General features: G+C 38.3%; 1 long non-coding RNA gene across 1 annotated transcript; it reads right to left on the bottom strand.

Annotated features, from left to right (window-relative positions):
• Window positions 1–35,184: 35,184 nt before the first annotated feature.
• Window positions 35,185–49,908, bottom strand: LOC136993353 (uncharacterized). Its single transcript, XR_010885647.1, has 3 exons — window positions 49,895–49,908; window positions 35,802–35,857; window positions 35,185–35,261 (listed from the first exon to the last, which is right to left on the bottom strand). It is a non-coding gene; the product is annotated as an uncharacterized lncRNA (long non-coding RNA).
• Between the last annotated feature and the right edge of the window lie 22,181 nt (window positions 49,909–72,089).

The raw sequence follows: 72,089 nt of genomic DNA, 5'->3' as shown, positions 1-72,089 counted from the left end.
GGGAGCAGGAAGAATTTTTTGAAAAACAATCTCCTGCTTAGTACTCTGGCCTTTTTCAAGGCTTCCATTTGTTGTTGCCTTTTGCATACAAGTATAAACATTTTAAAATTGCAGAATAGACTGGTTTGCATTGTTTCTTTCTAGTTTTTGCCCGATTTGTTTGGGTTTCCTTTTTAACCTTTTGACAAGATGCATTTTCTTTAAAACTTGAGGGAATTCCCAAAGAGAGCAACTTGGCTTTTATTTTCAGCCTGTCAAAAAAATCCTCAGTGGAAGAGCAACCTCAAAACCATCGCAAGGCCCTACAGTGGCACACAACCAAGTGTCACCGTCCCAGACAGAGTGCACTTGACGTGGCCTTTGGGGCAGACACTGCTCGCACTGAAAAGTGCTCCCGACCCCTGTGGGACTCCAGCCTCTGAGCAGACATATCTCTTCTGCCAGTTCTTGCATGAAAGGTCTCTGTTGCACATAGCACCTCTGAGCCAAATTTGTGGATCTGAGCTGCTTTAGACACAAGGTGAAATCAAATATCTGAGCATAGATTTATTAGCAGCTAAAAATAAAGGTACTGGAAAGATGATTCACCAGTCATCACTAGTTATTGCTGAAAGTGCTTGATGTAGAAAATGCCTTAAGAAGAAAGTTTTGTTTGTGTGAGACAGAATATAATAAAAAAAATTGTAGTAACTACTGGAATCTTTCTGGATTCACTCTAAGAAAAATGCAGCATATGAAGTAAATATAGGATTTTTTTCCTGTTTGTATGTTTACATGTTGGACTTTTAAAAATTTGGCTAGATGCTTTGGTTCTGAATGAACAAATCCTAATACTACTTTCTCTTCGTTTCACTATGTAGTTCTAAATTACAACACGCACTCTTTTACGTGATGTGCCACTCAACACTTTGTGTGGTCGGCCTGTTGCCGTTGTTCCTCAAGGTCCTGCTCTGAGGGCACCTCCATTCACTGGAAAGCCTTGATCATTTTTGCTGTTACTTCTGCTCATGGCTTTCATCGTTGTTAGTTATTGTTAATTTATTTCTATGGCACCAGAAATAACTATAAAAGGTAGTAGCCAAATAAAAGAAGGAGATTCTGCCAAGAAGTCCTATCATCCAGTAACCTGGAAAAACAGGATGGCCTTGCTGAGGGATCTTGCCCTAAAATTAGATGTAATTTGAAAAGTGAGGAATATAAACGGTAGAGGAAAGGAAAGGAATGTCTCTAAACCAGGAGTGGGAATCCTGAGAAGCTCTATCTTTGCAATATGGTGATGAAATAATATGAAAATAAAATGTATGCCATGGTAGTTTCTGTTTGTCAAATAACCTCACCTACCCACTTTAGAAATTTCTATTTTCATATCTAAGTTAGTAAAAAAAAAAATCCTGAAAAGGCAATCAAGAGCAGCATCACATCAGCTCTTATTTTGGGTCAAATATCCTATGTTAATTTGCAATGGAGCATGTACTTCTGAACAACCTTTGGTTTGTTATGAGCGTGTCAGGAAACAGCCCAGTAGCTCTCTGAGCTACAGGGGAAAACTCCACGTCAGTGCGGCTTCGGGTGCCCGTCTCGCCCATTTTCGCCCTTGCCCGTCTCTGTGCACACCCAGAAATGCTCAGTACTCTGCTGGACTTCACTCGTGCGCTGCTGTAGGAATTAATTACAGCCAATGGGTCGGGGTAGCATACCTATTGTTAATAGTTTAAAGATAATCCCTTGATAAGGACCCTGCTTTACTGCAGGTGATGAATGCCTGTGATCTACATAGAGATAAGACAAGATCCTGTCTTTAGACCTATACACTATGTGGAAGTAGATCCTTGCGAAATAGAAAAACCCAACCCTTTTCCTTCTGTGGTTGATTTCTGGAGTTGTGACTGTTAAATGGCTTATCTTTGAAACTACTGTATGCTAATTCACTGGATAAGACATACCTCTGTTCTCAAATCTTCTGCAGAAAATTCGGGAGTTTGCTAATAACTTCGAGTCATGCAGTCACAGGGCGCCTCGCCTTCTCGCCTAGTGGTTAGACGAGGTTCTCGTCGTTGCCGTGCAGGGTGGTGTGGTCTAACCTTAACTCCCAAGCGTATTTCCAAAGGACGTCAAACGAGATTATAAAGCTCCCTCCCGGGTCATGGGAACAATAACACAATACAGACTGGACCAAGCAAGATGATGATACTGGAACCCAAAGAAACGCTCCCAGGGAAGCTCCCCGTGACGATTACCCGTGCTATCTGCAATCAGTGCTGTTTCGCTCGCAGCCCATTCTGTCCGCGCCCTGCTTGGAGGCCTACCCCAACAGATCATCCGAGGCTAATCTGATATGCTTGTCTCCTCAGAGAACCGATTAGCAAGGCAATAAGATAGATCAGGTTTAGCTGGGCTCCAGTATTAGATTAACCAGAGACTGTGGGGATGAACAGTAGTGTTTGTGAGACGGATACAGAGATAGTCTGCCAAAGCACTGTGTCAGAAGGAAAACACAGGGCTGAGCAGCTACAGCACTGCAAGAATTAGTGTGGGAACTATTTTGCAATGCTTTCATTTGTAATTGTGCCAGGAGACGGAGGAGTGGGCTCATGAAGCTCACTGGTCGCACGTACCCGCTGTACTAGATATGAGGGCACCATTTAGCAGCACGTTATTTTGTTTCTCTGCTAGAGAAGACAACAGAAGCTTGATCACACTGAACAATTTCATATTAAATGAGCTTTTCCTTATAGCTCTTGACCTTTTGATAAACTACACAAAGAAATATAACTACCAGATTCACTAATACTTTTAAACAATCGGGCAATAGTGATTAGAATAACTGAAGAGTTGAAAGTAAAAAAAAAAAAAAAGTGAAATCTTATTTTTTGAATATTTTTTTTAATTGTGCGCTAGTATTCATATGTTGTTTATCCTGGAAAAATTTATTAGCCAGAACAAATGGATATTTTCCTATTATAGAAGAACCATCTTGTTAAAAATCTAAATGTGAACATAAAAACCGTTCACCTCAAAAATGTCTTTTCATTTTCAGAGTGAATTCTCATTCATTCTGTTACATGTGTTTTGATATAGTTTAGGTAGTAGGGAAGTATTTAATTATAAGCTTTCAGTTTTTGCTTCACATCAACAGATGCAAGAGGAGTTTAATCCTGTTTAGTCCACTGTTTGATATAAATCAATCAATCAAAAAAAAATAAGAGGAGAAAAGAGACAAAGAATGCAGAGGAGAATAACTGAAAGAGACTTTTAAATTAACAGACACAGTGGAGAGCTGAAAGGAAATACAGCTGTACTGCATGCGTAATCAGATGGCTCATGGTAACCGGTGAAGATTTTCTCTTCTGCATTTTAAGCCCTTTGGTGGTATTGCTTTAGACTTGGGGCTTTATTCTGATTCCATGCTGATGTATGTATGGATTAAATAATTATGTATTCATGTCTGGAGTATATAAGTGATATAATGGTACTGATGAAGTCACATCAGCTCCTATAAGCTCCTAGTTCATTTCTGACTTTTGAATTTTCCTAGCACCAGCCACTTTCTCCTTTTTCCTTTTCCAGCTCATTTTTCTCTAATTTATACCACCCAGGGCATATCCATCTGTCATTCTGCTCAAACATATAAAACTCGGATACATTTCCCATGCTGTAGTGGCGAGGCTGTATGTTAAATTTTGATACATAATATAACCAAGTGTTTTGAAATACAGAGTCTGTGCAACATTGTAAAATACAGCCTGTTGTGCTGTGAATGAGAAACTAATTCATAGTTATTCCTGTATCTTCACCTCACATATTTTAACTAATCTTATCAGACTTCAGTTTCGAGTAATAATGTTTTCTGTATGTGCTTGCACTTACCAATGTTGTTTTTCATCAAAATGCCAGTCCATCATATTTTGATATACCTGTTGAGGCTATTTTTATTCATTTGGCTGTACCATTCTGGGTCTGACCAGGTTGGTCTGATTTTCTTCTGGTATATATTTTTGAAATGTAGAAGCCATTTATACATTAGCAAGCTTTGCAAATGATTTCGGCACTGTGCAGTACTTACTTGAGAACAGCATTCATGGAGGTAAGCTAGAATAAAAGGTTAAAGTATACACATTATTTGGTTTTAAACATATAATGAATTTAGGTCAGCTATTTATAATTTTGGAAATCAATGCTTAGCATTTATTTTTGGAAAGACATTAATGTAATTCTCCTGAAAAAAGATCTAGAGACTTCTGACAAGTTCTGAAAATTTAATAGTGATTACTTTTACGGGTGATTTCCAGTTATTGTAACATTAGTCCATAAGCCATTAAAAACTCGATTCATATTTTACAACTCTTTGAATGTCCAGCTGATGCCAATGAAAAATGTTGGACTTCAGTATAAGTGTGCACACTGGCATGCGCGGAGACCTATATGGCTTCTTTGCCCTTAAGTTTAGGAAAGCAAGGTGTTAAGGAAATCAAAGCTTACACTAATCAGTTTATGTGGCTAAAGCAGCCCTTCTTAGGGCTGGCAGGCTGGGCAGGCCTTTCAGAATTCATCAGTTGGGTGTTTTGGACATCTTGGAGCTCACACATGAAAGTGAATTTGCACTGCTAAATAAAGAGGTGGCAGCAAAGGTCATCTAGAATATTAAGACATGGTTTTTGAAGGCAGCCTTAAATTATAAAGAGAAAATGATGAGAAAGAGAAGTCAGGTTGGGGTGGGGGGAGGAGAATTGTTTTGAAAAAGAAGGCTTCATCCTTGAGAGGGAATTTAATTTCTACAATACACATTGCTGCCTTCTACAGACATTGTTCTTTTTCTCAAGTTGGGAAGTAGTTATGATTTCTTCTTAGACTTTCTCTCAGCTTTGCTCTTTCATGCATACCTTCCTCATCCATGTCTGCAGCTATGGGGCTATTAACTCCTAGCTGCAGGTAGATAGGAATAAGTAACGGTAGTCAGATGTAAGTGGAAGACGGTTTTCCTCCCAGTGTGAAACTAGCTAAACTCAGAATTTTTTATAAAAATGTTTCAGTTTTTGCAACAAGGAGAGAAATTTAATAAAAAAAGGTCTGCTCAGTTTTGGGAGGGGGTTTAGAAGAAAGCTGTACTTAAAGTGTTATATTGAAAGTACATTTAGTACTCAAATAGTTTTAAGGGGGGTATAAGCCTTTCTTAAAGATAAAGTAAATGTATAGTTGGATGTGACATTTAGGGAGGAAAACACTGAAAACCAATAACCAGCATTTAATTCTCACTGCACTGGAAGTTTGACCTTCTGGCAGAATGGTTTCCAAGAATTTGACATGACAGACATGAAATGAAAGAAAATCTTTTACGATTCCTTTGTCAGCTCTGAAAATATGGGAGTTTTGTCAGTGGCAATCATTCAGTGGGTGAAGCAGGCTCTGGGAGGTGTGACATTTATTACTCTCCTAATAATTAAGGATAGAAGATGACAGTTTACCTATTATTTTGTACACAAGCTGCCTCTCAGCTGTTACAGGACACGCCGCTACATTTTATAGGCAGGTCTTTGGGTTGCCCTGACTGATAAAGACCTTACTACTGTCAGTGGTAAATTTGTGATAAACTTGTGTTGTTACCTTTATGAATTTCTGCTACTTGACAACAATAGGGTAATGTAGGCTATATGTATTATGTATTTTTTCTTTTACTATCAGTTCTTAATCCTCTATACAGTCCAGCAAAATGAAAAGGGCTATGCAGCTGACAAGCAACTAGTGCTTGCCAAAAATCAGGGCTTATGATTCACTGGTGATTCATATGTTTAATGTGGTTTTAGCCTAACAAAATCAAACCTGAATTCTTTAAAAATTTCTGGGAAAAAAACACAGCCTGCCTGGAACCTGTGCTTGCTCCGCGAGATGGTGGCGCGTGGGGGCCGCGGCGCGCGTGGGGCTGCAGCTGCCACCTCGCCCCATGCAGCTCCCGCAGCCACCCCCGGGCGCCGTCTCAGGCTCTGCAAAACGCCTCTGCGCTGGAAACCTTTGGGGGGAAACAGCGTTCAGCAGACAGCTGAAAGCAGCAGGCAGACATTTTGCAGTACTATATCATGTTGTCACCAATATTTCTGGTTTTTTGCTCGCTACCTGCTTCTAGTGCACTTTTGCAGTGTGGAAAGTCCTCAGCCCATCCCCGCTCTCCTGTTGGCCCCGAGCAGTCACTAGCTTGCTCAGTGCTCTCGTGTCCACCTAGAGAGGTTCAGTAGATCCTTCTACTGAATTTGAGAGAGCAGGACACACACTGGACTTCAACAACTCTTACAGTTGCCTTTCATCAAAGACACTATTAAGTATCTACTATTAGCACCTTCCACTATAATAGACGGCCTGTCCTAGGGGATTGTTAACTATTCTTTAGTAAAATTTTGCACTTATTATCAAAGTCTTACTGCTGCTTACATGCATTTACCACTAAATCCATATTATATTTGAAAACTGTCTTAGCAAAAATACAGTTTTACATTGGCAAAAAGTTATTTGAAAGGAAAATGTGACAGTAACTCCTCAAGCTGACTAAGTTAAATTAGCAAAAGGGCTTCTGCTGCAGAGGGCTGTAGGAGCATTGAGCGCAGGCATGCTGGGGACGCTCTCTTGTCAATTAAGAGTATCAAGTCTTTTTTTACCATGCTGCTGCATCACTAACATTTTCTAGAGAGGAGCATATCACTGGCATTATACACGCATGTTAATACAAGGATGACACACACCTGCTCTGGTATAGCCAAAGTTTTATTTAGTTCAAGGAAGTCTTTTGAAAACTGAGTATGCACAGCTCTTCTTTCTGGTGACATTTAATTTATGGGAGATAACATGGAGCCTGACAATGCGAAATGAGCTCACAGTACGTGAGTGCTCAGACTCTGGATGACCTTCGTTCTCCGAAGTAATTGTTCACCAACTTGTATTATTCTTTTTTTTTTTTTTCCTTGGTATGGAAACTTAATGGACTATTTTAGAAATACACTTTAACCTGCTGCTTTGGAGACCCTGTTGTGTTTGCTGAACATAAAGTCTGTGCTAGTGAACAAACCCTAGCGGCTTCCTCCTTTTTTTTATGAAATCACTTTATATTCCTGTGTATAGCAGTGTCTGCAAATTGATTACTGGAAAATGTCCCTTTTAAAAAAGACTCATAACATGACTCACTGTTCCTCTTTTTCCACTGTGCTTGGATCCTGCATCTTAGTTTCACTGGAGATCAGTGACGACTTCTAGGAGCTTGCTGCCACTCGCTGCCTGACCCTTGCCTGCCAGCCCTAGGGAAGTTTGGACTTTAGACTTCTGCCCATTTAAAAGCCTTTATGAGAACACGAATTAGACGCAAGAGATGTTTACTAAATGTTCTCAGTTTTCAAATACTGTGTTTTCTTTCCCAGCAGCTAGAACAGGGACAGTAATAGTCTTAAGGCCTTTCCTTTCGTTCTTTGCCCTTTTACTCCTGCCCCACACGGTGCTATGTCCTGCGGCAGACGGAGGCTGCGCCGCTCCCTGCAGAGGGAGCTCGGAGCATGAATCACGAAACTCCCTGTGTGCCATGATGGTGTTAAGTGTAATTTCATTTTGGTGGAAACACTTCCTTGAGGGAAGAGGTTTTACTTTGGCTGGCATTTTGAAAATGTGCATTACATGTGCACTTAATCCCTTTGCCACTAGCTCTGGGCATAGTAGCTGTGGTTTTAAAACTACATTTGGTGATATCTATTTCATTAACATATAATTTGAAGTGATGCTTTTTTTCATATTAAATTATGACCTCCATCCATAAGACTATAGAAATATAGGTCTAATAGCAATCTCAGAAAGAACACCTAGTCCCGAGCCCTGCTCTGAGCAAAAGTGCCCGGGTCATAATTTGCAATCTGGTTTAGAAATCTTCATAGTCTAGGCTAAAAGATGTAATGAACCTTTCATAATGACCCTTAATGAGCATGCTTGGAGTCCTCACTTCTTCCCAATGTATTTCATACCTTCCTCTATTGAATTTCATCTTGCTGATTTAGAACCATTTATCAGTATCAATTTGAAACCTAATCCTGTCTTCCAAAGTGCTTTCAACCCCTGGTATGTACCTCGTAGTGGTATGTATAACCTGCAGATTTTTTAAGTGTGCTCTTTTATAAATATATCTTCATCCAAGTCTAAATGGGAATGTTAAAAAGAACTGGTCTTGGGACAGACACTGTGGGGCTCTACTTGAAATGCCAGCCCAGTTTGATAGCAAATCCCTGATTACTGTTCTTTGAATGCTATTTTGCATACAGTTGAGTACCCATATTGCGGTGAGTTTTGCTGGCCTCTTTTTCACTAATATGCTTATTAGACTACATATCAAGATGTAACACATCTAACATTTTTCCCTTATTCAGTAGGCCAGTTACCCCAAAGGAAATTAAATTTATTTGATACAGTCTGTCTTTATCAAATTCATGTCAGCTGCTTTTTTTATTCCCTCATTATTTCTCTTTACCTCAGAAATGTTTATTGTATTTGTTAGCATCTTTCAAATACTGCAGCTGGACTAACTGGTCACTAATTTCCTGGGGCTTCTATTCTCCTTTTTCAAGATAAACATGATGTGTGACATTCTGTAGCCTTCTGGGCCATCCCTCATTCTGTATATATCCCTTGGATGGTACAGAGATTTTTTTTGCTAGTCCCCCAAGTAGTCTATAGTGAAATTCCTGCCACATTGATGAAATGAAAATTTCTAAATTTTTTAAATACTCTTTAACTAGTTCTTTCCCTGCTTCAGCCTAATGTCTTGTTAAATTAGGTTGTATTACTGATTACTAACTACTTTTTTTGTGACAACTGGAGTAAATAAGGCACAGACTACATCAGCTTTTCCTGTGAGATCCCTGGTTTCCTCTCCTTCTCTGTTTGGTATCTATATTTTCTTTTGACCTTTTCTTACAATGTGTTGTAGGTCTCAGTCTTTTTACTTTCTGTCCCTAGCTAATTGGTACTTATTTGGCATCTTGAAGTTACTGATGTTGCCCTACATGTGGGTGCTAGTTTCTTACCTTTGTCTTTAATCATGAATTTGCTTTCTGCTTTTGTACTCTTCTCTGGGGTTTTGAAGTCATCAGGAGGTCCCCAGTGCTGCCATGCTGGCCTGATGTGGTACTTCATCAGTGTGCTTCTCCTGGCACAACGGCTGCCCTTGGCCTCTGTCCATCATAGACTGTCTTCCTGAAATTGTCCATTCTCCTTGTTTTCACGTCTGATTTTGGAAGTCCATTAGCCTCATTCTCTTCAGGCACAGATGTTTTCTGCTGAGAAATGCCTTGTGATTACCCTATTTCCTTCTCATATTTCAGTTATTTTTTTCCAAAGGATTTCATAAGTAGTCACACCTCTGGCTCAAGGTCATTGGCTTCTTCATCCTGACAATTTCTAGCAAGTCAAAAACAGACCACTGGTAGAGATCTTTATGTTCAGGCTCTTCTCTCTGCCCTATCTTGTCAGCATCCACCAACAAACAGACAGAAGAAAAGCCATAAGAAAATGTGGCAATGTTTTCTTTTCCATTTCTGGTGAGCGCTTGTCTCTGAGGTACTCAGAACAGTAAAAGAAAACCAGTGCCTCCATACTACTTTTTGCTGGAAAATTGTATTTCCTCTCTTAATAGTCAGGTTACCGTGGTTTCTTCAGCTACAAGTTACCTTTGTGCACAAAGAAGTGAAATATCTTTCACATTCTGAATTAGTGGCTTGATAAAAAACAATCACACATTGCTCTGACTTTCTGGAAGTGTATTCAAGATATCAAATGCTTTATATCCATGCATAAATGTGTAAAATATAATAAAAATACACTGTGTTACAGAATGGATTAACACACATTGGCATGTGTCTTCATCTCTGTCAGTCGAAGAGTTAATGGGGTATAAGACCCTCCTGTTCCACAACTGTTTGGGCCTGATTTGCCAAAAATTGTATTAAAAGACTGGAATAGAACAGGCTTTCATTTAAATGGAAGCCTGTTATTTCTCTGTAACAGCATCTATTCCTCATTACTGTAGGTTCTTTACAGCAGCAGCAACGTTGCTGAACCTGGTTTATTAATAGTCAATGGGTTTAATTTGGACAATTCCAAAATGCTGATGACCATTGTTAAGAAAATTATCCTAAATCCATTACCAGGGTAGATTAATTGTATTTATTTTACTAGTACAGGCTTACATGCAACTTTGTGCTGATTAAAGTGAGTTATGAGGTAGGTACCCTGCATTATCTGGCTATTTTTCTTCCCTTAATGCCTCCCTGTATGCTAGTGCCTTCTGGCACTCCATCAGCAGCATCTCGAGCGCAGGATAGCTTCATCCTTTGCTGTGAGCAGAGTAAGACGGGGCTGGATCCACAGGAGTGCCATCATGATGGTTTTGATGAACTTGCTGGTCATCAATGGCATTTAGTGTCTGTTATGTATCTGTGCCACGCTTCGGGGGGGCAAAGTAGCTTCAGTCTGTACTTTGCTTCACACAAGCTTGCCCAGAGGTGCAGTAGTTTGCTTTGGCAAAGGCACTGATCCTGCCGCCGTCAGTCCCAGAAGACTCATGCGAGTAGTGCAGCTGGTTTTAATGGGCTCTCTGAATCCAATAAGAGCATGTGGCTTTAGGAGTTTGTATCGTAACTGCCCGGGCTGCGCCTGCAGCCCAGAGCTCACCTCTACACACCTCTTCGCTCTGTGGGGCAAAGTCACCTGAAAATCTGCTCTTTTATCAATACATAAAGTGAAGTGAATCATTCATGTAGTTATTTGTCTGTGGAATAACAAAATTGTGGGCTCTACTGGTGAGCTGAACATTGTTTTTTTAACTAGCTACATTAAATGATGGAGTTGGCCAAAGTAAGTTCGAATTTGAGCTTTAAACAATCCTCCTGAAGCACCAAGAAGTACCTCATAGAAAAGTTCCAACTACAAAGCACTCAAACTCCCTGCCCAGGCTATTCTAGATCTATTAACGTATGGTGGGAGGCAACCAGCATTACCTTTTCCTGAATGACAACATATTTTTTGTCTCATTATGTCTGGTACATCTTACCTGTTACACTAAGTTCTGTGGGTATATGGCAAACCATGCCTCTCCTAGTAAACCTGTAGTTACCACTACAAAATAAATGTTAAATAATAGTAATAAAATTACTTACTAAATAGTTTATTAAGTAATCAATAAATAAAATAAATTCATATACATCCCAACCCTGAGGCAGTACTGCTAGCAGCTTCTCTGAATCAGGACTGCACACAGTGAAGGTCATACCATGACACCCTCTGCTGCTCCTGGCAGTGCTAGTGGGGGGAGATGCTCCCAAATGTTAGCTGTGAAATCCCGTGTCATTACTCACCCTCCGCCCCCCAGCTGGGTCATTAAAGATGTCATGTGTAGCTATTGCTTGACAAGGCCTTTGAGGTCTGGTAGCATTCAGAGCCATAGTAGAGTTTCATCTATCTTGATTGTGTGTTTTTCCTATACAATAATTTGTAATGATGTACCAGCAGAAAGAATAATGAACGAATAATGAAGAACCATTTCAGATAGATCAAGTGCTGCTCTTCCGCGAAAAGGTTTACAGAAGCATAGCTTTTTGTGATTTTTTCAACAGTAATCATGCTGTTGTCAATAAGCAATAAGGATAATATTTAAGTGAACATGAGAACTGTATCTTTGATGAGGTATTTTTGTAATGGCAGCTGTAGAGCCTACAGGAGGGGAGACCAGGAGGAGAAGTCTGCGGAGAAAGAATGCAGTAGAGTTCAGGCAATAAAAATCATCAGAAGTTGCTTGCATCACCAGAAATAATACTGTTAACATTTTCAGATCTCTGAGATCAGTGAGCACCACTTAGGTGCACATTATACTCCGCACTGCATGGATAGATAAAATTTAAGATGTTAAAACATTTTAGTATTACTGAAGAGTCTGTGTTATACAGTTGAGACACTCTTTCTTACCTAGGCTTTGGGGTTCACGTGATCCTTTGTATTTAAAGTTTTAGTTTACTTAAAAATTTGGTAAATTTTAAATAGTCAATCATTTAGTGAAAAGCAATTGTTTTGTCTTGGCATTGTGACATTCCTATGCATATACTACTGCTTTCCTCTCTCTGTGGGATGGCTTGTGTGTGACTTACATGTAGGCAACAAATTCTATTACAAAATATTCCAATTGGAGAACAACTCAGGAAGGCAGAGGGATGTCATGAGCAATTAAAAGGAAAAAAATGGTACCATCCATATACTTCCATGAATTGCCTCTTCTACTATTCATTAGAAGGCATTTGCATGCTATCTACAGTAGCTACATCTTGAGATTTCTCAAAACATTTTACATACATCTTCTCACAGTTTATGCATTTGCCAAGACATAAAAACACTGAACATTGACTCCTCATCATAACAGACATTTAACAGGGCGATATTCTTTATACAAATTTGTTTTCTGTTATGCAGTGTATTTTGGAGCTGATGTATGAAGAATTCAGGAAGACAGATAAATTTTTACAAGTTGTATTGTCTCAACAATGCCGAAAAGAGAAAATGAAAAGAGCTGAGCCCATACGTCATCAAAACCATAAGCAGCATAAGGGAGCTCAAAACAACATTCATCATGTTATTTTTTTGTTTTGTTCACCTGGAGTCCTAATTTAGAACCCATACATTGAAGATGCAAATTTTTCGCAGCTATTTGCTGGTCCAATATTTTAAGGAATTTTTACATAGACTGTTAGATCTCAGGTTTCAAAACATTTTTATTTAATTTCTTTTTTCATATATTTTTAGTGAGCCAAAGATGTTTCTGTTTCTTCATATTGTTTTGTTTGATATTGAAACTCTTGGAAGACTTTGAACAAACTTCTTTAGCTATTTTTGAGTTCCAAGAGGGTCAAAACATATCCTCTTTCTTTAGAAAATCCTTTCCCACTTCTTTTCTCTTTTACATAGATGACTCTTGAATGCTTCAGTTTCCATGGAACAGCTGGTCTAAACATTGCCTGGATAAAGTTGAGAACACTTGTAGTTGGCTGTACACGTACTGTGGATGACATTGCCAAAACGACAGTTTGCCTCTGAGAACATCTAGGGCCTCTGAAATGTGAGTTTGTTCTACTCCTTTTTTTCCTAGACACATATTAAGCATGCACCTTTCAATACAGGTATTGTGATTAAGAGTCAGTTTTAAGAACAGTGCAGGGAATTTCCACCATTGTCTCCGGACTATTAGGCCAAGCAGGTGATGGAGGGAAACCTCGGATGAGAAATGTAGACCACCAAGAGCTAGGTAAAGTTCTGCACTTTCTTTGATAGATGAGGTCTGAGCTGTGCATGGACTGTATCACAGTGGGCCATGGGACACCAGTGTGGACCCACAAGCCGGGCTTCTTTCCACTGCTGCGCAGGCAGCTGTGGCTGAGAATATGGCAGTGGCTTTGAATTTACAAGCAGACTCAGGTCTGCTAGGATAACTGCATGGTCCTGATGCCCTTTACTAGGCACAGTACCAGGATTTATTCCTCTGAGCAGCTTTAGTTGTTTTGGTTTGTTTTTTTCCCCACCTTTTCTTGAAAGCGGGTGCTCTTGAAAGTATCTATTTTACAGCTACTACATGGTATCTAGTATAAGGTGGCTTAAGTGCTTAGGCTGCATTAAGGCCCAGATTCAGATCTTTCTCACATGTGAGCAGATGAGTTCCAGAAAAGTAAACGGAATAGTACTGTAAAAGTAGTTACAGAAGCAGAATCAGCACTAATCAGCTAAGGTGTATTAAAAGATTATGGGTCAGTACTCTAAGGGTGGATCAGCAGCATTTCATTGAAGATAATGGAGCTACAGTGAATTGGACCAGCTGAAGATCTGGCCCTAGGTCACACAAAAATATGCTTATTTTGCCTGAAGAATTTACACTGCTTTGAAGCTTCTAACTGTGAAGGATTTTAGGTGGCTTATCAGTAAGTACTTTTTCACCATGAATATCTGCAGTGGTTTGAAAGTTCATGACTTCTACAGGTATTTAAACCTGGTTTAATACTTGCTCCACATTTCAGAAAATTCTTTTTACTCATACTTTTATTTTCTGTTCTTTTTGAAAAAATAAGAATGTGAATGCCAGAAAACTTCATTATGACAAGCTTGATATATCTTGAATCCACTCAAGAAGTGAACAAGTCAAGGCTTCAATAGCCATGGTAGCCTGACAATATTGCAACATTTTCTTGTCTATTCTTGCTTTTCTTGCTAGTTGTGACATTGTCTGTAATGTGAAATATATTATGCCGGTCATGCTGTACAAAATTAAATGGCATCTAATGTTAGCATCTACCAACATTCAGCAACTTGAACCAAGAAATCTGAACAAGGTCTTAGTACAGTTTTTCATTATTGTAGTCTTTGCTCAGGTTCATTCTTTAATGGAGAGAACAAAATACAAATAACTTAAAATTTCCTTATGGGAATTTTGTTATAGTGGATTTTACAGTTGAAGCAAACTTTTTTAGCCTATAAATAAAAACAGACTTTCAAATTAGGGCATAATAGTTGTAGCCATAATGGCAGTATCTGCTGGAAAAAGTAACATTTTTTAAATAGATTAATGGAGGTACCTAAAGAAAACAGAGAACCTTTGGAATTGATAGTCTTTCTTTGTCTGAGCACCTGCGCAATATCTTAAAAAAAAAACAGGCACTTTAGGGTGGCCTATTAAGAGATATTACCTCTACTTAAAAACTGTACTACTACTGCAACTATTAGTATTATTAATACATATCACATTAATACAAATACCTTTAACTAAAAGTTAGAAAGCCATAACTGTAACCATTTGGTTAATAATTCCTTTATTGAGGAAAAAAATATGCAAAAAGTCTGTTAAACCTCATCATTTATTGATCTTATAGCAGTAGTAAGAATTTAAATACTACTGTACTATATCCTACATGCATGTTTTAGGTTTTGGGAAAGCATAGATTTACTGAATAGTTCATTTAAGTGTATATAATTTGCCCCTGGGGGGCTTCTCTCCCCGAACACCAGCTCCCGAGGTATTCCAGCAGGAGCGTAATGCGGAGGGCGGCCTCAGACTGGCAAGACAGCCGCTTCTGCCCAGCCGTGTTAACACAGCCACTGCGTCTTCCCTTTGCGCTGTTTCCACAGTTTTTCCAGGTGAAGAGCGGTTTAGTATACAGACGCTCAGAGGTGGTGGGAGCTGCACATGCAAATACTTTGACCGTCGCTGTAAAGGCTCTGTAACAGGGGCTTTGGATCATTCTCTGCCTTCCAGTCTGCACTGGCCAACATTGGTCTCTCATAGAAAAACCAAGTCTGGAAGGGACCTCTGGAGGTGGCCTACTACCAGCTCCTGCTTATGGCAGGGTCATTTTTTTGGGGGAACCTGAATTTCACTGCCATTTTCAGAAATGTTGCTCCAACAAAAAAACAGGAAGAATTGTATGCATATATAGGTTAATATCTATTTTACGACAGAAAGGAAGAAAGCAATCGATTTTTGTGTGTTTGTTCTAGAAGAGTGTCTTTTTATCACAAGGATGTAGACCTGTGGGCTGTATCTTGTAAGCCTGCTTTACTTTTTTATCACGACTAAGTTGCTGATCACTCTCCTTTTGGTAGCAGAGCAATGTGAAGTCATTTTGTACAGATTCATTCCCCAGATTTTACTTTTGGGATTCAAGATTGAATATTTCCATGGAAGTCAGTCCTTACTTTCTCCTACCTTACCTAAATAAGAAAACATTTACTCCAGGGCACTGGCTGTTGTAGAGCAGTCTATAAAGTAGAACACTTTGTGAAGGGCTCTTAATGATAGCTATACATAATTTATTGAAATTTTAGTACAGAACCATTTTTTTTTTTTGAGATAAAGCTCTGTCTGGAATTTGAATATGTTATCTGAAGAACTGGTAGCATTTGATTTTTTAACTAAAATCTATATTACAGTCCAACTCAGAAAGCTATTTGTAATGAAAGCTATTTGCCTGAAGCCTTGTTTTGCAAAGCGTACCATGGAAGAACACTTCCATTGTGTAGCGAGAATAGCTTTCTGCCATCTTCCCTGCTAGCCATTTCTAATTGTATTCATTTCTGCGAAATTAATATTGTTTCTACTGTATTTAATAAAGTTTGTTCCTGATTGATTTTTCCCTTAAAATTAATTTCCCTTTTCATTAAATTAATTTGTAGAGAATTTACTTCATGTAAGTTAATTATGATTTTTCCCTTTTAGAAGGAAAAAATGTTCATACAATAAATGTTATTAATTTAACAAGTATAATGAGGGCACACAGTAGGTTGAAGATGAGTTTCATTATCCTTTTAGTGCTCTTTGAGTGTTGTGGACAAGCTTCTTTCATACTGTAATGCTTCAGATTTTCCATCAGCCGAGGTGTAAGTTATTTACATACCCAATGAATTTACATATCCTGATCAGATATGTCATGCATAGCTAATTCAATAATGTCGGCACTAGAGACAAATATAATTTATTTCCTCGATTCGGTGTTTTTAGTTATTAAGCTCAATGAAAAAAATTGAGATAAGTATTGAGATAAGTGTAGAAGATAAGACATTTAAAAATGACATAAACAGTTTTCGGCAACAGTATGAAATAAAGGTCTCAACTTATGAGTTTATAATCCCACAGAGGTCAAACTGAATTTTATAAAACAGTTTCAACCACTGACATAGAAACTCTAAATTCACATGAGGTGACTTAATGGGAGGCACATCCATTTATCACAGGTCCATTATGGACCTATAAAGTAACAATATACTGATGCAAATGACATGGGTAATTAATGATACTGAGGATGACAGGAACTCAAGATGAGGTTTTTTTTTTTTATATTTTGCTTTTATCTGAACTAAATTTTCTGAGATTTGCTTTCGAGTTCAGCCAAGTCGCCGAGGAGAGTCAAACACCTGGAGAGGGGGCTGCGCATCTCTGCTGAGCCGCCCAAGCTCCCGCGGGAGCTGCCGCACCTCGCCGAGGGGCCGAGCTCATCTTTCCAGGCTGCTGCTCCGACGCCTCCCTGCCTGCGAGTACCGGCACGTCTGGGACCTGAGCACTGGGGAGCGTATGGTCACAAGGATTTCAGGGCCTTCTGGCACCCGCCAGGGTTTCCACCTCTGGTCTGCTTGAATCCTCACTTAGATGAGTTACTGAAACCCCCTGGACGAGTTCAGGTTGAGACTCAGACTCTTCAGCTGCAGCTGCTACAGCTATCGGGTGTTATCTCGGAGAAGAAAGGGTTCTGGAGACTACTTAACACTGGTGCTGGGTATGTCTGAGGATGTGCAAGGGATCCCGTCAAGATGAGGAAAATGCTGTTTTCTGTAGTATGGCACCTACTATTCCATTTGCCCAAAATACAAAATGCTCTGAGACTCCCACCCAGCATGTTTACAGAAAGAAAGTCCTTTGAAATTGTACTGAAAAGTCCTGCTGTAGAAAAGGGCCATTATGGAAAGCAGAGGCTTTTCCATTTCTGTATTATGTGATACTGCCAGCTTTTCAAAGTATTTCTTCTTCCCAATAGTTGTACTACCAACACAGGCAAAATGAACAGCTTAAAATGGCAAAAACTTAGAAGTCTGATTTACCTGAGTGTGAATCAGGAATAGCTATACTACTGTTACTGAGGTTGTACTTAAATTTATATAAGTTCAAAGTCAATCTCATTGTATTTTTTGATTTTCTACATAACAATGCAGGAATTTTTGTCATTTGGTAAGGACAACTCCTTCTGAAGTGATTTTACTTGCATGCCTTTGCTGGAAAATGGAAAGAGCTATGGACAAAAATAAAATTAGCAGCATTTAATAGCCATTGTGTACTACAGATATTAAAAACCATTTATTCTTCTTCCTGGTGATGATCATATTCCTGTGCTTTTCTTATAGTTACCTAGAACATGTGCACTGTGAGTTTGTGCCAGCTTAAGAAACAATGACCTACCAAAAGGCAGCTATAACAGGACAAATTCAGAAGTAGAGGGGGATGTTTTCAGTTTGTACCGGTAGAACTGACCTCAGCTTTGGGTAAGAGTAAGCTCCACAAACATAAATGATGGCTTTTCCTTGGGGTTTTCACTAATGTAGCTACATCAATACCTGACTCTGACAAATTCCCAGTGAAAGGCAAGACCTGTGGTCTCAATCAATAAAATGCAAGTTCTTCTTGAAGATTAGAATGCTGTGAACCGTAAAAGTACACCCCCAAAACAAAACTCAGAACACAGAATAGTTTGTTTTTAAGAAAATATAATGGTCTAGATATTTCCAAAGGCATCTTTTACTTTTATTAAGGAACTGAGACCTTTTATAACACAATTGCTTGCTCCTTTTTTGAGAGATTGACTCTGCTTGGAATTCATACTACGCCACATCGTATTATCTTTAGCTGTTACTTTTCCTCCTTTTTTCCTTCTGCCCTAGAAAATGATACCTTTTTTGTTAAATAGCTGTTTTGTGGATACATACTGCAAAGAATGACAATGCAGTATACAGATGAAAGGAATACTCTTTTTCTCCCTAGTTTCACTATGCTGATGGTTCAATTCGCATTTAAAGGCCGATATCTAGGCAACTGCTGTTTACAATTACCTTTTAACTTTGGAACCCCCAAATCTACTTATTTAGTAGAAATAGTTTTCTTCTTTATGCAAACACATTAGTTTATTTGTAAAACACAATGTGAAGGCTGCATTAGTTGCAATAAAATTAAAGAGGATTTAAGATTTTGCCTTATCATAAGTCATGAAAATGGATCATTGCTGAATTCCCAAATGCTGCTTAGTATTTTATAAGAGACTTTTTGCGATATCAGCAGTTAGAATGTTTCCTCCAGGCTTGCTTTCTCTTTCTTCTTCTTTTTTAAGATGCATTTATACAGTCAAACTATGCTGTAGAAAGATGGCAGGAATGATTCTGTGCGCACACCTCAGCTGGTGGGCTCTCAGACATCATTCTTACTAAAGAAACATCACTAAATTCCTCCCAGGCATTTGATGCAAGGTATGAAGCGTCTTTCAGAGGAAGAGAAGTAACTTCAGAGGTCTGCAGAGCATGCCCTAGGACCCAGGTGGTGCATAGTCAGCATCATGTAGTTAAGACAAAAAGCATTCCTCTACCTCACACTGCAGTTGTAAGTCTTCCCCCAGTGCCAAGTTCATTCACAGCCAAACAGTGCTACTTGTGTCAGAGCAGTCAGCTCAGATATCCCACTCATACCTGTGACAGGTTAAGTGGTCAGTATATGTGGTCATGTGCTGTGTAATATTTGGGGGGGTGGGGATGGAATAAAGATACAAGTACTGACCAGCATATATAAACCTTGGGTGATTTCAGTGCAGAAGAGGGAACAGGCAGAGAGCTATTTTATATATATATATATATATATATATATGTATGTCACAGAGGCATATATGGGAAGACATTTGAGAACTGACAGTACCTCTGTTATTTCTTACCAGTCACATGGCAAAGTGGGCAGGTTATCTGTACGTCTACAAGCTGCTTCTGGGCTTTTGCCTATATCCTCAGGCAGCCTCCACTAACTCAGGCTAACAGCAAAATTGTGTTCAGCTTAGAGGTACCAGGTGAAAGCAGTTGGTGAGAGAGGGTCAGCACCTGAATGACATCCTGGGGTATCTCTGACTTCAAGATGTGTATCTAAATGTAGGAACCTTAATATCTCACAGCTACTCTCCCTGTTCTTTGATGGGGCAAGAGGAGGCCAGGGAAGACTGTTTGCTGTGCAAGTTAATGCTTTAACTGTCAGGAGGGTTAAGAGGCAGAGGGCTGAGAAACCTCATGAAAATTTTAGTACAGTCTGTCCTATTGCGTTTCATCTGCTAGTCAGGCATGTAGAACTGTTTCTCGAGGAGAGGAAAAATTTTTCAAAGAAAAGAAATAAGGGAGACAGCAAGACCAGCCAAAAACAGTGAGAAGATTTTGTTAGCAGATATGATTGATTGACTTGATTTGAAATCTTTGAGGGACCATCAAGAAAGTCATCAAAATCACTACAAAGAAAACTGTCACTAGGAGCTCCAGCACTGACATAGGTCAGTGTGGCTATTATAAGATCAGTGCTCGTTTTAACACCTTTCTACTCTTGTCTGCCCTAGGAAAGGGTACTGAGCCGCAACAGTGGCACTAGCTGCACCAGCTTTTGGTAAAAGAACTACAAATGGCATATAAAATTTGCTAAATGCTGTCCTGTGGGATTTGGCTGGTTCTGTTGTCACAGTGCTGCAAAAATTAAATAAAAAGGACTGAGAAATCCTCCATACAGGCATAACTCTCTACAATTTTTGTGGGGGGAGAAGGAAGAGAGGAAAGTGGAGGAGAGAGTGTGAAATGTTATTTCATCTCTCTCTATGGTTTTGTAATGCTTTCTGACATCCCAGTGATTTATTGAAGCAGCAACAATCATCAGGAATTGGCAACAGTACAGGGAGAATAAGCTGATGAAAGATGAAATTAATAGCAGTCATATATGCTGAAGGGATCAGTGATGTATCAGTGCTATTTCTTTTTCAGTGTCATATGTTGTGCTAGTGCAGTAGGCCAGATGATATCTAAAGACACTGACCTATAATCTACTCTGTTTCCTCAATGCTTTGCAAATATTTTATTGGAGGTCTGACTACGCTGCAGCTTAAAACAAAACTTTGCCGACTTCAGGAAAAAGATACAAAAGATCATTTCGGCTGCTTTGTACAAAGAAAAAGAGGCTGCTGGATTTAGTCATTACTCATAATCCTTTCAAACCAGTGGAGCTCGAACACAGTGGCGAGAGAAAATGACAGAGACCTTGCCTTGGTGAAGGATTATAGTCATCACAGTCTAGTAGATGAACCCCTGGATCCAGTCCCTTTCCTTTGCATCCCTGCTGCCCTCGGGTGGTAGGGGCCACGTTCCATGACAGACGAAGCTGCAGCAGGTACCAGGTAGGGGTCCATATTAGTGCTACTTAACACTAAATGGGGATGCTTGCTCTGCTCCACAGTGGAATGCATTTCCAGAGCATTTTTAGTGCAGGAGACTCCACTCATCTTGTCAAATCTGATTAATTGCTTCTATTGGGTTATTGTGTTTCCTGCCAAAGAATTGTTTCTGGTTTTGGATCCTTTTTTGTGCCTGATGGGCTGCATATGCTGTCTGATCCCAGCCCTGTCCAGTCAGCTACTCCTGCTGTCTGATTCCACACTGTCCAGCCCTGCTGCTGTCAGATCCTGTTGCTTCTATAATCAATTTGTTTTCTTTTCCATTCTGTTTATGACATGGTGTTTTCTGTTCTTCATGCCTGGTCCTGGGACTTTCTTATAATTTCTTGCTGCCTAATTTCAATGTTGTCTAATGCTGCAACTGTCCCACAGTTATGCTTGCTGAGTCCTTACTGTTTTACTGGCTAAGCAAACAGCTGTATGACCTCCTGTTTCTAAGTCCCAGCTGTGCTGCTGGCTGATCAGCTATTTCTTCCATAATATCCTTTCCATGGTCTAATCCAATTGTCTGGCTCAGGCACTGTAGGATCAGTTCTCTTTGCCCAGATCTTCTGGTTGTGTAATTAGATATTTCATATGTCATCTGGTTAATGCTTTATGTTCAGATTGTCCCAAAGATCTGAATATCTTTATCTCTCTCCTTTCTTGTGTTTGATGTCGATGTGCCCTGGTCACACTTCATTTATCCAACGAATTCCTCTTTTCTTTCTGATTTCTTATCAGCTGCTCTTTAGCATCTATTTTTACTTTCACAGCTTCTGCTAGTCAGAGATCCTGATGTGAGCAGCCTGCAGCCCCATGTCTACCACCATTAGTTTAATCATCCCTATTGTCTGCTTCTGCTGCTGCCCAATCACAAGTGATTTTTTTTTCTTTTGTGCAGTCCTGCTACGATCCGATCAGTGCTTTCTGTCATATGATTGCCCCCGGGTTATCATTCCTGCCAGCTAATCATTGCAGGGAACTCTGTTCTTGCTCAGGCCTGGATAATTATCTCCCTTTGCTGGTTTTGGTGACTGTTTCTCCAGCCCGCAGAATGGAGCTGTACAGTTCTTGGAAGCACACACTTAGCCTATAGACTGCAAAAATGATGATGATGGATTTTGTGGAGTTAGTATCCTGGATTTAAATATGCGAGTGGGCAATGTTAGCTAAAAGTTTTGGAAATTTCACTGTGCAGTAGTTAATACAAAAGTGCCCATCCTCTCCCTTCATATTATTGTGTTGTTCCCTTGTCATATTTTTCCCTTTCACATAAACCTCTATTTATTTGGTAAATGTGCAGTAGTTCATCGTTAGCTAAGAACATGTACATCAAGGCTAAGACTTTCATCTTTCATCTTCTATTTCCTTCTATATACTTATCCACCCAGCACAGCTAGACTGATTCCTGGTTTGCTGCTGTATTATAATATAAAACAATAGGACAATACTCAACTGATGTAAATTATCATAGTTCATTGACTTCAGGGGACCCCAATAATTAGACAGTCATCTCAAAGTCTCTGAAGGAGAAGACACTTGCTGTGATTAAAGAGCACTGTCTCCTAGTGCTAGCTGAGAAAAGTGGATTGATTGTCTTTGCTTTCCGGAAGAGGATTAGGAATTAGTTGTGAAGAACAAAAGCACTTTATAGTCTAAGAGCTTTAAAAGATATTAGACAGGGAGATGCATTTTTCACAGCAAAATCTCTGAAGTTCTGTATAGGGGCAATCTACCTTTCCTTCCTTAAAGGTTTTTTTTCCACGTAGATCTTGGGAGAAAGGCTAAGGTTACATTTTGTGCTTTTTCTCTGAAGGTTTGAATACCTGGGCTACAATGCTGATTTATTCTTGGAAAATGTAAACCAACTTGAATTGCTAAATTTGCCCTCCCCTCATCCCACATCAAACTGGTATGTCATAACCTGTCTCATCTTGCCATTGCAGACAGACAGACAGAAATCCTCTCCTTGTCCAAAAATAAGAAAGGCCAGAACTACAAGAAAACAAAAAAGCCATGGATGTGTTCTTGGCAAAATCCAGGGAATTTCTTTTCCCTGTTAGACACTGTTGAACAAATGATATCTAATATTTTTTCTCTTAATAGAAACCACTTCCTGCAAAAGAAGAATTATGTTTATCAAAAATTTGCATGCCACAAGTCAACAATAAATCCTTTTGTCATTGGCACAAAATAATGTTTTTACTTCAGACTGTTCTGAAATTGCAAAAAAGAAGTCACTGTGAATACTGAACTCTCTTTCATTCTTATTAAATATTTTAAAACTCTTTTCAGCTGCATTGATCTTTGAAAATCTTGCAGCATGATGTTACTGGGAATGCTGTACCTAACTGAGGAGGAGGAGGACTTGGAGGAAGGGTGAGAGAAAAGTTGATTACAGTAGAGATGCATTATAGATCACTGAGTATAAGCCCACTGTACCAGGGTAGAAATAAAGGCTGCACTAAGTCTGTGGGAACGGAAAGGAATGCCAGGAGCCAGCTGGATCTTTGTCATAGTTTGGTACTGCTTTTCTTTCCCAAAGCTTTCATTAACTCCCATTGAAGGCCTTTTCTCCTCGCTTATCCAAATAATGCACATTTCATAGCAGAAAGCTTTTAGTCAATCTGTGTTCAGTTAGGAGTTAGGTAAAATGTGAAAGTCTTCCATGTAAACACAGAACGGTCTGGGTTTTGTTTGCACCTTCAGCCAATGGCGCCGTTACTGTAGAACAGTACTGTCCCTACAGACCAAGCTGTACAAGACTTTTTTGTGTTCTGCACTAAAGATAACAAAATGACAGATGCTTCACCTCCAGTAGAAAATAAGATGATAGCTTTTTGCAAGTTATCTTAAATAGACCTGACAAAATATGCATGGATATTATACTGCTTATTACTGCCATGTCCATTAAAATAATGAACAGCCTCAATCACAGAAAAGCCATTGAACAAAATATGCCTTCACCAACTCAGGTTAAAAAACAAACTCCAGTATCATTTATTGAAAAGCACAGGGACTTGTAGAAGTTTCTCACTTGAGTTTCTAACATTTTAAGTTGATGTTGTCTATGAAAAATTGAACTCTGCGATCTTTAAAAGATGTTCTCTTGTTAGTATAGAGTTGCCCCCTCTTTGTTTTGGATTCTCTAGTGTCTGGTGGAAGAAAAGGTCAGAACTTTTCCGAATCTGGGCAAATTTTCAAAGCATTTCACATAAGAAGTAAAAAACATTCTTTCAGACTGTTTCCTTAATCCTAGTTTCCTTTTCCCAAGTCCTGAAAATATAAGAGAAATAGATCTGTTGAAATTAACTAACTTTGGAGGGATGCAAGAATCAGTCGGTAGATTTGGCAGTGGGAGGATGGATGAGATGGTCTCCTGAAGTACCTTCCAGTCCCATTTTTTTTATAATTGCCTTCAAACTGAGTAAACTGTGATTTATAAGTTTTAGACAGATCTATTAAAATTTTCAGGTAGCCTCCCACATGCTCATATATTTACCCAAATCTTCCAAGAAATTTATTGAATCTGAAAAATTAGAAGGATGTAAAAACAGGTAGAAATTTACTTTATGCCATACCCATATATCATAATTTAGAAAGTGGGTGGTTTTCCCAAATGCACGTATAGATAGAATAAAAACAAGAAATTTAGAGTCAGGAGCTGCATAGTGCTATGAGTTTTTTTTAAAGGCAAACACATGATTTGTAAATACAAAATATGACTTTTTATTATCAGCATATTTTTATGTTGAAACAGTAGCTAAACTAACTATTCTAATATCAATTCATAGAATCCTTCACTACATCAAAGAACAACACCCCATGCCTGTTTTATCATTTGATACCACTTATTTTGTCTATGATAACAATACTACGCTTACATCCACTTGCATTTTCTCATCATATAATCTTCATGTCAGTATGATCACAGTAGATAATTCATATTTTTCCATTTGTGTCCAGACAAAACACTAGGCCTACACATGAATATAAATAGCACACATAAATGTTAATGATATTTAGGTTTCAAATATGTCTTAGACTCCAAGGCATACTACAGTATGAAATCTCTATCCTTTCCTCCTTACACGATCTCAGTATGTTATGCACTCTTATTACCGCTTCAGATCCTTTTCTTCTTGGTGCTGTGTTTTTATCAGTTCAGCTCTATTTAATACATTTTCTTACATCTTTGTATGTCTTTCCCTCCATATAAACATATGTTTAAGTGCTCTGATAGTATAGATTATGGAAAATTCTTGTAGCCTGGTTGTACAAGGTATAAAGCAAGATTTCCTAAAGTTCAAGGCTTCCAGCAATTGGGTGTTAACTTTTCACTGCAAAAACCTTGAAAGTGTCAGATAAATTCATACTCTACATTTGTTTTTTTATATTCTTGACATTCATTCTAAGGAAACTTAAAAACAGAAGAATGATATCATGTTCTTCCCTGCTCAGTTTGGTGATGTTAAAAAATCCTTTTACTTCATACCCTTAATGTTGTAATCGTGATTCTTCCACCTTTTTAGGTGAATATAAATGTCTCTTGTGTTAGATTTAATGGCGTTTGAGCCATTTAAAAACAACTGTTCAGAGTGTCCATCTAGAGGCTGGTCAAGTAATCCTGCTGTTAAAGCCCTGCAAATGTTGCAGATAATGAGCTGAACTGAATCCTTTAGTCTCTTGGATTCCCAAGACCAGATGAAGAACCATCTTCTACAGATTCCCTCAAACATATTAAAAACATTCAAAATTCCAAGGTGAACTACCAAAAGGAGCATTTCAGACCTGGCTGTGCCAGTAAGCCTCCGCACCTTTTATTATTTCTTTCGATTCCTGTTAGACCCTGTGGTAGCATGGGGAGCACCCACAGGCAGATACGTGCTGCTGATACTGCTTTCCACGTCACACCATCTAGCCCCACGCTGCATAGCCGTGACCGCTGAATGCTGCTGTGGAAGATTTTGTCGTGGAAAAGTTTTTCGTTGAGCAGCGCTATATTTAACTATTATAAACACGGTATTCTGAACAAATTCTTTTTTTCTTGCTATATCTACCTGGGATCATTTATCATTAGATTGAAAAAAATTAGTGAAACTAATGGAGTACAATAAAGACTATAATAATGATGATGTTTAAGCCTTCTAGTCTGCTTCATGAGACTGATCCAGAACTCTCAGCCATTCATGGGAATGGTGGATTTTTCCATTAGCTTTACTGAACTCTTTGAAAGACTGATGGGCCACCACAGAGCTGGCATTATCTTTTCTAACATACAGTTAGTTATTAATTAAGCAGAAGAGAAGAGCAATTTTTCATGTGCTTATAAAAATATTTTGAAGCAAACATTATCTATTATAGAAGCCATTTACTAGTATAAAGAAAAATAACATGGTATTTATATTTACTAATCAATTTTCAATCAAATAAAACCAGTCAGCCACATACAGTTCTAATTTACTCCATATGAATTAGGAGTGGATACAGTTAAATCAATATAATAATCCAGGAAAAAATGTTCCATATGCATTTCAGGGGAAACATTTGTTGGAATGTACTTTTAAATTTGTAAAGCAGTTTCTGATAGGCTTACTATGTATGTATTAGACCTAAATCTTTGCTTAATGCCCACAGAAATCACAATAGAAAATGTTGGTGAGGATTTATTGAACTCATTAATGATTAGAAATACTTAGCAGGATAAGAAGGTGAAAAGAAATCCACAGGTTTCTTCAGAGAATCTTCATGCTAAGTTCCTTATTAACAACAGGAAAAAAAAGAAATTACAAACTTACATTTTCTTCTCTCTCTTTGTGTCTCTCTTTCTTTTTATTTAACTCAACTAATTCAAAGTGAGGCTGTTAATTAACACCCAGAGTACAATCTTTAGTTACTGGATTAATTACAGAAGACTTACTGTGGGTTTTAAATTCTCTTGGGATATTTTAAAATCTGGTGGGCAGTAATACTGCCATCTGTTCTGTGAGCTGATGGTTAGTTCCTACTGAAATCATTAGAATCTTGAAGACTGTATTGCTTGCTATCAAGGTTCATAAATAGGTGCTTTTTAAAAAATAAAATGTGCCTATGCTCTCCTGTTCACATCTGAAACAACATTCAGCGTACCTCCCACACCTGCCACGGGAAAACAGCTGCTCCGGGAACCCCAAACGAGCAACCTGCCTGTCCAGATCACATACAATTTTCAGAAAGCTAAATGAAAGTTACAGCTTTAGATCTTTGTGCTACAGAAAATTTCTGGCAAATATAGTCTTTAACATAAAAGTCTTTAAATAGTACAGTTCTAAAAAAGTCATCAATTTTCTGGAAAAATAATTCATTAGAATTTGCTGTCTCTGTTCAACTCTTAGCATTCTCTGTAGCCTGGGAGACTCCTTGCATTCAGCGCTCTAAATAAATAAAACCTGTTTTTACTGGGAATGCTGTCGAACACATACTTATCAAGAACTGCCTTAGGCGAACCCCCCCCCCCCCAAACATGGACTAATTGTAGCTTACTCAGTCCTCTCTTGTTCTGAAAGAACTGTCTTTTCATTTCTTAAAAAAAACCTATTGGATGAGGTTATTTTCCATCTGTATTGCTGGCAGGAATCTGACAGACTTGCAGAGATCAGAATCGTTTCCAGACAAATTTGCATGGAGTATTTAATTTAGTATTTGCAATCAATAGAATTATCAGGAAGTGGCTGATGGTGCCTGTAAGTACAATTAGTTCAAACCATATGCTTGTTGGTTTGGGATACTTCATCTTTCTACTTCATTTCATATACTTTTCAGCGATCTCAATGCTTTCCTATTTTTTCATCTCAGAACACATGCCTCAGCTGCTGGCTGTGTTAAACATTTTGGCATGTATTAATTTAGAGCTTTGAAAGAGGAAAAGCCATGCAAAATCAAACCAAGAATCGTTGCAGTCTGATGTCATTGTCTGTCATTAGCTCTACTCAGAGCCCTTGTACTAGATAATTATATGTTAACATGCCATGGAGGTATTCTTTCTCCTTTATTTCCCCCAAATTCAAATTTGGTTTATGTCCAAAGCATAAATGCTTCTGGTTTTTGAGAAAGAAAATCTTTTGAAAATCTTCTGATGATCCTGAAGTTCAATGGTGCTAAGTTGCACAGCTGATTCATCTCTATCAGCTACTGTATCAGTGTCTGTCCGTCAGGAAAAGCAGGTCAATTGATATTTTACCAAAAAGAAGCAGAAAAGCCAAAAAGGCAAAAGATTATTCCGTAGTGCCAAGGAAGACCGATCCCCCCCTTTTTTTTTAATGATAATGAGCAACCGTGATGAAAACTCTCTGTCTTCCTATGGACTGAACAAATCTGGAGAACTGCGATTGCAGGGGAAACACATGCAAGAATTACTGGTTGTGGTTGTCTTTAACATTTCTAGCCTTGCTGGAGGATTCAGTATTACATGCGATAACAGAGGGATCACCAGTAATCCATATAGGCTAAGAAAAATAATAAGAAAGGCTGAGAAAAAGGTAATATTCAGTTCTCCTATCCTATAGGTTTTTAATACATCTGTTACTTAAAATGTGATCTTTTTATTTGCTTTGTACTTAAAAAATGTGCCTTTTGTGCCATTTAATAAAAGGAAAAAGAACAATCATGAATGCTCAGTACTGTAGCACATACTAAATGGCTGTCTTAGTTCTTCAGCCCAATATGGTATTTTCAGATTCCACTTGCAGAAACAACTCGGAATGAAATGCATCTCTGCGGTTGTATTATATTTCTGTAGCACTGCTGCAGTGTGAACATACTTTCCCACCCTCACTAGAGAAGGAGCTCTGAGAGGAGCTATACCAGCTGGTGTGCTCGGTGCCCACTGACACGAATGAAAGAACTGCTGGGGAAAACAATTTGACTGCACATGAAGAAAAGAAAAATGAAAGTGATTTTTTTCCACTCTCTCTCACTGGTTTGAGATTAATTTCAGATCTGACCTTCAAAAGCTTAGATACCAAAAGGATATGTATTTTAGATTTCATTTGCGCAGAATAGGAAAGTTGCTGTCAGTACATTTCCACTGGGTAGAACTTTGCAATTTCCCCAAAATCAAATCCCTGAATGTATTGATTACCATTGAATCTGGTCCTTCTCATTTTGTGAGTAAAAAGCCAAGCTTTAATTTTCCTGAGATGATTCCACCTGGTATTTGGATATGTGCAAGTGATATCAGCAGCCTATGATATAACTCACAGGGGAGCATCCCCATGCAATTGCAACACTGACAATTAGGTAAAGATAGGCCAGCTAAATACTTTTTCGTTAATGTGTTTTCTCCTAAACTTTCAGATGAAAGTTATAGAAGTTAGTACTTGTGTAGTAGGAATTAAGTTATCAATTTAACACACACTAAATCTAATACTGTGCAAGAGTTCTTGTAGCTAATAGTTTGCTATAGTCACATATACAGTGAATAACAGAGGGATCTTTTCAGAAAGATGAGTTTTCTATCTAAGCTCCTAAGCATACTGTTTTTATCCTGAAGCCATGAAGTTTACATGGGCATTTATAACCTGAATCCGTTGTCTATGTGCCTTACAACCACCTGATATACCTTACTCCATGGGTTACCCCTGTATGCACTGCTGAAACAACCTTTTACCTGGCTTACAAGCTTCTAAGCTCTTAACACCTAACACACTACTTAACCCATTAACAAAAACATACACCTTTGCTTTATACTTACACCAATGGTAGTATACTAATTTCACCATTATTTCCAAAATCCAAATGCTCATACATACCTGCAATAAGAAACAACAAATGTTTGCCCATGTCTCCTCAAATCCTAATTCACTTAAGTGTTCATGCCCCTGTAAAAGTCTCGGTATACGGAACGAGCGCTGGCTTAGTCCCGGCCCTGCCTGCCCCAGCAGCGTGCCTCGGTGCGCCGTCGCCGCAGCCCCGCCGGGACGGCTGCCCGCCAGGCAGCGCTTTCCAGCTTGCGTCCTCCGAGCTGCTTCGGCATGGCAGCGCTGGGTCTCCAAGCAACAGTGAACTAGGAGCGCCAAGCAATGATTTAAGACCACGTTTCCCTTTTATTTTTTTACTCTTTTTTTCTTAAAAAAAAAAAAATCTTTTACCCTCTGTATTTAGTGGTTTACTTTTGTTTTAACCCCTGAAGGACAAATCACTGATGGGCTGGATGGAGTGGAAAGAGAACAGCTTAGAAGATGTCTTGGCTTTCAAGTACTACAGGCAAGATGACTAGCTAGTTCTGTCCTGCAGAGACCTTTGATATTTTGAAATTTTTTTAGTACCCTAAGTGTCAGGCTAGAGAATGTTAGAAAATCTCTTCCTATAAAAAAATTTATTTGAAATCAATACATACCTATGACACATTTTCTCTGTCATTTAATTAAACTTTTACAACCAATTCTACTCTGTTAAAAAAATGCACATTTCTTCTTTTCCCAGCCTGTTTGTTTCACACCTGCTTTGTTGATCTTTGCTTTTTAAACCTTTCTGCTGTGATGGGCAGCAATATTACTAACATTTCCACAAATTTTAACCTTTGAAGTTATTGCTGCCCTGTGCCAAAGTATCCTTAGACTAGGTAATATCATTTTGAGCTTTCTTTTGAAAGGCTTCTAGTGTTGGAAGGGAGGCACTTTATGGGATTAAATAGAAAATCAATAGGATAAACATGCCTTTAGCTAGCACGTTTATTTTTATTTCCTGATCGTATCTCTTTTTCTGAGAATTGCCTGTGGCAGAAAATGTGATGCTCTAAGATTAATGTTTCAGCTGTACCGTAAAGATTTTGCTACAGCAAATTATAAAATAGTAAGGAAATCGCTGGCCTGCTCTTACAATCTCAAAGCAATCTCTGTGCTAGGAACAATTACTTTGTAATTCAATGTTATAAAATGCATGTATGAAAAAGAAACAAGTAATATAATTTATTTGAAATTAGACTAGTATTTTTTGTTTTTGAATATAAAACAATCTACATAAATCTGAGAATCTGGATTATATTTATTCGGCTGTTTTGATAGGTGGATGTCTTCCTTCCTTTCAGAACAAGCTAGAGTTGGGGAAATTTCCTTTGAAGCCTTTATGAGTCACCTTGAGTAAGAAAGAAAGAAAAGGAGAATCCTCCATTCTCCTCCCTTGTAGAGATACGTAAGTAAACATTGTGTTGGTTTTTTACCCACTTTTCTATCAGCAGGTTTTAAATCTTTCCTACAGAAGAAATTTAATCCACAGAAAAAAAGTCTTCCCTTATTTGTATCTCATCCCTAAATATATTCCTAAAATTTATTCTAGAATAATGACTCTGCTTTGTCCTCCATGGGAGCTATTCAGGAATTTCAGAATAACTGTGGAATAATTATGGCATAAGAAGCAAAATGGTCAGCTCCTCCATATAGTCACATCTGTATGTACCTTTAAAGAAGTACCTATTTACATTACTTTTCTTTACCCATGCTGGCTCCTTTCTTTGCTTTCTGGAAACACTGGAACTATGTTGCAGACATATAATGTGTGTCCCAAAGAATAAAAGACTAGAATTGGTGTGAAAAGTCTTTGGGAGACCAAGAGCTCAGAATTTATGGGGCAGAAACATAACTCTTGAATGTAGGGTCTAAAACTAGTACGCTAAGTAGAGACATTTCACCTTAAGGGTGTGCGTGTGGAGCCCAAAGACAGAGGAGTGCTTTAATTTTCCAGTTTCTAGAGGTGAAAAAGACTCAGGAGCTCAAGGCTGAGCAGGGAGAAACGGCCAGATGTGTATTTCCACTCTGCAGGTTTAAGATGGTGCTCAGAGGTAGAAAACTTGTCATGGACTTGACAGTTGCTACAATAGCTGCTAATTTCTGATTGAGTGGTATAAAACTCAATTTGCTGCCCTCTGTTTTTTAATTCAAGCTTTTTCTTAGTGGCCTTTTCACAATTCTTTATGAATCAAAGTTTGGAGGGTTCTTGTCTCAGGGTTTTTATTGTTGTTTTTGTTTGATTTTTTCACCAGGTGCAGAATATGTATTTTTTCTTCTTTCAAACTATAATTGAGTACTTTTCTTGCTTACAATCGGTTAGTGCTAGAGAAGCCAAATAATTCAGTATAAATAATTTACTAGGCAAAGCTTGGCTAGCTTTCTTTACCCTCTACATTAAAAGCTCTCAAACTGTTTATAGTTCTTCAGTGAAAAATTCTGCATGAGTCAGACTGAGCCAGTGGGCAACTCACAAACGCAGCGTGTTCATTATGAGTGACCTCATTTTCAAGCTGTTGTAGGGGGTCCCCCAAGTCACATTGTCTCAGTTTTATTGTTTCTGTTCCATGGTTGTTCGCTATAAGATGTATACCTTGCTCTTCCAACAACGAGTTTTGTTTGGAAACTAGTTCTGTTATCCGTATGTAAAAACAGCCACTTCCACCTGCACTAACGGGGGCTGTACTTGTGCTGAGGAGTCCATCAGAGAGTCAAAACTTACTAACTCAGACAGAGAAACACACTAAAACCTAATCTGCTTTGAGCCTAAATCTGGTTCTTTTGCTTCAGCTAAAGCACCATGGAGAGATGCCCAGCAAGGAGTGATTTGAGAGCAATCAGCTCCGTACCACCAAGTCTCTTCACAGTAAACTGCTGCGCGGGGCGCCAGCATCCATCTCTTGGCCCCCACGTCCTGGCCTGCAGAAGGGGCAGTGCACAGCAGCACTGCTACAGTAAGAACCAGACTGGCCCCCAAATCAATGGCATTTACGCTCATTTTCAAGATGAAAAGACTTAGTGACTGCTTTTCACACAGTCATGGGTGTTGTTTGAATCGGGCTGTTACAAGTATTTCCCTGTAAAATGAAAATGATGTGTCGCTTTTGTTTTCTCTTTTGTCCCAAATTTGGTCGGGTGTGCTGGTGTTCTTTGCAAATGTGTCATGAGTAACAAGGAACCCTGCGTTGACAGACCAGGGAAAAGGGTTTTTTAGAAGTTACTGAATCTGTTTTGAAAAAGTTAGCCCAGTTCATTCAATATTTTTTTTTGACATAATGATTGACGATCTGATACTTTGCTTCCAGAAATCAATATGCTTAACTCAGAAAAGTACTAACATTTAAATTCTTTTCTTCACAATGGTGAAACAGCAGAAAATTCCTAGATATAAGAAAAAAAGTATATTGGAAGAATTTGAATTAATATTTCCAAGAAAAGGAAAGTTTTCTACATATTATAAAAAATGATGTATTCTTTGCTTAAAATCTGTGAAAAATGGAGGTTTTCTATTCTTCTTGTCACATTTTATGATCCTTTAAAAGACTGAGCTCTTCTATATCCTCTTACATTTATCACTCAATCTGAATTTACTTGCAGCAGGCAACTCTCTTGGATTTTGCTGAGAAATGAACAAAAAATTCATTCATTTTCCAAATTAACACAATGATTAAAATGATTACTAAGTCTTAATAAAAGTGATTGCTAAAATCCGAATCTATGATAGGGCTATTAGAAAAAAATGTAAATATAAGAGCAATCCTACATATTTTTTTAACCAATATGTTATCAAAACATGTATATAAGAGCTTACAGTCTGTGTATCATACCTCAAGAAAGAATCCATATATGCCTTCTATAAACAAGGTTTCTTACCTGTCCTGGAGCAGATCTCTTTTATCTTCTTCCCTTATAAACTGTATTTTTTCTTAATAGGCTGGACTTGAAATCAGAAAACTTAATATCTACCCCTGTCTCTTCAACCAGCCTTCAGGTTTCATGCAAATTATTGAAAGCCAAGAAAACGTGCACTTATTATACTCTTTCTATTCAGTAATGTCTTCTAGCAGAAACAAGATACTGGCTTGGATGGGATTTTTGAAGAGAATCAATACAATATTCTTATGATTGCAGATAATCTTTTCCTTCTGCCTCTGCTACCCCATTTGTCAAAAGAACAAAATGATGATATCTGTTGTAAAGTGCTTTGAGATACATGAATAAAGGGGACTACAAGAGTATCAGATGTTTTTACTATTTATTTTTAAAAAGAAATAGCTACCTAGTACAAGAATACAAATAACTTATCTGTAGAAAGATCTTCTACAACATTTCTAGCCCTGAATCAAACTAAATCTTTCCTTGTTAATCTTTATACAACCAATTATTTTCTACTTAATCATGATTGTCCTATTTAGTTTTCTTTTAAGCTTATTTATCTAATGATGATCTTGGTAATCCCAAGGTGTTTCTTCCAAATCCTGTTTAATAATTAGTAATCTCATTTTTTCCTTCACAGCCTGCATTCTCTAAAAATCTTAATAATGGCCAAATCTTTGATACTTTTCTAACAGACATCTGACAACCAGAGGAAATTTGTAAGCATTGTTATCATTTATGACAAAACTCCGTATCATTTTATTGTGACACACTTCATAAAATTTCACTCATCTTGGTATGAGCATTAATATTCCTTGAGCATCATACCATGGAGCTCGTAGTTAATTTTCTTCTGTAAATCTGTGTTGATATGGGATCTACATCGCCACTAAAGTTTTCTGTATCTTTGTATTTAAAAAGTATTGTATTCATACCATCCTTTGAAAATGAAATATATATTATTATAATATATAATATAATGCTAATTATAAGTGAATCCTAAAAAAAATATGAGAAAGTCAATAACGGTGAAGGAGTTGTTTTGTACAGTTGTATGAATGGGCTGATATTTGTCTTAAACTGAGCTTTAATCAATGAAACTGCAGCAATTTAAAAGATGCACAATAAGTGCTAGTGCTGAGAACAGGTAATGAAAAGTAAAATTATAAATAGTGGTCTCACATAGGAAATAATATATAATTTTTTATGAATTTGAACAGGCAATCCACAGACACTATAAAATAGTATATATTTGATGAATTATTTTTATTTCAATTTCAAATGGATTTTATAGATTATATAAAATGTGTAATAAAAAGAAATATTGCAGTGGTTTTTGAAGGTAAGCACTAAAACCAACGTATTTTCCCAATAATTTATGTGAAAAACATTACCAAAGAAATTGAATTAATCAGTGTTTCAGTAAAAAACAATTCTTTAAATCTTATATTATGAGGATGAAAGGTGAATAGTCTTCTGAATTGATATATCAATTTTTATTAGGCACAGTCTTCATATGCTTCCTATATGCTTCATACAGATCATGCAGACTTGTTTTTTCATGACCTTTGAAATATTAATAGAAGTCATCCGCCTGAACAACAGCAAAGTGAATTCAAGATGATAAGTAAGCACAGAATGATGAAGAGATCAATTCCTAAATGATGTAATGAATCATATGCTAATTATGGCTGCCTATATGTGTAAAGATATTGACTGGTCAATGCATACTTTGATATCTAACCTTTTATTTAGGGAAGTGTCTCTGAATCTTTGCCTTAGAAAGAAAAAGCACTTCTGCAAAGCTGCATCACTGCAGAACGTAACACTGAACAGATCAGCATACAGGTATGCTCAGGCAGAGCAGGCACGGTTATAGCATTATTTCATTCCCTCATAGTATGATGTGTTGTCTTTTTAGCATCTTTCATTAAATATTTATTTGGTCTAATGCTTCTCCAGAGAACACTCTACTCTACAGTAAACTCCAAGAATAACCTCAAGTTTCTGTTTGAAATTTACTTTGTTTTTCCTTCTTTTTTTCCTCTCGCACATCTTTTCCATGATGGCCTTGTGACCTTTATGCATGCAGTATTCTTCCTCATGAATGGTGAAAGTGTAATACTATACTTACAGCAGGTTTAGCCAGATATGGAGGAACGCACATGTAGAATAGAAAGTATCATGTATCTGAAATATATAAAGATAAACAGATGCACTGTGCTAAATTTCATTAACATAAGGAACTCAGATAACATCTTTCTGCCTTTTTCTAGAACAGACACCAGAACACAAAACAGACAAAACTTTTGGGATGCTTGCAAGTGTAACAATAACCTTTATTTTTTATTAAAAGTCAACTCAAGATATAAAAGTGGAGTTTAGGTTCTGAACTCCAGCCTCTTCACTTCAGGTTTGTTAAAAATTAATGCTCAAAAGGCCTATAATTTAGGAAACTGTTCTGCATGTTTTCTCTGTTATCAGTGAAAAGTGAGAGGCACTTCCATATTCAGGTCTTGGATGGGCTTCTCCTCTTGGGGAGCCAGTTGTCTCCACTGATGGTAGAGGGAGTCTGGGATAACTTGGCTCTGATATTAGCATATGCCCTTCCTAATTTAGTCCTATGTTTAATTTGCCTGTGAAAACCAGGTGGACAGACAACTGTTCAGATCAATAGCACAAATCTAGCTTACATCTCTCACTTTCAGTTAGTGTGGATGCTGTTTATCACATCAGTCAGCACAACTGTTCTGCTTTGAGAACTCAAGCTGCTATCTCACTTGGAGCTGGAGAAAGCTTTCTAACACGGTACCGTGTTGCTCTGTATTGAGATGTTTCTTAGTTCTCTTTGAGTCCATCAGTTCAAACTGGGGCTCCCAACAGTTGCAGGTTAATGCAGGATACTCACCACTCATTTACCACTGTCTTTTAACCATTAATCTAAGAAGTGTTATGTGTGAGGAAGACAAATCCAGCTTTAATTCAAATTATTATTCAAGAATTTGTAGTGTTACCCTCCTTTATCATCCCATCAAAACAAGTGAATTAATAAATAAAACAGAAATTGAGCATGTAGAAATAAATAAAATGTTTGCATTTATTGTATGCATATGAATTTGACAGTGCTGTGTCCTTTGGAAGGATCTGATTTTATTAGAACATCAAAGTCATTATACATAAAGGCATCCTGAAAACGTTATTTAGTGCATAGTGTTTTATGAAGTCTAACTCGTTAAAGAGACAGGTAGGGAAAGCTGGGTGGCTCCTCCAGGAATAGGACAATGTTGCTGGATCCGAAAGATTATACCTCAAAAAGCTATGACACAGACTGTCTTGTCTGACAGCTTTTATTCAGGAAAAGGCCATGGAAAAACTAATAGGAAGGTTAGAAGGATACTAGAAAAACTGTGAAATATGAAGAATGATATGATACTTGCCTGGTCTTTATCTGGCCTTACAACTAGAGTAAATCTATCTGTTTCATTAGTATTAAAACTCCATACATTTCAAGAGTAAATTAGATGCAAGGAAGATAAACTGAACAAACATTGTCCTTAGTTGTTATGGTTGAAACTCACAGGCAATTCCACTATGATGCATTTTTAAAGAGCTATAGAAATGCACGTTTGAGTGCTTTTTTTCTTCCAAATGCATAGAAATGCTTTATCAGCACTTTCTGGCCATGCATAAAACATTGACATGAAAACACAGTGGGATACTCGCTTCTTCTGGCCGAGAAATATCTCTGTACCATGAGGGATTAAACGAAACTCCTTTTTTTGTTGCCAGAATTCATTTCTGTAAAGGAAACGTTGCTCTATCAGACTGGATGCAATTTGAGGTACTGCTGGGCTGGGAATAGTAGAAAGATGCAAGCCGTATACGTGTGTGAAGTAAGCATTCTCTGTAGTTCTGGGGAGCTGAGGGAGATTTTGTTGTTATTATTCACTATAAAGTTACCTAGAGATGGTCAAGTTGAATGGTAAATACATGAACTGTAAGAAGAGAAAAGCTGCACTTACTGGAAAAAAATCCTCTGAATTATAGATGCTTATGCTGATTGTCCAAGGTCATTAAGAATATAATAGAAAACTAAAAAATCTCATGAAGATTCATTTTCTTTTGAGCTTTTTCCATATGTTTTGTTTCTAGATATGCTGGCTGAAATTTTTAATTCTGGATTTGTCCTCATGAGTAGATAAAAAAGGTATAATTTGAAAAGATTTGGAGGTTCATTATCTTTTATTAATGCCCAAATCATTGAATTTCAATAACAAAACTTTGTGAAGTATTGAGTTTATAAAAACTGTAGATAGCACCTGAATAACCAGCATCAATAAATATAATTAAGTTACAGTAACTTAAAACTTGCAAAAAATACTCAGCCACATTGACTTAAATGAAAGAAAATCTTTACGGAGGCCTAGTAGGAAAAACTTAACCCTGGCAATAATACTGGCTTACATAAAATTTAGTAAGTTAAACAAATTGCCTTCAGAGCAAGCTGGTTTGGACAAAAAATAATAATTAATAAAAGAATAAAGAATTCATATGAAGCTAGAACTTCAACTGAATCAACTTTGCCCATAAGTCATCTTTATGGACTTTAACAGGAGGACAAATACAAAAAGTACTTTTGCTCTTGTTGTTTTTTTTCATTTTTGTGTTGATTTTTGCATTATGTTTAGATCTTTCCTGCATTTGTTTTGTGAAATTGCCAAATTTTTTTAAAAAGTGAACATTGTATCAAGGCTAAGCCTTGAAGTCAGGCAGGGTTAATTCCATGAAGTGCATGAATAGACTCTAACATTTCTGTATTAGTCAGGCTTTTAATGATTAATATTTAATAATTTGAATAATTGTGAGAATAATGGCCTTTTATTGAAAACTAGAATAATAGCAGTTGTGTTTTGTGTAAAAGATGTTACTGTTATAAATTATGGAAATGGTTAGGCTTTCTGCTGTTAAGAAGTGAAAAGGTTTCTCAAGAGCGTATCTAAGCAACATGCCATAGATTACTAAAAAGAGAACTCCAAAAGAGCTCTGTAGAACCAGGGTCTGTGTTTGGGAAGCGGCAGCTATGGATGCACTTAAACGTCCAGTCAATTAAGCTATTCTGATCTCAATATCAAGTTGAAAAAGTTAATGTTGGCAGTCAATTATTTCATCAATTATTTCAGCACCCAGCAAAAATCCCAGTGAGAAAGGCCTGATGACCAGGCAAGCTGAGATAAATAATTTTGGTCTTTTACAAGAATCTTTTGCCAGAGGCTCCAAGAAGTTGGGTGGTGTGAGTTTTGACAGAAATGATTCATGAAGACATTTTAGATGCCTCCCAGGTGCCTAGTGTTGACATCCCAAATGCCTAATGTGGCTTTATTTGACACTATGTGGGTCCTGAATTGACAACCAAATTCCTGAAAGTGCTCTTCTCACCTCACATCTTCGGGTTCTGTCAGGCATCATCCTAACTTTCAAACCTTTGTTTCATAGGCAAAATGCTTTTGTGAATCTTATCTTTAGTCTCCAGTAGTTTTCTTTAGGTTCCTAAAATTTAGGATTTGATATTAGGATTAGGATTTGCAGTAATACTCCTCAGAAATCTTTGTCTTTCTATTGTATTTTTCTGTCATCACCTTGAATTGAGCTTTTCATACCTGTCCACCTGAAATTCAAAGTGTTCTTCAACTTAAAAATTCCCATAGAACTGTAAATTGCTGCAAATCAAAAACAACTAAATATTTTAAATCCTTAGGTAAAAACTTCTGTATAATTGCAAAGAATTCATTTATTACTTCTCACTGTCTCTACTTCACAAGGAGGCAGAATGCCAGATTTGAAGAAGGGCATATGGTCTCCAATTTTGGTCTGTCATAATAGAAACTTCATTCTTTATGGTCTGACCTCTAAGAAATAACTTTAAATAACTTTAAACTTTAAATAACTTTAAATAATAATTTAATAATCTTTAAATTAAACCTGTATTCAGCCTTTTATACGTTGGTTAGAAGCACTTCTGTCTTACGTGTTTTGTTCTTTCATGGCTGCATGGATTTGAATTGCTCTTTTTAAGCTGTGGGGACAGGAATTATATAAGGCTTTTTTTGTTATTTCATTTCGTGGCACTTGGGGAAATGTTTTGAGACTTTAGAACTATGTGTCCTATGGGACTGAGCTTACTAAAGAGCAGCAAGTCACTATTAGAAAATGCCTGCTAGTCCCTAAGGATCTTTTCCTATTACCTACCTCTAAATGAATGACTAACATAATGGATTAGTCTTTTCACCCTTGATGCATGACTAGAAGACTTTATGAACTAGGAGGAACCTATTTTGATTTCACTGGTGTTCTTCCCCTTCACTGCTGCTGAATTTTGAAATGCTTTAGGTGCTCGCTAGCATCCAGATGGAGAAGTCTCTGAATTCTTAGAGGCTAACTTCGTTGTTCTCATCCCCTTTTTGTTTAACCTCCATATGTCCCCTGCATAATTCTGCCTTTTCCCAGCATCAAATCTGTGACAAGATCAAAAATGGATCTAGTCAGATAGTAAAGGTGTTCTCAGCTCAAAAGTGCAACTTGAATTTTAACATGAAAATTCAAAGTGAAAATTCTAAACATGTATATGTATAAATGAAGATAAATGTATCAAGTTGTCTTAAGGTTTATACCATAAGGCTGGGGTATTGATCTTTGTGAGACTCCTTTATATTGCCTTTCAAAAACTTTATACTTGCAAGCAATGTATAAAGGGGCTACGTATCGAGAGCCCGTTCCTACGTTCTTAGCAGTTACAGGCTGTAAGGCTGTGTTTGGGTGCACACGGCAATCTTTTTATTTGCATGTTCCATTTAAAGCTTTCGGTTTCTATTCACGTAAAGGTCTGGAGTTTAAGATTTAATTATTGTGAATCTCAGAGACTTAGTTACGATCAAATATGTTTAATTAAATCTATAAAATAGCAAAAGATGTATTTCAAATGATGCAGATTTGAGTTCATTACTGTGCTTCTGATGAGATTTTATTGGTACCAAAAATGGGGAGATGAGACAGTTTGGGGTAGTTGAATGCTCTGATCTCTCTATTGTCTGTAGTGCAGATTAGGGCAACCTCTAGGCTCACTTGGAACATTTTGGAGGGTGTCCTCTACAGTTTTGAAACAGCACCTCTGAAACATCTTTTTGGTAACATCTTATTTACTGAGCCAAGGCTGGTGGAAGCATGTTATGGTCATTTCTGTATCAACTGAGCATTTTGATCACTCACACAATTTTCAGCTAGCCACATGTGACTGCCTTCTGGCTAGCTCAAAGTAGCTGACACATGATATGAAAGAATAAACCATGGATTGTAATTTTTATGGTTTTTTTTAATTATTATTTAAAAAATAAGGCAGAAAACCTTATGCTGAAACAAAATGTCACCCTGGACAACAGTACTAAACCTTTCCTAAGCCATTGAGTGTATCACTTCCTTTTCTATTCAAACACATTAATCACTTATCTTCTCCTGCCCGATGATTCCTGTGTGTCTCTTCCTAAGGCCCTGTGAGTTTTCCCATATAATACCTTCATCTTATTGATGATCATTTTTTCACTGTCTCCAGTTTCCTTACTCTGAAATGCAGGAAAACATTAAGCTGTTTGGTCTCTTTCGTGTCCCATGTGTGCAATAAATCTTATCACAAAAATTCACATTTTCAAAAGATCTACTGAGAATCTGTGTATGTGACATCAGCCTTCTCTGGAACTGCTTTTGTATTGCTTTAATGTTTGACAGAATACTTTGCTACATTATCTTCGTTAGCTTGTGCTCAAATTCTGCGTTCTCGTACCTACATCTTCCTTGGCATATATTGTTCCATACAAAAACAGTGACACTCGAGTTGAAACAAGGTTGCCTGAAAACCCTCAGTGGGCTAATAGATTACCCAGGGGGTTCAATTTCTTCAGAAAATGACTGGCTTCAAGAACTACATATGAGGCTTTTGAGGCTTTTAGACAAACTTCCTGGACGGCTGGCTATAGATAGAGAAAAGCAGAAACCTGTTAGCTGCTTCCCCTTGTTGTAAGCGGATGTTGGCTATGTCCACCTGTTTCTCCACTCCATACCTGATCAAATAGGCCTTATTAGCTACAGACCTTCTCCATACTGAAACAGGTTTCTGATATTTAGGCTGGTAGCTAAACAGCTTCTGTTATCTTTCCCTGAAAATCAGCTCAGTTCATCAGGTCCGATTCATCAGGTGGCACTGATGACCTCCACGGTCTTGTCTGCCCTCCAAAGAGAGATGCCTCGATGCCAATTACTCTTCAAATGCTCTGGTCTTACCAGTTCTTTGCTCACTGCTTCCAGCAGGGCCTCTGTCTGTTTATGCTCCTTTTCTGAGAGTGCAAACTGATGATGGCAGTACTTACTCCATCTTACTTCATATTTCTCAGAGCTGTGGAAAATATCTGCTCTGTTTTGAAATCATCACAATCCCTGTTGTTGCTCCAGTGTGGCAATGGCAGAAGTCAAATACACTGTAATGAACAACCATCTTCACAGGCAAGAGCCTGCTTCTCCAGTGGCTGGATACCAAGTCCTGTGATATTCTTTCCATCTCTTAGATATACAGCTGGTTAACATAAAACTAAATTAAAAAGACAAGAAAATTACTTAATGCAAAAATACATGCCTGCTTTTATAAAAAAATAAATGCCACTGGGACTTTTGATAATGAGCAGTTTCTATGAGAACTGCCTACTTCTTAATTAATTGGTATGTAAACTGTATGAAAATCCCCATTAAAAATCATAGCATATGTTGTGAAACCGTGTCTTTCACAGCCAGTAGATGAAGTCTGAGGGGAAATAAATCAGAGGTTACCTGCAAAGCATATTCTAGTCACTAAACAAACACTCTGCAATTAGAGGTTCAGGTGTTGACTTTAAAAAAACAACAAACAGGCGATTTGACATTCAGACTATACAATAGAAACACAGATGCCATCTTTAAAAAAAAGACAAATCATAGTCCGATAGTTACACAGGAACTTCACACTACGCTGTGCTATTGCTCAGCAGAGATAAGCAAACTGTGAACTAAATAAATTACCGCTAGTGTAAGTTATGCTTCACAAAGAGGGAACAAAGAGAAGATCAAAGGGCTTGGAACAAAAGGCGAGATTAAAACAGCTGAGATTGTTCCCTCTCTTCTCACAGCACCAGCTCTGCTTCCTGCGGCACTGCAAGATCCGGGCGGCGCGTGCCTGGGAGAGTGTCTCTTCTGAGACGGTGCTCTCAGTATCAAACGCTGGAGTTTGTTCTTCCTTCAAAGGACTATACAATAATCAACGGGGGCCTTGTATGTACACTCGTACACATTCCTGTAGCATATGCTGGCAAATACAAAATAATAGTTTAAAACATAAGGAGGCACAGTGCTAAAATAGCACACATTTTGTTTTCACACAAAATTGCTTTTTTCTTTTGTTTCTTTCCTCCCCCCATCTCTGAGGTAGCATTCACAACACTAAAATTACCTTTTATTTAAGAAAAGCAGAACTTGAGAATAATATAAATTCTTTCCTTTTATCCAGTTATTTTAGGAAATTCAAAATCTAGTTCTTGCTTCATCATCATCCATTTTATTGCAAACTTATACTTTTGCAGTTGTCCAGTGTATCAGAATATTTATGTAATCGAATCTCCTTGCTAGCTGAGCACCCATTCATGACTTCTAAACATGAACACAACTCAGTCTTCAGAAGAGAACAAGCACATAGAGCAGTCTCACTACAATTTTATTGAATGGTATAACTGAATTCCATAATGGCAATGTTGAACTGAAAATTGTTGGCTTTCAGTTCAAAACTATTAGACATTTCAGACTGGAATTTGCTGGTTGAGTGTTTTAGGTTTTTCTCCTGAAAAAACAGGATTTTCAGAGGCTGAGTACTGTTCATGAAAACCTCATCTTGTCAAGATCCTGGCATGTTGATGCATAGTTTTTTCATTAGAAAAAATGATAGTCCTCTTCTTGTATATATCCTACCACAGTAAGGGCCTGGTAAGGTGCTGAAGATCCTGTTGAGAATTCTACTGCCCGTTCAAATACGAAACATAACAAAAGACATGAGACATAGCAAATAATTCCAGTTCTTCATGTCTCAGTTATGAAAGTCACAGTGAAAAGCTGGGGCAGCACAGAATTTTCAGCAAAGGGAAGAAAACAAAATTACTTTTTGCATGTCAGTGTACCTCCTTTCAGTCTAGTTTCTACAGGTAGCTAAAAGAGGGATCAGTAGATGAGTGTGTTAAGCGATTAGGACGATCAGGTAGTAAAACTCTTGTATGACTAGTATACAGTTTCAGTACAAGGTCAAAAACTGTCATTCCACTCAAGTCGATAGAGCTATAAAGGGGATCAATATGGACCAATAAAGGGCAGCACTTGCAGTACTAAATCTGTATTATCAATATGTTATTTTAAATACTAAACTATGATCAGTAGGAACATATCTGAAAATCAAGTATTTTTATTTATATGCTTAAATATGATGATAAGGGCTAGTATATTAAAAGAACTTAAGCACCTGAATGTGCAGGTAGGCTTTCAGTGTGATTTTCAGATGTGCTTATATAGCATTTATCTGTATCTTCACATGCCTAATACCTTTATAAGTCTAGCTTTTACTATGTAACTTCAGGGATCTTAGTAAATCTCTAGCAGAAAATCTCTGCTCTTTCTGCAAAAATGGAATGGAAAAGCCAGCCTGATCATTTCTACAGTCACTTCCCTTTAGCTCCTCCCTCTGTGTGTCTTCAATTAGAAATTACGTTTTGATTATATAAGCTATAACAGGTTGCTGCACTAACTAAAGGTCACCAGGTTTGAGCATGGTGTGCCTTGGAGTCAGCACACGGTTGTGTGGATGTGGACATAGATATCATTAAATTCAGTATCAGTAAGGGCAGAGGGGAAGGAATTTGCTCCAGAGAGAGACATTCAGTTTCAAGAACAGGGCATTTCTTAAAGGGTCTTGAAATCTCCTGACTCTCTTACTAGATGTTGTACACAGTGTTTGACTGAATTTGTGTGAGCGGGCTAGATTAGTTCTGCAGAACAGACGGTGTTGTGAAGCCTGCCTGGGACTGAAGTGATACCGGCAGCTAGCTGCAGAGTGACTTGACAAAATAATGGGCTCACTGAGCTACTTCGCAGAGCCCTGTCGCATCAGACCATTACAACCAGTGAGGTGGATCAAGTGGTTACGTAAGACAGTAGAACTAATAGAGTGACTTTATTTGTACTAGAGCAAAGCCACCACTGCATGCCCTTTGACTGACTTTAAGTATCTGGGTAACCTTATAGGATAAGACATTTTCTGGTCCTAAAAAAGTCACGTGATTATTCTGGCGCTGCATATCTCATTTTCTCATATTTTAATATCCAGAAGGGATTCTTTTTTCTTATGCTTAATTTTATCTTTCAACAAATGGAAAGATAGCTGAGTGCCATGTTTCTAAATTCTTAAAGTTCTAGTGAGGTAGGAAGAGACACTTGCAAAGGCAGCCTGAGAGATTATATTTTCATTTTCCAGAAATAGGCATGGGGCTGGCACTCAAGACAGAATTCTGTGTATTTCTGAAACAAGTAGCAAATTGGACTTTGGCAGAATGATAAGCAGGTGGCAGGAGGACACCCACTCTAAATCCCAAATGATATGGGAATGGAGACCAACATGTTCTTTTTTATTTACAGTTCTTTTCAAACTTTGCAGTCACCCACTAACTTCAAAAAAGAGTTTTCAATGATATTGCAATAAAGGCTGTGACTAACTATATCGAAACTCTAAAAGCCCAAAAGACCCACAGTGAAAGCCTTTTTTTGGATCATGATGTTTCTGACAACTGAGATAGACAACTACCTAATGGGAGGGCAGAGAGAAGATGGAACCAGACTCTTCTTGAAGGGGCACAGGGATAGGACAAGAGGTAATGGACACAAATTAGAAAATGGCAAATTGCAATCAGATATAAGAAGACCTTTTTACCATAAGGGTGGTCAAATATTGGAAAAGGGGCTGAGAGAGGTTGTGAAATCCATCCTTGGAGATGTTCATGGCTTGACTGGACAAGTCCCTGAGGAACCTGAACTAACTCGCCCTGCTTCAGGCAGGAGATTGGACTACAGCCCTCCAGAGGTCCCTTATGACCTACAACTATTCAGGTTCTAGGCCACATACTGAATTTAGGCTGAACATTTTCTGGCTCTTGAGAACCATGAAGAAGGAGGTGGAGTTGACAGTGGCACAAAAATTACCTTAGAACTTCATTTAGGCTTGATGTCCAGGCTTTCACTTGAAAATACTGCCCTTAGATTTGGCAGGTACTGAGGCAAATTACAGGGATCAAACCCCAAACATCTTGATGTATTGGAAAAACATAGCAGATGTGCTGATTTTCTTCTGACGCCAGCAAGGGTAAGGGGATTTGTACAATAAGGGTATCACACATCTGTGTTAAAAATAAAGTGTGGAAAAAGAAGCAATTCCATAGGGAAACAGGTATAAACAGTTTATCTGAGTAGTGAAAAGTGATTTTTCTTTTCTGAAGTTGTACCTGGAATGCCCAGCAGCACTCAGAGCTCTGGACTGTGAGGACACCGTGCCATACCTTCCCTCTAGAGGGACGATACCAACTACTATATCTCACTACAGTCACATTGAATGAATCACCTGTATACCTTCCACATGGAAGTCAGCAATCCTAATCATTTTAAAGAAGAGAGCCTGATCCTGCTTCCATTGAAGTCATTTGAGGTTTTAGTCCTTGGAGCAGGGTTGGGTTCTTAAAGGAGTAGGGTCAGGGTTAGGAGACATGAAATTTGCCTTGTAAAGGCAAATACTCAATCCTAGCCTTGAATCTGGGGGTGCTGATGGCAGCTTGTTCCTACTGGGTATTATTCTGTCTGGAACTGTTTTTTCCCCAGAATACTTCCCAGGGCAATGTCTGACCTCTCTGAGAGCATAGTGATATGGGTGAATTTTAAAAACGATTTTTCCTATGTGGGGTGTCTCTGATGCATGAGTATTGCAGTGGTTAATGTGAGGCGATATTAGAGATATCTGTTTAAGGAAATGTAAAGCTTGGGTTTTAGTATCCACAATCTAAGATGATAGTTAAACAATATTTATTACAAGGAAAAATAGTGGGTAGTTTTGATACTGTTTTTTTTTAATGTATTTCAATGTATTCTCATATATATGTTATATATTTGTATCTAATTAAATATGCCCCCTCTCTTTCTGCCATTATTTAAGTTTACCTTACATACTTGATTTTTGGCATTGTTTTGCTTGTTCTTTCCAAATGATCTGTTTTTACCAATATTTGTTGGAACACTAATTTTTTTCATGATATTGAGGGGTATTGGTTATTGTTTCTTTATTCTGTAATATTATACACTTCTGGAGACATAAACACTATTTTTTCTTTCTCTTATCACAGGTTTTGGGGAAATCAAATTCTATACGGATGATTTTACTTTTGCTTGTTGTAAAAATTCCCACGCTACAGTCTTCTAATGTTAACCTGTAAATATTAAGGGAACAATTTTTATTGATTTCTAAGCTCTGTAAAGTGATTTTTGAAAAAATACAATAAACATTCTTGGAAGCAAAGCTTGTTGATATCTCATTAGAATGAAAAATATAAGTTTTGGCCAGGAAAGTTTAGCTAATATAGCCCTGCTGTTTTGAAGTTTATTTTGGACTGTAAACCTAGTTCTGAAGTTTGACATTGAAATTCAGTCAAAGAAATGTGATTACTAAATAGCACGCTTATTAACATCTAACAGCATGCACTGAGAAAGGCTTTATTGGCATAACCCCATTCCAAATGCACTGCAGGATAAGTTTGCTTACATGAGGAGCATGTGGATGTCTGTGCAGGTGACAAATACTTTGGAAAACGACATTAATCAGCTGAAATTTATAAGACGTTTGCTTCTGGCCTTAAACTCCTTGGTCTGGAACGGATTGCATTGGAAATCACTCAGACTGAAGTCTTGAACTGACAGAGAGTTTGTGTGAACACAGTTACTGCACTGTGCAAATCTGTTTCAACATCCATCATTTAAAGGGTCAGCATAAATTTAATTTCTATCAAGCTGTTCTTTTGTTAAATAGTGACCAGTTCATAGAATGATTTTAGAAAGTAGGACCGCTGATAAATATGTATTTTCAAAAGCCTCCAGCCGGTGTCAAACAGTTTAAGAGCTAGAGCTACTCCTTTTTATCACAAGGAGAACTTCCAAGATTGATAGTCCTTATTTGACACAAGTATAATCTGCACGTACACCCAGAGGAGAGTTGAATTCTTATAATCCGTTGTTGCTTCTTTGCATTTAAGTATATGAATGATGTTGATTAGACTTCAAACCTTGGACAGTTTGTGCTGTAATGCTATGAACTTGGCAACATCTCCAGGAGAGAGTGGCCTTTCAGCTTATTCCATTATTTAGAAAGGAAAGAGGAAGAAAATGTGTAACCTTTTACAAATAAATTTTAATAACATTCTGAAATTTGCAAAAGGCCATCAGACCCTGCACCTGCTGCTTTGACCTCTGTTGACCCCTTCTGACAGGAAAATGCACTTAGGTTATAAAAAAGACTGTAGAGCATTAAATAATTTAAGTGGGCAAGTTTACTATTCTGAAACAACCAACTTCCACTCCTTCTCCCTAAAAGAAACCAAAACAGCAAATCCTTTAGCATAACTAAAAGTAATAGTAAAGGGAAAAAAAAGGTAGTTCTTACTAAAAGGTAGCAAGCCATCTCCTTGCTGCTGCATACTTGTACAGCTTTACCAACGTGGAAGGTGCTATGCCAGTTTTTTTATCAGCTGCGAATCTGGCTTGGCAATGGAATACAATGAATCATCAATTGAAGGCTCTCCCTGAACACAGGGAGATTCCTTAAACTGCCTACCTACACAATGACTTCCTTCATACTGAACGATACACAGCTAAGTAGTAGTTTGTATTTGGGTTCATATTCAGGTCTTCATGATCTTACTTCTCAGGCGACTGGGTTATTTTTTTCTACGGACTGTAACAGGCTTTGGTTCTCTGCCTCTAGGAAATAGTCCAACTGGACTGAGAGAAATTCTGAGATAAAGCTAAATGCTACAGGAACTGGTTGTAATAATTTAATATATTAAATTGTTAAGCCATTAGTCTAATAAAATTATATTGATTTACATCCTGACTTTCTCAGCAGTAGTTATACATATATCAATGTGACAATCTAATTTTTCAGTCAGAAACATAAACCTTTTCATATTTGCATGCTATGTTTGCTTTCCATCTAAATAAGTGAAAATAAGTGATTATTTTGAAAACAAAACTACCCAGAGAAAAGAAATAGTTAGGCCTTCAATAGCGGTATGTAGCATGAGCAGAAAGTTAACTTCTTGAATAATTTAACAAAAATTTCATTTATGAAAATAGTGTTCTTTTATTCTATTTCGGACACAAAAGTATGAATTCAGATTTCAAACTTGTGTATGACTGAGCTCACAGATGCAGATGGTTGTAACTAATTTTAGGCTGCATTTCCATTCAGATTAACAGATTCTAATGTTAGAATATTCATGATACATGAAGAGTTGTCTTGAGAAGCAAAAGTTATTTATAAAGACATCAGTATGCTTCAGATGGAAAACTCCAAATGCATTATCTTTTCTCCATACTGGTACCAACATGCTATGAAGCAAGACTGTGTAATACTGATGCCACCAAGCACTATGTCACTGAACACCTGCTTTATACACGGTCTATCTGAAGATTAATTGCTTATTTTGCAACAAAAGCTTCTTGTAGGGAAAACCCAGTTATGAACAGTGCTTTTCTAGATCATTACCCTTAATGTAACTAAATATACAACACAATGATTATTGGGCAACCATACTTAAATACTGCTATTTCCAAGTAATGGAAAAAAATAACAAATATTCTAATGTATTCATTGTCATGGCTTTACAGCTGACTGCTGAGGGAGTGTTTTTGTCTTTAATCAACTTTAGTTATTGCCAAGGTACAAATTTTAAGAAAGATACTATGCAAGTTAAACACAAAGATCAGTATAACTCCAGAACATGCTACCAAAGAAATACTAACATCTGGGGGGCAAAACCAGGCAGATTATTATCTTTTTTTTTGCATTTTGCAAAGGCAGCATACCTGTAAAAGTGATATCTTGGTTGCAGTGCTCTTCATCACTCAAGGTCTTTTCATCATCTAAAGTCTGACAAGATGGTGGGAGAGAAGAACTGAAGTTGTATTTGATCAGAAAAAATTATGAAAAGCAAATGCAATGATTTTCTTGGCCCCATCCTTCAAACTGTTTCCCATGGGAAAACTTCAGCACCCTCAACTAACTCCACAAGCAGTAAGTGTATGTACATGCACAAAATCTTTACCCACGAGCAACTTAGTAGAATGCAGTCTTCACCTGAATGCGGGGCTCAGTACAGCAGAGCAGTGCAGAACAGGAGGAGAGGACATGAAACATTTTTATTTGTGCACATCTAACTGAGACTTTTATTTATTTTTGTATGTAGGCCAGAACAGGAGAAGCAAGCCTATTCTTACCTGCTATGTACCATATTATGTGTGACCACTGTGCTGGAAATGACCAGTTTTCTTCTGCAATATTATTTCTATATGCAGCTGCTATACAAGAAAATTTGCCAAAGAACAGCGTCAAAACTTTGACAAATTTTCTTTTCAAATGTATGTAAAATCTACATTGCTATACACATCAGTTTATAATACCACTGTGTACATTGGTGACTGAATAAAATATTGTTTTCTTGGTGGTGATAGCACATATATTAAACATCTTGGACAAATAAATTGCTGTTATCTGTATTTAATAAAGGCATGCAAATATTGAAGTTCCTTAAAAGTATGTGCTTTTCTTCTCAGTGTTTGGGTCTGTCGCGAAAGGACACTTTACTCGTAAGAGGGAAGCAGCACTACGTTTATTGAGGTAAGACAGCAACTTAACAAAGTACAATCGTAAATAAGAATGATTTAACGAGGTTCGATTGGCAAGGTTCACTCAGTTATTTACTGCATGAAGGACAGGGTCAGATGCACGCGCAATGGAGACCCTCCTGTTAAGTCACGAGGTTCAGACTGGACCCCCTTGCTTTCCATACTCCCCCTCGGAGGAGCCTGGGTGCGGCTGGATCCAATCCTAGTCCCAGACTTGGTCAACAGTTTATGTCTAAAGGAGTGTGTGTGAAGGAGACCCTCCCATTGAGTCACAAGGTTCGGAAAGGACCCCCTTGCTTTCTAAACTCCTTCTGAGAGGAGCCTAGGTGCGGCTGGATCCCATCCTAGTCTCAAACTTGGTCAATGGTTTATGTCTAAGGGATTACGTGCACAATTAATCAGATACATAACTCAGCAAAGTTTTGCAAAGTTCGCAAAAGTTCAGCATGCTGTTAATCCCCTACCAAGGATCTGTCACGGTAAGGAATCTCTCAACCTCGAGGAGTAACCTTGCGAGGCGTCCCTGCTCAAGAGGAGGTTCTGCAGTGGAGCCCACTGCCGTGCAGGAGAGCTCCATGGGCTCCGGGCTGCCCCCTAGTTATGGGGGGGAGATGACTGACTCATGGTTATACCTGCATGCTAGATGGGCCTTAGTTGGCGCATGCTCAATTAGCCCCTGCATACGTGCTGTTTATGGGGAGGTCAGATTGAGGGGGAGAGAGCACATCGGGGGGGGAAAGGGGCACACTGTCACAGGGTCTAAATAGTTACATGACATGCACATCTCCAGTAGAACGTTTTGTAAATGGCCAGAACACAGCAAAATGGAACCTCATTAAAAAAAAAAAAATCCACTACCAGTAAAAGGACAGGTTCAGTACAGCTGCTGTTTTTACTGACAGGAATTTTGCACTCTGTTAAATAGGGGTTATATGACAATATTGCCTGTCTCAGCAGAAGAGTGAATCAAAGCCTCAGGCAGCTCATTATTGTCCTATGCTGTTTATTAAGTCCATCTGATTTTCATAACTATATGACAATTTCAAAGTACAATGCAAGCATGGTTTTGAGATCCAGTTTATACCCTGTTTTAGGTGCTGTGTTTTAAAAGCTCAGACTATTTAAACCCCTTTTATGAACATCGTAGAAATGTCATTGGGTATGAAGGGTGAAGAAAACCCTTCAGTCTTTTCTTATTAAAGATTTAATTCAAGTAGGATATTTTCTTTTATCTCTTTCATTGTTTGTCTTCCTGACCCTAAGATGTTCAGTCATTTAGATTAAATGAACTTTGCTGTTGGCCTCTGTTTCAAGTGAGCACTACAGTGTTAAATCGTGAATATGAAAGATTATCATCATGGCTACTACATGATATTGCAATTAAAGTCATCTTCAGCCATTAGTTGCTTTTTCTTATCATATGGAAACATGACATTTCAGAAGCTGTTAATTCCCAAAGTCTTTTCTGCCATGTTCTTTCTCTAATGCTACTGTAAGTTAGAAGCAAGGCAAGAAAAATTATTGTAACAGGCACAGTTTGAAGGTAGACTTCACAGTTTGAAAGTATGAACTTCAGTGAAATTCATAAATCATGGAAGAAGTTTTGATTGAATTTGGACCATTATTCAGAATGGAAATGGCTTGAATGTTTAACTTTCAGACTGGTTCAATAAAGGAGAAACCAAGAATTGCTAACCTATATGGATAAAACTCACAGGTTTCCACATGACATTTTCAAATTATGAATGTGTTAACCTTGAGTCTAGTTACCTTAGACAATGTCTGCCTACCCAGGTGTTTATCAGATAATTAGCTCTCATAGAGCACTTTTCATCACTACATCTTAAATACAGAAGATGAGAAAAGCTTAGAAGTATGGAAAAGCAAAGCACGTAAATCAAAAAATAGTTTGGGTAAGAGGCTGGCAAACAGCTCTTATGTCCTGTATCCCTTGCAGTGTTTTAGTCGTTCAAACAGCTATTTGCGTGTGTGCGCCACAAAGGGAAGAGCGGGAGATGTTCCTGTCCAGCTTTAGACCTCTAAAATGACAGTCTCAGGGATAAGACTGTTATAAGTATTTTGTGGCCTAAAAGTCTCATAGGTACACAAGGACTTAAGACTATATCTATGAGGTTCTAATACCTATTTAAACACCTAATATCCCACTGAAATATTATGGAATGTTATTCCTTATTGGAATACCTAGATGGCAGCTTGGAACAGAAATAGCTTGTTAAATCTGGCCTTTAGGCTACAGGTGCTTTCTCTACTTCTGCTGAAGTTCATCTGTGCAAAAGAGATTGTAAAATTTACTGGGTCACAGCAAAAAAAAAAAAATCCATGGTTAAACTATTCATCCAGGAGTGATGAGCCCTAAACAGAAGATGCTGCTTCCTACAGTTCTTTCTGTTTAGGATTAAAAGGAAATTAGATAAAAATAGAAACTGTCTTGGGGAGGAAGACAGGATAAGACGGTAGCACTGTAAACTCCCCGTTTTTCAGGTAAATGCCTTCACGTTTAAACTATAATCATGTTCCTTTGTGCAGTTTTTCTCTCAAGTCCAGTCTGTCTTGAATTATTTCAAAATGATGCACTGTTTCAATGGGAGATTTCCTCTTTCATTGCTGCCATCTCATCAACAATAGGCTGTGATATTTAGGTTAGGACAGTCTGCTGAGTCCAACCTTAAGTACCTGAGGCAGAGAAAGACTGTTGAAAGCAAGTCTCTCATTCTCTGCTTAAGTCTCTGGCATTCCAGCTAGATGCCAAACAGTTCAAATTATAGTGACCTTACTTTGTTCAAGGTGCAATACTAGGCTCTTAAGAAGCTTTACTGTCATAGAGGGAAGTTTGATGGTGCCAGTGCTGGGCAGCAGCTGTGTGGGCCTTTCTTTGGATTGCAGTATTAGACTTAGTACCCATATTTTGCTTAAGTCCTGTTTTAAACCCTGTTTCTAGGGTATGGGCTGTTTCCTCTCTCTATAAGAGTCAGGGCTACTGAGAACTTGGCAATTTAGCAAAGTGGAAGGGTTTGGGTTTGATGAGTGACACAGCTGAAACTGTAACAGATAATAAATGAAAACTAATTATGTTCAGCTGCAATTTGGACAGCAATTGCTTTGATTTATATAAAAGGGTGGCAAAGGTATTCTTTTGAGGGTAGAGCTTTGCTGGGTATTAGGTTAAGGCTTAGTTTGCAACAGGAAAGGAAGGTAAAGGCTCTCTCTTTATAACTAAGAATGAGAAAGAAAATGAAAAAGATCTAGTTAGCCAGTGGTATTTCAGCTTTTTCTTTCTGTTTTATTTCTTATCAGACAGAAATGTTTTTTAACCATACAAATCTGCTATAAGCCATCCTACTACCAGTAAAGAAATAAGAAGCTGTCTGTTCTCTGAAAAGCAGAGTGCTCTGCCAAATGGATAGGTTTCAAGATGCCAAGTTTGAAAACTGAGAAGCAAAAATAAGTTGAACTTCCTAATATTGGGCTTCTGATAAGAGAGCATTAACCCTTAAGATAGCAAGCCAGAACAGAAGCAGTGGTTTCTATTGCATATAGCTTAATGATGTGATTTTTGCTTTAGTTCAGCATGATAGGCTATCAAGGCTAATGGGCCTTCTTTATGGTCTTGTGGGGAGAGTAGGCTTTTTTGGCTTTATTCAGTTCAGAACTATGAAGCCTGTTTATGAATACACCCTTTACACTCAAGTCTGTTTTTACTGCGTGCAAGATCTATGAAGTTTGGCTGTTAAGATTTATAGGTTACTGTTCATAAGAAACCTGTGGGGAAAATATCTAATGACTTCTGCTTTCTTTCTAAGTACTGCTACTTTTTACTTTTAGAACTGAAAAATGAATTAATGTATGTCTGACTTTTTTATAAAACCTTTTAGGAGGCTCTTAAAATAACTAAGGGCATAATAGAGGAAAACATTCTTTTTTCATTTTGCTGAAAGTCAAGCCACTTCATGTGAGATAATTGGAGAGCTGTTATTATTTCTAGTGTCAAGATAACCAATGATTTTAGAAAGGAAATCACAGAATCAATAGACAAGTGAACATTATTTTACTTGTGAATTAAATGTTTACTTTTAAGACAGACTTTATGTAGAGTCTAACTTTTCCTCTGTAGGGAAAAATGTGAGTAGGTTTGATAAAGTAATTTCAAATCGGTCACTTCCATCTTCTATTTCTAATATTTTATAGATGGATACAGCTGTTATCCTATCTTGACAATCATGCTGTCCTCAGCTTCTGGAGATATATAAGGTAGGACCCAAAACAAATATTTTACAAGCTTCTACACATGAAATCACTCAGTTTGATTTAAACTTCATTCTTTTTAAATTTAGGTGTTATGAGAGCATTGATTGTAAAGCCCCTCAAATGGACTTTAACACCATAAAGATGAATGAAAATATTTATAAAAGCTTCAGTTAGGCTACTGTGTTTATAAAGTAGTTCAAAGTAAATGGAACTGACCTACATACCATAGCAAAACATGAGTTTAACAACCTAATTGTACAGTGAATAAAGAAATCTAATATGAATCTTTAAAGCCAGAATAAAAACTACTTGCATAAAAAAAGACTATTTTAATAAGCCACAGGTGGTAAAAAGGCATATATTTGGTTTTGAACTGGTCTACCTGTTCATAATATGTTACTCTGAAGGGAAAATGGTGAGTATCCACTAGACCATCTGAGTTATTTATGGAACTTACGTTAAGGTTTACTAGAATAATAGCATTTGAAGCTTACAGGTTTGAATATTGGCAAAAACACATGACTTAGCATATGCTAAGATTTATGCTAGTTAGGAAATATTACATATGTCACAAATCTTTGCTTGCTACTGTGTGCCTTGCAGTGTCTGAACTCTAACAGTGTTCTAGGTCATAAGTAGTTTACTGACCAAGACAAGAAGTTGAAATTAACTTTGTGTGTGTATATACATATAAAACAATATAACACTACAATTGGTAGACAAAATACAGATTTTTTTAATGAAAATTCCAGCTTTTTGAAATTTTACTGTTTTTATGACTTGAAAAGCCTCAATTAAAGTAAAACTGTACCTTCTACCCACATCAAGCCAAACTTAATACTTGGCTCATGTTGCAATTTTTTTCCCTAAAAATGCAGTGTTTCAGTAGATACCTCAGTTTCTCTTGTTTCAACATAATTTTCATGACCAATCAAGGAAATAAGATCCACAAAAACTTTTAACCAGTATCAAATAAACAGTTAAGATAGTATATCTGATATCAAGTTATTGCAGCAAACTGTCCTGGATCAGTTCACAGAATAGATCATAAGAAGCCTTGTGCTTTTGGAAAACAAAAGGAAATAGGTGAGGGAAATGCATACACAACTTGTTAGTAATGGATATCTCTCTGCAAGGATTGCTGTTGTTAGATAAGGTGGCCCCTCTTTCTTTATTGCTGGAAGAAAAATGGATGTTAAAACCAGTTGGTTTCTCCTCTCAAATCTGCCTATTATCTTATTTTTCTACTGAGTGTTCTTTTTTGGAAGTGTTGTGTTTTATAAAGTATTGTTTCATCTAATGTGTCGTACAAGTTGTAGATAACCCAAATGGCTCCAATCTAATTAAGGAACAAAAAGTGAAAAGAACTGGTGCACACTTTTCCTAATAGCTCATGACTGAAACTAAATATTTCTTTCCCAAACACTGAGTTCAGCAATTCAACTTGTTTATATATACTGTATTGCATGATGTCTAAGGAATACATATAAAGGATGTTAAATTATTGCTCTTGAGAATCATTGGTGACAACTGTGGTTGAGACTGAGTATTCAGCATTGCATCTTTGATACACAGACAGTGATTCCTGCTGTCCTACATTTGTGTAGTGTATTGTGTCTTTAAATATTTTTGCAAAATCTTCTAGTTGTACAAAATCTTCCTCCTGGTGTTCCAGAAGGAGAATAAAAGATTTTTAGGACAAGTAAACTATGCTTGTTGTAAAGCAAAATGATATAACTACACTATCATTAGTGGCACTAACACCTTGAGTTTTTTGGAAAAGGTTGGAATCTTCTGAAAATGAAGACTGAAAAGATAAATTTCACTGATTGTCTGCAGGGCTCTTTGTAACAATGTCAAACAATACTTCTGTGATAGCTGTTTGATTCTGAGTCATTCATTTCTTTTCTCTGTGAAGGTAAATTTGACAGCTCAGCTGTTTCTATTAGCAGGGCAAAAGGCTCTGAAAAATCCATAACCATATGCAATTATCTTCTCTCCTGTCCTTGATCATCTCTTGCTCTAGCCCAAGTTTCTGTTAGAACTTCATATTTTTCCTAGTCTCTAACCTGTTGTATACATGAATTCTGTAGTTCATTCACAAGCTGAAAAAAGGTCCAACATTTAAACAAGGCTCACTTTATTAGTTGTTACATTAGTCAGTGTTAATGACTTCTGCTCTAGAGTTCAGAATCAATCTGAAACATTCATCTTGATAAGAGCAATTTCTAAGATATGCTCTTCAACAGTTAATCTTATTTTGCTAATCCATTTATTCCTGTAACTTTCTAAATTCTAACTAAAACCATCCAACTAAGGCATGGTCAATGGTTATCCCAGAAATGCATATGCACAAGTGAACCCTTGTCTTAACTATATATCCAAGTTGTTCTTGAAAAGCAGGAAAGACAGACAATTGACCTTTGCAGTGTGATTAGAAAACTAACAAATGTTGAGCTCTGGCTGGACACAAGAGGAAGTGAATCCCAAAATGGAAAGCCTTTCAGAGTGCCCTCATACCAACTTTCTAATACTCTTCCACTATCACTCTGTTATGTGATGTATCCAGGTGTAAATGTAAAAACACTTTTCCAAACTTCATGCATCAGGATATAAATGACTGCAATCAAGTACTTGTGCTGCCCAAGTCCAAGTTGATTTGGGTCTTTTTAAAAATCAGCATAAAACTGTTCATGGCTGGACTGCTAGCAAATCTTGTTGCCACCCTGTCTGTATTTGTTTCATTTTAGAGATAGGTACTGTTTGCTTAAAAATAATATATTTTACAGTTAACTCAAAAGGTTTTTCCCAAGTGCGTCTCTGTCAGAGTTATGACTAAGTACAAAACTTTTTCAGCTGGAACAACATGCAACAGAGCATGATAACCATTATATAATAGTCTTTTGCTTACATAGACTTGAAGGTAGGATGCATAGCTCAGTTGACTTTTTTCTTCAATTTTAGCTGAAATATGAAAGAACAAAAATCACATGGAGTGAAGATTCCTACTGACTTAATGCAGATTTGTCAAATAGGCACTTGTCTGAGTAAGGTCAATAATGGGATTTAAGATAATTGGTATAAAAAATGTGTATGTATATACATATGTATACAAGTAACTCATTGACTACAGCTGTATTACCTTTTGATTATTCAAGGATAACAGGGTGTAGTCAGCTGCTTATTCTTCAATGTCTTCTCTGGATTAGCCCCCAGATTATCAGTTGGTGCCTATGAAAAAAGAATATTAAAAGCACTACAATATATGGTTTCCTTTAAGTGACCTTTAGAGTTTCCTTTAATCATGGTTCTGGACAGAAAGACTGAAAAGCTGTGTGGGTGTTTTTTACTGATTTGGGGCCTATGGGCATTATAATTGAGAATTACAATAACTGATAGAACTTACCTCTTATCTTGGCTCTTATCTCACAGCTCTGCTTGTCTAGATGACCTGATATTTGGGTTATCAAGACTTTAAGAATCAAAAGCTAATCTTCTGAAACTGATACAAAATGGGCTATGCGGTTGTGTCCCCCTCAAATTAAGACTGCATAAATGAGCATAAATTTTTACCCTACATTAGCTGAAGAACATTCCTATCACGGAAATCACATAGCTCCAGAAGGGCCTCTAAATGGAAGCTGGGCCATAATGTCTCTGTAGGAAGGCCTGGTAGACCTTTTCTCCTCAAAAGTTCTGATTCTTGCTTTAACATTTTCCTCCCAATACCAGCCCTTAGTTAGTTGATACTGTGTGTGTATCTTAGACTGAGCCAGTAATTTTATCTGCAAGGGACAGAACCACTCTATTTAGATTAAAATTAGTTAATGAATAGGAAAATCAATTCCTCACACAGTTACCTTTCACCTGCTCACTCTCCCAAAATGCAAAAAAAACCTAAGTTGCTCCAGGCTCCCATTCTTTCTTTAATGGTAGAGATAATAATATCACAATCCCACTGTGGTGTGAATCCTGAACTGTCCTGCAAGAAAACCTTCAGCAATTGCTAAAATGTTATTGCTTCATATGCAAACCAAATGTCAGCAACTCTTTCAAAGGAGACAGGTGTCATAATCTAATGAGACACCTGCTGCATGCTTCTGCTTGAAGTGACACTGAATTGCTGAGATATTGGCAAACCTGTCCAGTAGACACTCAGCTTGTCTTCCTCTTCTGGTTCTAGTTCACTTATGCTGACTCATCTATTTTCTGTTGTGTCGTTTGAGAATTCCCTATGCAATGAAAACCTCCTTTTGAGACTAATTAAAACCAAGCTAGGGAGCTGTTCTTTGAAGCAAAAGCACTATAAAGAATTGTACTGTCTCATTAGTAATACAGAAATTTCTACCTCACTCAGTTGCCTTTTGCAGGCAATCCTAGCATATTTTTAATATTTAACTACTGTATATATTGAAGATTGCTTTCTCATTATCCTCCATATTACTCTTGCTTGCATGCATCATTCCACACCCATAATTACTGCCTGTTGTGGTAAGGTCATGAACATGTGCCTGGCGAGTAGGAGTCTGAAATGAGCCTGTATTCATTTCTTAAACTAAGTACATATGAACTAATATGGCAACATGCAAATTATTTTTATAGTCAAATTCTGGCTTTTTGTTGATGCCATTGTACTGCATGCTAAAGATTCAGAGCATTTGCAGATACGGTGGGGATAGACTACAGTCTAGATGTGGTGCATAGCCATGGATCTTTTTGCCTTGTGTGTGAACATCTTGTAACCTTTAGTTTTATTGTGTATTCTAAGTCAAGGAAGCTCTTAACTTTATGTTCAGATATGGAGCTGTGACAAAGAAATGAAATTAGTCTGCTAGGGTCATACAGATTTCTGAGAAGCTAGGCTATGCTCAAGTTTGTCCTACTGTAGACAAAACTGCTTTACCTCCATTGATCTCTACTCTGAAAATAAAACTACTTATAACTTAGCTAAGAGATCTGTAGTACTTGCGAGGGGTTTAGGAAACAAGTCATTGCATTCTATTGTTCATTCAAACTTTCTCGCATGGTTTGCAGTGCATTCTTTTTCCCTCGCCATTAGTCTAAAACTGCTTGCACTTTTTGACAGTGTACCACCAGAGTATGCTTCTTCAGAGTGCAAGTCCTTTCACTTACACTTTCTGGGCAGGAATTCTACAAGTCTTCTGCTCTTGGGCACTTCTACAGCTATATTACTATGTTTGCCAGCTAGTATTTCTTAGCAGAAAGAAAACAATCTACATGAGGGAGAGATGGATTCATAGTTAGTTGGAAGTAGCAAAACAAGTAGGAATATATTGTCAGTTTTTACAACAAGAACAAAGAGATGCAGTTTTCCAAAATGTGTAATTCTACTCTGAAATTCCTTACAGGAGGGTATTCGAGATTCTAAGAATATGCATTGTGTTAGAAAAGGCCACAGCAAGTTTCTGAAGAATAGATCTCTCAAAAGCTGATCAATGTGACAAGGCAGGTGAAGTCTTGGCTGCAGAAATCCTTACACCACTAGTTTGCAGGAGTTGCAGTGGTGTGCTAGGCAAGGTCTCATTCTGTACTTGCTCAGGTCTTGTACTTTTCCTTCAGCATCTTTTCATGGCCCTTGGTTCATTTCTGGGCTAAATGCTGCTTTCTGAATGAGTATAGCTCCTCATAGAGGTGGAACACACTTGCATGTTTAAACTATGAAGAAGTGTCCTCAGATTTAACACACTTTATAAACCTGCTCTCTGGTCATCTTTCACACAATCTTGCTTATGTTTATGCCTGAACTAACTTTTCTCTAATGGAATAACTTTCTGCTATCTCTTTCTTACCTTCATCTGTTTTCCAACTTCTTATCTGCAAACAGGACTTGGTGCCTTCTGCCTTTTAAGTTTTGGAAGTGTTTATTTAACTTTGCAAGCTACTGTGGAACAACCACTTCTGGAAGAGTGGCTGTTTGACCCATCATGGCTGTTTATGCAGAAATGGCATTTCTATATAGCTTTCTGCAGTGCTTTGCAGGTAAAAATTTAGAACAGCTCCAAAGCATTCTGTATTTTTTTCAGTTTAACTTCTGGACAGCTAAATTTATGGAAATTGTATCATAAAATCAGAAGATGGAGAAGATTATTCTAGTCATGTTTATATGCTGCACAACACTTCTAAATTGAGACTGAGAATATGTGATTGTTTCAGCAATAGAATGAGTTTTATATAATAGATAACTACAAGGAAAGGAAGATCAGCCAAATGTTTGCTTTAGGAATTTTATGCAGAAACTATTATTGTAGTCAGCATTCCACATGGTTTTATAAAACACTCATACTATGTACACTAAATCCATCCTATTAAAAAAAAACCCAAACAAAAAACCTTCCAGTGTACAGGTAGAGTTGACTTCTAATGAGTGTTTTTAAAAGGGAGGTTCTTGCTGTGGAGACTACACTGTTCCAGTAAGGATGGGGGGGGGTGGTGTCCAATAAGGTTATGAAGGAGTGGAAATTCTTACCACAAACCCCAAACTTTTAGATAAATCTGAATCTTCTCTTCCTCTGCAAGTACCCAGATATGTGTTCTTCATTAATTTTATATACAGTTTTAGGTAAGAGATGTTTTTATAGGGGAAAGAATAAAGGCCCATGTATTGTAGTTTTCAGCTGACTATTTTAGCTTCAGATGCTGCCCTCCTCAAGCTTTAGAGCAGCCCATGCCAACTCAGTACCTCTTTATTTCCAATTCAGCTTCAACTCCTATTTTTTGAATCCTGTTACTCTAATTCCATTTTTCTTTCAATGCCCATTCTTTTACTGGGTGATAGAATATCTGCAACCTGATATGCTGCTTTTTTCCCCACTCAAAATAACCATTGCTGTTGCAGTAAATGGGGAGGGAGATGTATTCAAGGTTTATAATAAATTGCAGGAAGTATAGAGCAGATTGTTAATGACTTGGATTATAAATCATCTGGATTAGGGAGAATTGGGTACCCCAATTTAAGTGACAGATGCTTGAAAGAGGAAAAACAACCCAGAAAGATTTATATTCAGTAAAATCTGGTGTTTTAGGATGGTAAATAGCTACTGAGGATGAAAGAAAGTTAATAGTTAGGTGTACCACTAAGGCCACCAAGAAGAACCAACAGTGATGGGGAAATCAGTAAACTTTCCTTTAATTGGTTCTCCTAGTAATTTTGCTTCAACTTTCCTTAGTCCATCTCGTTGTTAATAACAATACTGAAAGCCATCTCCAGGCAAAGATGTAATTAGGATGGAGAATGTTTTGGACTCTGCTGAACTGTAGACCAAAATAAACAGCAATTTTAACTTGCACAGGAAAGAGGAAATCTATTCCTGCCTGTGATACTTTACACAGGTTTTTTCCCCCCCAAAGTTAAATAGAATAATGACATGCATTTAATAGCCTGATTTGCTTCTGAACTCGGATACAAGAACCAGCTCATTTGGCACGTAATCTATGTTTTGATGTTAGTGTTGCCAACAATCATTATATTTGATTGATTTAAGAATTACAATAAAATCTTGCCAAGTTCACAAGTCTGACAGAGCAGCAACCATTCAGGATTGGAGAAGAATTATTTTTCTTCTCTAAACTTGTATGACTTTTAACAAATAAATCGATCTGTCTTGTGATGTTCCGAGCTATAACATGATCTATGCTGACTGACTGGTGCAGGTAAAGCTGTTTGAGGCCAGAGAAAGATGCTACTGTGTATGTAATAACTGCAAATTCACACTGTTTAATATTGCTGATGATAATATCATTCTGCAATGATTACCACAGCAGCAAAACTCCACACGTGTGCTTTGTAACTAGCACATCCTTTTCAAGGGAGTGTGTGGGCGTGTTTGTCATTCACTGAATGATTCAGAAGGGTTACACCGTTTTATTGTGAAACACTGTGACTAACGAATTAGTATATAGAGGTGTTAAGGCGATGGGATAGGAATTCAAGAAGCGCACTTACATTATTAACATCTTCTGCATTTAACAGGGGAGGCCTGCTTTCTGTAAGCTTCCTTTTATTCCAGCTGGCATCAAACACTGAATATTAACCTTATCTTTCTGGAATTTAGAACCATTGACAAATATGTTCCGAATTAAGTTGCCGAATGAGGCATGGCTGGCAGCAAAGGCTGGTTATTAATGCTCTGAACCCACACGGGGCTCTCGCAGATCTCCTGCAGGGCTGCATTGTGCTCATGGGGAGGAGACAAACCTGCCACTTTGAAGCGCTTTTGATCATTGTGTCCAGCCTTGCAGCGTCTTAAGCACCATCTCATTTAATCTGTATTTCCATTCAGCCCCAGGGATTGGTGCATATTATTATTCACTGTGTCCTAATGCTGAACAAGTAACAGGCATTTCTGCTCTAACTGCATGGACCCTAATCTCCGTATTTTGTTTCTTGATAATAGCAAATGAGTTTGCTAGAAGAAGGGCAGGAACAGGATTTTTTTTCCCTTTTTTGAGCAATGAAGGAGATGCATTCCTACAGCAATGTAGGCATAATTAAGCTCTAAGTTAGGTCTTCAGCTGTCTTCCCATCTTACCCTACCTCTGTGCTGCACCATTAATGAATGCTTTCTATATGCTCTTGCCCTGAAGAGAAGGTGTTGGCACTTAATTTCATGTAGTTTTATTTTTTCCCCACATAATATAGCGGTAAGAAGATGCAGGGGGAGGAGGGCAGCCAGTTTGTGTAGCTGAGGAGGCCGGGGCATGGAAGGCCGGTTAAAAGACTTAAACCGGAATGATTCGGGGAGGAAACGCTGATTCTGGTAGCCAGGCGGTAAGATGGTGCGGGCCGGGCGGCGGCGAGGCTGTGCGCAGCCAGCACCGATGGCGGCAGCGGGAGGCCCCGCGCCTCGCCGGGCGGGTGCGGGTGGGAGGAGGGGGGCGGGCAGAGCTAGCGCGGGTCACCGCGTGCCCTGGCTGTGCCCCCCTCGCCGAGGCGATCGGCTCCGGCTCGCGGGGCGGCGCAGGCGCGGCTGAGGCGGGGGGCTGCCGCCCTCCCCCCGCCGCCGGGCCGCGAGGCCGCCCCAGGCGCTGCGGCCGCGAGGATAGGCCCGCGGCGCCGCCAGTCCCTGCAGGTGGGTGGGCAAACACTGTAGTTCAAATCCAAGCCCCGCAACTCGAAAAGGAAGGCGGTAAAGCAGAGGCGAGGAGGACGAAGCGCGTGCTCCGCCGCCGCAGGCTACCGTTAACGGCTGCGCTGCCTCAGCGCCGGGCCGGCGAGCTGAGCCCCTCGCCGCGGTGCTCCCCGGCGCCCAGACAGTGCCCCGGCCCCAGCGAAGGGCCGCCCGCCCGCGCGGCCCACTCCTCAGTTTGGAATTTTTTTTATTTTCCACAGACACTGGCTCTGTCTGTTCTTGGGCCTCGCCACACGCGTCGCTGTTCAGCTGTGTGGTGCCGTTAGGTGCGTTAGGATTAGTAGTCATAACGTACTCCAGGCAAATTAACCAGCCACGTTGCCGAACTGTAATGCCTGACTTCCTCACAGCCCTTAAAAAGTGGTATTGAATGCTCAAAACTTTGATTCTCCAGAGCTCCTGTTTTACCAGTACCATGATGAACCTGCAGTTTACAAGTGCAAGCGTTAAGTGTCTGACACGCAAGCATATCACAGAATCACAGAATGGTTGAGGTTGGAAGGGATCTCTGGAGATCATCTAGTCCAACCCCCCTGCTCAAGCAGGGTCACGTAGAGCACATTGCACAGGATTGCATCCAGGCGTGTTTTGAATATCTCCAGAGAAGGAGACTCCACCACCTCTCTGGGCAACCTGTTCCAGTGCTCTGTCACCCTCACAGTGAAAAAGTTTTTCCTCATGTTCAGATGGAAGTGTCTGTGTTTCAGTTTGTGCCCATTGCCTCGCATCCTGTCGCTCGGCACCACTGAAAAGAGTCTGGTCCCATCCTCTTGACACCCTCCCTTCAGATACTTGTACACGTTATTAAGATCTCCTCTCAGCCTTCTCTTCTCCAGGCTAAACAGGCCCAGCTCTCTCAGCCTTTCCTCATAAGAGAGATGCTCCAGTCCCCTAATCATCTTTGTGGCCCTTCGCTGGACTTGCTCCAGTAGTGCCACATCCCTCTTGTACTGGGGAGCCCAGAACTGGACGCAGTACTCCAGATGTGGCCTCAGCAGGGCTGAGTAGAGGGGGAGAATCACCTCCCTCGACCTGCTGGCAACACTCTTCCTGATGCACCCCAGGATACCATTGGCCTTCTTGGCCACGAGGGCACATTGCTGCCTCATGCTTAACTTGGTGTCCACCAGCACTCCCAGGTCCTTCTCCGCAGAGCTGCTTTCCAGCAGGTCAACCCCCAACCTGTACTGGTGCATGGGGTTATTCCTCCCTAGGTGCAGGGCCCTGCACTTGCCTTTGTTGAACTTCATGAGGTTCCTCTCCGCCCACCTCTCCAGCCTGTCCAGGTCTCTCTGAATGGCAGCACAGCCCTCTGGTGTATCAGCCACTCCTCCCAGTTTTGTATCATCAGCAAACTTGCTGAGGGTGCGCTCTGTGCCTTCATCCAGGCCATTGATGAAGAAGTTGAACAAGACTGGACCCAGTCCTGACCCCTGGGGGACACCGCTAGCTACAGGCCTCTAACTAGACTCTGTGCCACTGATCACAACTCTCTGAGCTCTGCCATTCAGCCAGTTCTCAATCCACCTCACTGTCCACTCATCTAACCCACACTTCCTGAGCTTGTCTATGAGGATGCTATGGGAGACAGTGTCAAAAGCCTTGCTGAAGTCTAGGTAGACAACATCCACTGCTCTCCCCTCATCTACCCAGCCAGTCATTCCATCATAGAAGGCTATCAGATTGGTTAGGCATGATTTCCCCTTGGTGAAGCCATGCTGACTACTCCTGATCACCTTCTTTTCCTGCACATGCTTGGAGATGGCTTCCAGGATGAGCTGCTCCATCACCTTTCCAGGGATGGAGGTGAGGCTGACTGGCCTGTAGTTCCCTGGGTCCTCCTTCTTGCCCTTTTTGAAGACTGGGGTGACATTGGCTTTCTTCCAGTCCTCGGGCACCTCTCCTGTCCTCCATGACCTTTCAAAGATGATGGCAAGTGGCTTAGCAATGACATCTGCCAGCTTCCTCAGCACTCGTGGGTGCATCCCATCAGGGCCCATGGATCTGTGGGTGTCAAGTTTGCTTAAATGATCTCTAACCCACTCCTCCTCCACCAAGGGAAAGTCTTCCTCTCTCCAGACTTTCTCTCTTGCCTCCAGGGTCTGGGGTTCCTGAGGGCTGGCCTGAGCAGTAAAGACTGAAGCAAAGAAGGCATTCAGTAACTCTGCCTTCTCTGCATCCTTTGTCACCAGGGCACCCACCCCATTCAGCAAAGGGCCCACATTTTCCCTAGTCTTCCTCTTACTGCTGATGTATTTGAAGAAGCCCTTCTTGCTGTCCTTGACATCTCTAGCCAGATTTAATTCCAAACGGAGTCACCTCGCTGTTATTTTGTCATTGCCTTGCCACTGCCCTGTCCCTGTGAACCCTATAAAATCCGGGCTGCCGGACCAAGGTGATTGCTGCTGAGCAGTGCTATCGTATTAACATGCGCATTGGCACTGCAACCTGGACCTGCCGGGGCCTTGCTGCAGCGCGTGTGCAAGGTACGCAGAGCAGCCGAAAAAACACCCAAGGACAAATTCAAATGACAGTTTTTGTGTGTGCTTTTTTTGTGTTGAGAACATATCAAAACTCTTCAGTTTAGCAGGCAGATATGAGGCACTCAAGAGCATAAACTGGGGTGGGGGGGAGGTGTCAAAGTAGACTTTTGCACCAAGATTGTAGGGAGGATTTTATCTTCTGCAAATTTTCTCATCCCAGCATGTTAGAGAACAGACACTTTTTACTCTGCCAGTGGCAAAGAAATCCACCCCACTTAATCGTATTACAGTCCTGTAACTCATCAATAGTGGTGCCATTGTAGCTTGGTGCTCTGGTTGACATTGACTGTACAATCCCTAGCATAAAATTTTAGTAAGGCTGGTAAGGTCTGCCTTTCCTAAATTAACAGCTTTTTCTTATGAGTCTGAAACCATCTGACTTGAGGCTACAGAAAGAGATGGAGCAAGAGGGTATTTTAATATCCTAGTGAAGGGCTTCCTCAAATTGTGGTACCCTTGTAAACATTTCCTGTGACAAATTGTTGATAAGAGCTGTACTCTGGAAAAATAATCACAGGCTTATTTTTTGTCCTTTTTTTTCAGACAGCAGTAGTCGGTAGTATTAAACAACCATGGATTCATATAAATAAAACTTTAAAGGTGCAGATTTAAGAGTTGTAATCAAGGCTGCAATCAAGAACCAATAAACAATTATTCTTGAGTCCTAACCTGCGATAATCAGATCATGGTAAAACACACAGGTTTCTACTGCAAGATCTCTCATGCAGATCACATTTAACTGAGGGGGTTGATTAGTTGTACCGGGATAAGAATACCAATCCTGTAGTGAAAATAGCAAAGAAACTGTATTGTAACATTATTTTTTAATTCCATTATGACCTTTGGTTCAAAATGACTGTAGGTCATGTACTTTCAACTGGAAGTGAACTTTTAGGCAAAAACTTTCACTGTATCTGTCAGAGCTTTTTTAGTTGGGCAGTGATAAAATATGTAAGTCTGGATTTGGACCTGGAAAAGTTGATTTAAACTGCACTAAAAGTTTAAAAGCAATTAAATTCAGAAGTTTTGGTTTAGTTCTTATTTCATCTGAACTGCCCTACCTATCTTATTTTTTAATATTGCACAATAGGGTGGAGTGAAGGTGGATCCAGGTATTTTATCTAAAGAACTATACCTTGTTGTGGATACTTTCACTTTGTTAGTATGGTGTTTCTCTTCAACTTTCTTCTCCATAAACAAATTTGTAAAAAAACGTGTGAGCAAGTTTATGATGAAGAATACTGTAATACACAGAGACACTTGCCAAAACCAAAGTAAATGTAAATTAAGGTGGGCCACAAAAAGGCATTACTACTGTTTTTTTCCCTCTGCACCCAAAAAGAGGTCTAAAACTATTTTCTAGGCAGACCACTGTGAACTGAGAGCTGAAAGAAAGCTGAAGTTTTACAAAGATGCTTGTAAAGTTCAAGGCTATAGTAAGTGCTTTGAAGACTAAAACTTCTGGTAGATCCTGTTTGGTTTTACAGGAAATGTTTAAGACCAGCAACAGTATACTGGACTCTGGGTGGGCAAATACAAATTCTGGAAGTTGGCAATGTTTTTTAAACACAAATTCACTTACTATTGACCAAAGAAGTGTGAAAAAGCACTTAAGCTACAGTTTGCATTTATCTTAAAAGCTTCCTAATATATGCAAGAGCTTAAGATTTAAAAGCAATTATTGTTAGAGCAGTTCCACCTAATCACTTTCACTTTTCTTAATCACAACCAGTAAGAATTATTGATTGTAGCAAATTGTATCTTGCCAGCTCAGCTTTTCACTTGTGCCGAATCTCGGGTAGACTGTAGTTTCCATTTTTACTCCATGTATTTCTGCAATTTTGGAGCAGAGCACAGAAAGGACTTCCTAGTTTACCAATATCATTCCCTTAATACCCTATATAAACTAATGTAAGTTGAGTTTTGCTCTTTTTTTATCTGTCTAAAGGCTATTCTAAAATGTCAGTCTCTTTTGGTTGGAAAACTTCTAGTCATTTCATAACCAGTGTATATATATTTTAGAGGATCTTTTATTGTCCACATGTGCTCCTGTTACAATGATCATTAGTTAAATCCTCTTTCAGCCTTCTATTCACTGAACTAACTAAAGCATACATGTACAAGCCTGTTTTATAGAAATCAAGAATCTGTTTTCTTAATCATCTTTAATCATGGTTCCTCTTAAGCTGTATCAAACTGTTGATCTGTAGCTCCCAGTCATCAGTTTGGGCCCTCCTTTTTCTTCACTGTTTCCAGCTGGTAGCAGAAATCTCACATCTTAGTTCCTGTGTGAATGACCTTGTCTGTTGTACTATTGAATATCATTGCATTTCTATTTCTGGAGCTTGTAAGGGTATTTTTTTTTTCCCCCGCTTGTTTGCTTAAGCATTTCCAGTTTCATCTTTGTACTTATAGTGCTCTCTAGCTCTATATAGAGGTTGTTTAGGTTTTGGCTAACCTGACCATACAGCCTCACTGTGAAAAGTATAGGAGAAACTATTTGCTACAGTTGGAGTCCTGTAACTAGTTTGGTAATGCTTAATAACCCCAAAGCTGAACCAGGCAGACCTTGAAGGTTGTGATATATGTGTCACTTAGTTCAGAAGATCTGTCAGAAGCCAAAACTGGTGGATGCATTTAAAAGATAGAGCCATGAGTATTTAGAAAGTGTAGTGTAGATAAAAGAAGCTTTGGGTAGTGCAATTTCTAGCTGCATGGCAGTTACGCTCCAATGTTTATTCTTTAGACAGATATGTATCATTGTCCTGTGTTGCCTGCATGAAGGGAATCTGACCTGCAGTTCTGACAAAAAGTCAAGTCCACTGATGAAGAGGTAAAGACTTTCTGAAGGGAAGGCAGACCTCAGAGAAAAAGACATAGTGAATCTCACACTTTTATGTATTTGTCAAAACCTGATAGACTATCGTTGATGTTAATTGGTCTGTGAGGCTCACCTGAGGTCCAATCCTAAAAATTTTCTACTGATGGTGTCCATAGCTTAGCAGAATTCCCTGTTCATCATCAGGTTTCTAACTCTGAGGCTTTTGAAGCAAAACACACTGCTTTCTCAGGTCATGAGTAGTCTGTGCATATGGCAAAACACTGAGTTACATGCAGTAATCAGATTGTCAGATGAACTGGAATTGGTGACCTCACAAGAACTGGATTCATATGATGGAAGATTCTGGCTATCTTCCCTTTATTACCTTTTGTTTTCCCTCTCTTTTATGGTATTTTCTTTCATATATCAAAATCCTTTTCGTGATGAAGACATTATCAAAAAGGGTCTAGATTTATGCAAAACAAAATGGTTATTTCACAAGTTTATATTATAATAAATTCCTGTTAGAGAATGATGTCATCAAGAGTAGACCAACTTTCTCCTTGGTGCTAGGCAAGTATTTAAATGAGCACTATCTGTTTAATTAACTCTGAAACACAGAGGTTCTGCTTGACCTAGATTATCATCTGGGCTGGGAAAATTATTCAGAAGTGTAATTCAAGATTCAACATTTCTTGTATCAAGACTCAAATGATATGTTAGTAGGTCTTATTTGATTAGTTGTGTCTAATTGCCTCTGTAATTTATGAAGCTGTTAAAAATAACTTAGTACACTATATACTATATAGAGAAACAGGATTAGGTAATAGGTGAAGTTTTGTCCTTGATAAATAAACTTAATGCAATTTGAATTTTTCCCTCCCCCAGTATTCAGTCTTTTGTACAAATAAACACTAGAATTGAAACTACTTATCATTCTAGAGCTAATCTATACTTATTCAGCAGTTAGATGTCTCCTAACCACAGACCGTTCACTGGTGCCATACTTTATAGCACCTCATTCTCTCCAGACTCCAGTCCCTTATCTTTGATCCAGAAAACCCGATAGTAGAATTTATGGCATATCTATTCTGAATAAAAAATAAATCTTCTTTATCTCCATAGATGGTTTGAAAAATGTTTTTATATTGCTATAGGATATAAAAACATTTTTCTTTTCCCATGAAGTTGTGTACAGTAGAAAAGGAAAGTAGGCGCAGTTAACACACTCTGGCTGTATTTATTGGCAAGAAAGTAAAAAAGACTTTGCAAGAAAGCAAGATCTGTAAAGGAAACTTGAGCAAGAGATGATTTTCATCTTCATGTGGAGTAAGTAGAAATAATGACTCCATAAGAGTTTCATCTGCTCTGCAAGTGAATGTGAGGGCTTTAATAGGAGTGAGTTACAGAAAGTTTTTATTCAGCGGTGCATTTGTCTGAGATCATCAGCAAATAAAGATGGAGCAAATGCTGTAGATCTTTGTCATCTACTTTGAAGAGAGTAATTTGTAATATAAAGTGTACACAAAATATTGAGAACTTGCTCTCAGTTCCGGGGAAAGACTGAAATAAAGAGGAAGATAGGGAATTTTGCCTTGTTATAACCTGAGTATTCAAGAGATGTTCTGAGACAGCTTTTCTTTTCCCAAAGGTAGGCTGCAACTTCAGTATGGCTGGAGGGGCTGATTCGCATGATCTTTGTCCCTTTACAGTAAAAGTGTTGACCTGTGGTCCTCCTCTGTGATTAATCTTCCTCCACCAGCCTTTCTTTCTGCTTTCTTTGACATGGCATTGGCACAGTATGCTAAACACAGCTTTGGTCCTGCTCCCCCCAGATTCTCTTCTCTTCCAGCAGTTGCACAGATGTTCTTGCTGCACTGTGTTCTAAATCCCCTAAAGTCATTTGAAAACCTCAGGCCACCTGACTGATACCTTGAAAGGTTGTTTTTTTTAAGTGCTGTGAATCACCATGAAAAAGAGGTGAGAGCTGTTGGAAATAGTTTTTGTCATCTTTACAAACCGGACGGTGGCATAATTGATTGTTATATGATGTTTGTTGTGAAACAGATGAAACTTCATGTAGATACCAAGGTCAGTCTCTGTCATCTACTTTTGTGTTGAAAAGACTTTTCAAATGAAGGCTGATCTTAATTCACTCTTTTGTTTCTGGCATAAGTATTGAAATAATCCACAGAATAGTACAATTAAAAAACAAAAAGCCATCTTTCAAATTGCTGTTAAACTCAAAGTGCTGGCTAATGGCATGGTTTATTGGAGTTGATAGTCTTTCTATGGAAGTTATGTTTGTGATGAGGTTTTAGAAAAGCTGACTTTTTACCACACTGGAATTTGAATACTTGATTTGAATTTAATCAAAAATTCCAGTTGGAAATCAGGATACATGAACACCTGCAGGCTAAATGGAAAAAAATGTTTGCAAACAAGCCACCATTAACTTTCAGTGTCAAAGTTTGCACAGTTGTAATCAGAGCCACTTTAAAATGTTTGGAAACCCAATTCTGAAGCTTTGAATATTTTCAATTTAGATTGAATTTCAAAATCAAAAGCTCACAAGACTTCCTGTCAAACACATATAA

The sequence above is a fragment of the Apteryx mantelli genome, chromosome 14, assembly GCF_036417845.1.
Source record: "Apteryx mantelli isolate bAptMan1 chromosome 14, bAptMan1.hap1, whole genome shotgun sequence".
NCBI classification, from domain to species: domain Eukaryota; kingdom Metazoa; phylum Chordata; class Aves; order Apterygiformes; family Apterygidae; genus Apteryx; species Apteryx mantelli.
The sequence above is the reverse complement of the archived record's forward strand: the minus strand, read 5'-3'. Positions and strand labels throughout refer to the sequence as shown.